Source organism: Neofelis nebulosa, chromosome 5, assembly GCF_028018385.1.
Source record: "Neofelis nebulosa isolate mNeoNeb1 chromosome 5, mNeoNeb1.pri, whole genome shotgun sequence".
NCBI classification, from domain to species: Eukaryota; Metazoa; Chordata; class Mammalia; order Carnivora; family Felidae; genus Neofelis; species Neofelis nebulosa.
The window spans coordinates 148,864,687-148,935,282 of NC_080786.1; the positions used below are offsets into that span (position 1 = coordinate 148,864,687).

The window sequence follows — 70,596 nt, forward strand, 5'->3', positions numbered from 1 at the left end:
TCTGTGAGTAGAATGGAAATGGTTTCTTTAAAGGGCAATTTCATGACTATGTTATAAAGGGATGATTAACTTAATCTTGTGATATGGCGCTCACTTTTTCCTGAACCATAGTTACAAGTAAAATGATAAAAACAAAAGATTGCCAAGTCTCACAATGGCCAGCTTGTGCTTCTCATAGCCACTTAGAGCTCACCCAGCTCCCGGCAGATGAGAGGTATTTTTCTGGGTATGTTGGGACACGGCGCACTCCAGTGTCATCCTTTCTCTTTAGCACCATCTGTTTTCATTCTGACAGATAACTTTTTTCCCCCAGCATTTCCAATAAGGAATAGACGTTTAGGATGTTGGATTTTCTAAACCTTTGTGTCAACAGATGCCAGGGAATCAGCCATGGAAGCTGACTTTTTGACAAGTATCAAGGGATTAATATTTTATATAAATGTCCTATGTTATAGAAGAGTGAGATCCATTCCAATATCTGGACAGTGAAAACTAATAGGACCGACCATTGGATCACCACCCAAAAGCAAACCATTATCACTTGGTGATTGTGCAGAAACATCCACGTTTACAAAATACTTTACAGATTATCTCTTCAGGGGAGCCCAGGGCAGTAGGTTTATCACCAAGAAGTGGCTTGTGCACTATAACATGGCCAGTAAGCAGCCGAATGAGGAGTTGAGCCTAGGTTTGTAGATGCAAATCTCGCAATCTGTCTATCATTTCAAAAAGTTTCTCATCAGGATTCACTAGTAATCTGCAGGACATGTTTTAAGGAATTACCACCGCTCCCCCCTAACACAACACAACAACCCTTCATCTACTATTCCAAGCTCCTAGTAGATTCAATATATGGGATAAAGGCATTTTCTATGGAACACCCTGTAATTGGGGGGGGGGGGTGCTGGAGGGAGACTGGTCTTCCTTTCAGGCAACAATTCACATTATGGCTGGTTAATTCTTGGTGGTGGGGGCTGTGGATGGGTCCTGTGTATGGGAGGAGGTTCGGCAACATCCCTGGCCTCTACTCACTAGATGCCAGCAGCAGCCCCTAATCATGACACCAAAAAATGTGTCCAGACATTGCCAGATGTCCCACGAGGGGCAAAATTGTCGTACGTATGTGAAGCCCAGTGCTCATGCACACCTCCATCCATCTCTGTAGATTTTTGGGTTCTTTTTTTTTTTTTTTAATTTTTTTTTTAATGTTTATTTATTTTTGAGACAGAGAGAGACACAGCATGAGCAGGGAAGGGGCAGAGAGAGAGGGAGACACAGAATGTGAAGCAGGTTCCAGGCTCTGAGCTGTCAGCACAGAGCCCAACGCGGGGCTCAAACTCACAAACTGTGAGATCGTGACCTGAGCCAAAGTCGGACGCCCAACCGACTGAGCCACCCAGGCGCCCCGATTTTTGGGTTCTGAAGGACTGGAGGGAGGAGAGAAAAAACTTGGAAGTTTAGTTTTTTTAAGTTTATTTATTTATTTTGAGAAAGAGAGAGACAGAGAGAGAGAGGCAGAGAAAGGGAGAGAGAGAATGCCAAGCAGGCCCCGCACTGTCAGCGCAGAGCTTGACGTGCGGCTGAAACCCATGAACTGTGAGATCATGACCTGAGCCAAAATCAAGAATTGGACGCTTAACTAACCGAGCCACCCAGGTGCCCCGAAACTTGAAGTTTAAAGAAAGTCGAGTTTCTACAACATCAACATGTTTAGAAAACAACTTTACAGATAGAAAGGGAAAGTTTAAAATTGGCTTTCAGTCTTGAGTTTTGGTATTGGTTTTGTCTTCAGCCGGATTGTGACTGATGCTCCTGGGGTCAGAGTTGAAGAATGGGAGAATAAGACCCTGGACCTACTGTCTTCAGGAGCCCAGGGGCCAGTGTGGCATGGGACGGGGGTCCACGCCCTTCCACCCCTTCCCTTGTCCCCGGCCTGACCACGGCACACCTGAAGCCTGCAACATGACTTCGTCTTTCCCTTCCAGATTGTAGGCTACCTTTCCAGAAGGGCTTTTGGCAAGTGGTTTGTAATCAAACCCTCCTCCTTCCACTCCCCTTCCTCCTCTTCTTCCTCAAAAATCTCTTCCCTCATCCAACAGGTATTTGTTTCAAATCTAGCTTGTTTTGAGAACAGCGCAAGATCATGTGGAAAGAAAACAGAAAAAGCTCTCACTAGCTAGGTGAGTTCCTGATAGGGTGACCATATGAGTCATCGTCCCAACTGAGGCACTTTTGAGAGTGACAGGGGGTGGCTTGTGATTATGTTCCTGAGACAACAGGATGACTCAGGACTGTCACGGGCTAAGTGGGATGAAGTGTCACGGCTTTTCCAACACTTCAATGCACTGTTCTGTCAAGATGTGTCCTTTGGGACAGTACTTACCATGAGGTCACAATGCCGACGATAACAAGTGCCGTGCTGGGTAGGATACGTGCATTCTCTGACTTACAACGGCCATGGTCCTACTAGAACTTCTGTTCTAGATGAAAAACTTAGTGAAGATCGCAGAGTTAATATGAGATAAAGTGGGGTTTGAATCAGGCAACAGTGTGCCCCGGGAACCCACTCATTTCACCATGGCATTATTCGTGTTGGTTTGTGTGATGTGCTTATTGACTTGCGAGAAGGAATATCAGTGTTTCAACCCCTGCCTTCCGATTTAGGTCTATTCTTCAGCAATAGCCTTCTTTTAAACTGAAATACACCTTTACAGTTAACTGGGCAAAGCCAGGAAAATTAGAGCAGGTTGGGGGCCATTCTTGGGCAAGAAAGGCCAGCTCTTGGACGAGAAATCAGTGTAGGAAGGACTTTGGTTCAGGCATAGCATATCCCATGAGCTGAATGTTATACATACATCGAAATCCCAGGGGCCCTTCTGAAAGGACCAGACACTCACTAAAGAGATCTCCATGGAAATGAGTCTATCTGTTCTGGAAAAACCGCAAAACAACAAATCCTTTAATTGTTTGTTTATGGGACACCTGGGGGGCTCAGTCAGTTGAACTTCTGACTCTTGATTTCAGCTCAGGTCATGATCTCACAGTTTGTGAGCTCGAGCCCCACGTCAGCCTCTGTGCTGACAGCACAGTGCCTGCTTGGGATTCTTTGTCTCTTTCTCTCTGCCCCTCCCCTGCACTCTCTCTCTCTCTCTCTCTCTCTCAAAAAGAAACAAATAAAACAATAAAAAAATAAATTGTTTATTTATAAGCCCTTGAGTTTTTCCTTGGGAATCCCTGAGCTGTGCTGTTTCATGAGTTCTCGTAATACATGGTAAGAAAGCTTTGTAGTTACTAGTAATTTCTAAAAGCCACTTGATTACCAGTCCTTTGCCTCTTGTCTCCCAGCCTTGACTCTGTCACTTCTGTTTAACCCTCCTTGGTATTTAAATAGCTAATCTGGTGCTGGTTGCCGAGTTAACAATGTGCAAACCTCTAAAGCAACTTCACCTCGACCTTCACGATTCTGTTTATTTGGTGTTTCCTTTTGTGTTTCTGTTCATGAGCTGACTTGGCCTTTGCTAACGATTAAAAGTATTCGCTGAAGTATTCGCCAAAGACAGTAGATAAGAATTTCTGCAAACAGTGTGTCTTGTGACATTAGCTTGTCCCCTGAAGTACAAAACCAACTGAGAAAAGTAGTTTTGAAAACAGGTTCGGGATGATACGTATGTATTTGCAAGCTTGCATGTATTCGCCCGCTCGGGATTTATTGAGTTTCTACTATGCGCCCGGTTTTGTTCTAGGCAGTGACAAACAAAACCTTTGGCTTCATGGGACCACCATCCTAGCAGGGGGTGGGGGAGGAGGGGGGGAGACAGACAATAAGGAAATAAGACGCATTGTATGTCATAGGGAGACAACTGTTATGGGGGAAAAATAAGGCAGAAAAGGCTGACAGTGAGTAGGGATTGTGATTTAGTTATTCTTTTTTTTTTTTTAATTTATTTTGAGACAGAGAGAGAGGAGGAGGAGGAGGGGCAGAGAGAGGGGAAGAAAGAATGCTAAGCAGGCCCCAGACTGTCAGCACGCAGCCTGACATGGGGCTCGAACCCACAACCCATGAGATCATGACTTGAGCCGAAACCAAGAATCAGACGCTTAACTGGCTGAGCCACCCAGGCGCCCAGGAATTGTGTTCTAAAATAGGGTGTTTATCCATGTTTACTGCAGCATTACTCACAACAGTCCAGATATAGAAACAACTTCAATATCCTTTGATGGATGAATGGATAAAAAAAAAAATGTGGTATATGCACACAATGGAATATTATTTGGTTTTTAAACAGAAGGGAAACCTGCCATTTGTGACAGGGACAAATCTAGATGGCATTCTGGTAAGCGAAATAAGCCACATGCAGAAAAGACAAATACTGCACGATCTCACTTATATGTGGAATCTAAATAGTCAAGTTCATCTAAACCGAGAGTAGAATAGCGGTTAGCGAAGGCTGGGGGAGGGGAAAAGAGGTAGGTGTGGGTCAAGGGTACAAAGTTTCGGTGATGCAGGATGAATACTGGAGGTCTAATGTACCACATGCGACTATAGTTAACAATATGGTTTTGTATATTGCTAAGAGGGCAGATCTTAAGTGTTACCACCACCACCACACACACACACACACACACACACACACACACACACACAGGATGCTTAGAGAAAAGAGCTTATGAAAAACCTAAACAAGGTAAGGGATGAGCTACAAGGATATAGGGAACATCCAAGGATGTAGGGAGCATCCGGAATGCCTAGCAGATTCTGGCAACAGCAGGAAGCCAGTGAGGACAGAAAGAGACTGGGACGCCTGATTTTATGGGAGCCATACTTGATGTGTAGGGACCTGACTTTCTCTTGGTGTGAGACAGGAAGGCTTTGAAAGATTTCAAGCATACGAGGCGACTGGTGGACTCATGATTTCGATGGGAGTCATCTGACTGTGCGGTGGAGAACAGACTGATGAAAAGCAAGGGTAAACCTGGGGACCAGCTGGGAGGTAATGGTGGGTTGGCCCAGTGGGGTAGCAGTTGGGGGTAGAGAGAAGAGTTTGGATTCTGGATATGTGTCATTTATTTATTTTTTAAAATGTTTACTTATTATTTTGAGAGAGAGAGAGAGAGAGAGAGAGAGAGAGCAGGGGAGAGGCAAAGAGAGGGAGAGAGAGGGTCTCAAGCAGGCTCTGCACTGTCAGCTCAGAGCCAGATGCGGGGCTCGAACTCACGAACCACAAGATCACGATCTGAGCTGAAATCAAGAGTTGGATGCTCAACCGACTGAGCCACCCAGGCGCACCCTGGATATGTTTTAAAAAGTGGACAATAGAATTTATTGGCAGGTTGGATGGGGGGTGTGAGAGAAAGGACTTAAGGTTTTCAGTATGTGCACACATGAGTGTAAAGTCTATATAAAGCTGAATATTATCCGAAAGTGTCTGGCTTAACTGCTTACTTATTTTTGCTCTAGCCCAAAGCCCCACGATGGAAGGCATACAGTTTGCTCGTTGCTGTGTGCCTAGAGTCTAGAACAGCCTCTCTTTCTCAGCACAGAGCCCTACGTGGGGCTCGAACTCACGGACTGAGAGATCATGACCTGAGCCGAAGTCAGATGTTTAACGGACTGAGCCAACCAGGCGCCCCGAAGAAAGTGTTTATTGTGAATAATGGGATTTCAGAAAAATTGTAAAGAATTCTGTTATTTTCTGTCTTCTCTATTTTCAGCTTTGAGCCTGTATTCATGTAAAAATAATGCATTTGCTGAATTATAGAAAATAAAAGAACTTTGCAGAATTATGTGATATAAACATTTAAAAATTGTTAAGACTATTATTGAAAAGTGAAAGCTTCCACATTCTACAGAAGGCAAGGTGTTATTTTGTTTTTTTTTAATTAAAAAATTTTTTTAATATTTATTTATGTTTGAGACAGAGAGAGACAGAGCATGAATGGGGGAGGGTCAGAGAGAGAGGGAGACACAGAATCAGAAGCAGGCTCCAGGCTCTGAGCTGTCAGCACAGAGCCAGACGCGGGGCTCGAACTCACAGACTGTGAGATCATGACCTGAGCCAAAGTCGGAAGCTCAACCGACTGGGCCACCCAGGCACCCCGGCAAGGTGTTATTTTGAAAGCCAATGTCAGTGTAAGTCAACGAATCCAAACACTATAAAAAATTAAATCCTAATCCTATAGAATAAAATGACCTTGTTTGAGATGTAGGGTCCGTTGCGAGGACAGAATAGACTTTATGAATGCTGTTTCTCTACAAGGACACTCCTGGGGACCAGCTCTCAGCCAGCCAGTCAACTGTACTGAGTTCCCATTAATCATCTCTAGGCTTGATTCAAAAGGAGGTTTTTAAGAGATGCCAACCTTCCTATAATCAGGACTTCTGTTTTCTGGAACACACCAGGGCTCACGGGGTTTGCATCAAGGGACCGCAGTCCTGTGTTCACGGGGTTTGCATAAAGGGACGGCAGTCCTGTGCTGTGTTTGCTGTTCGGGGCTGACTGTGCTGGCTTTTCTCCTTCCTTAAGCAATGAGGCTAATGGCTATCTCCCGGCCTTGTGAGTGCAGCAGGATTCCTTTCTCTAGGTGATGGGAGCTTTTGCAGAGCATGGCCTGTGTCTGACATGTCTGTCTAGCTCTCATGTGTGAGTGTGGGGCTTTGAGTAGATGTGCCGTGCTTTGTGGTGATGAAACTTCCGGTCCCTTCCTTTCTGGATAGGGCACAACCTTGGAGAAAGGTGGCATGAATCTGGGTGACACTGGGCTCCTGTCTTGTCACCTGTCAGTGGGTATTAGACAGAGACATCCCGGTGATTAGCCAAATGTGTGACTCCAAGCCCTACCAAAGATCCCCTCTGGTCTTTTAGTGATAACAGAGCCCTCTATAGATGTGATCGACTAACGTGTCTCAGGACAGTGTCAAAGCCATTAAGAGCCTTATGACTCAAATCAGTCTTGAGTTGGGCTCCCTGCTCCACTGCACTTAGACTGGGCCATCCTGGGCCATCCCGGGCCATCCTGGGCCATCCTGGGCACCAGCCTCCTCTCTGTAACCCACATGATTTAGCCTAGCTCATAGTGAACTTACCATGTAATTTTCCTCCTAACTTCCTTTTCTTCGGGAGAAGGTGTCCAGTTTGTGATTCCAGGAAGTTCCTGACCCAGGGAATGCCACAGCTCCCATCTTTCGAATCTTGTATTCGAAACTCCAACACCCACAGCTCCCCAAGCCCTAACACACAACTCAGGCTAAAGCACTGGCCGGGGGCTTGGAAAATCTAGGAGCATCTGCAAGATAGACTCTTAGAGAGTCTTTCAGGGACCAGAGAGGTAAAGAATCTAGCCTTTCCACAGTGCAAGGATGCTGTACTTGTCATACCTGAGGGGGGGGGGGGCTCCCTCATGCACAACAGAGCCCATCTCTGATCAAAGTGCCTCGACAGACTCTTCCTTCTCTATAGGGGCCTCTGGAACTTCTCAGGAGGGTCCTGCAAAATTGGAAAGGTGTCTCCCTGTCTTCTTGCTTTCTGGGTTTACCACCTTTGTTCGGGGACACTGAGGCAGAACATGGGCATCTGCATTGGATATCAGCTGAGGAACTTAACCCTGGGCTCCCTGGGGGAGAGTGGAGATTGGGTACTCAGGTGCCCAGCGTGTGGTGTTGGGGGTGTGTGTGATTTAAATGGCTCTGGAACTTGATGCTGTTACAGAAAACACCCAAGCTGCCAGGAGAACCGGGATCTTTTCACTGAAATTCACAAGGGCCACAGGAAAGGCTGTCATTGGCCAGGCTCCCAGGCCACCTGAACGCGGGGAGAGGATGGGGTGCAAACCCCGCCCAAGCCCCAGGGGGACGGAGTTGGCACCGATGACTACTGGTCAGTCCCTGGACGGCGGGCCAGGCATTTCAAAGGGTGTGGGAGCTAAGAGGCCCTCCCCAGCCGCGCTCTCTATCTCGGTGGCCCGCGCCTCCAGCGAAGCCGGGTACGAATTGGAGTCTGGGTGGGAAGCAGACTTGAATCTGGGAGAAACAGTTGCGGTGGAGGAAGATAACAGAAAGCTTAAATCCGGGACGAGGGGCGCAGTGTCTTGAGGTCGAGCCCTTTTTGCGCCACCCGAGCCCAGAGCGAGGCGTCCCTTTGGAAGGGGTGCAGCGGCCCCTCCGGCACCGACCTCCTCGCCCAGGGCCCCTTGCCCCATCAGCAGGGTCAAGGAAGGGTCCCCAGCGGAGGACAGGGATCTGCGGCCATGGCCGAGGCAGCGGAGCTGGAGGGAGGGCCCCCAGGCCCCCAGGGGCCGCCCGAGGCCCCAGCGCCTGTGGCGGAGAGACCCGGTGTGCCGGCGGCCGCGGGCCGGGAGGCGGAGCGGGAGGAGGCCAGCGAGGGCGCCGCGGAGGCGCCGAGGGGCGAGGGGGCGGGCGCAGCCGCGACGGCCTCGGTGAACCGGGCAGAAAGCCCTGACCGGGACGGAGGGCGAGCGGGCGAGCGGGAGCCCGGCGCGGACGGTGGCCCGGCGGCCGAGACGCGGGGCGCGAGGGCGGCGCAGGGGGAGGCGGAGGCCGAGGAGGGCGCCCCGGGGTGCGCCGACGGCCCCCAGGGAGAGGAGGGGGCGAGCGGCGGGGAGCAGGCGGAGGACGCGAGCCCCGGGCGCGGCGCGCAGGGGGAGGCCGCGACGGAGGTTCAGGGGGAGCCCGGGGAGCCCGAGGCCCCCGGGGCGGAGGAGAAAGCGGAGCGAGGGCGGGGGGAACCGGGAGGCAGCGCGCCGGGGGCGCAGGGGCCCAGCATAGACGCAGCGGGGCAGGCGGGAGGGGCGCACGGGACCCAGGGTGAACCCCGGGACGGAGGGGACCGCAGCCCCCAGCCCCAGGCCGAGGCCACGGAGGCCGCGGCGGCGGAGATTGGCGGGTGTGGCCCCGAGGAGCTGGCGGGGGAGCCTCGGGATGCAGCGGCGGGGCCTGCCGACGAGGCGGGGGCCCCGGGGACAGAGGAGTCGGAGGAAGCGGCCCCCGGGGACGCGAGGGCGGAAGCCGTCGAGGAAGGGGACCAGGGTGGACCCCAGAAGGAGATGGAGGAGGCAGAGGAGGAGAGGCGAGAGCGCAGCCCGGAGGGGCCGGGCGAGGAGGAGCCCCCCGACAGCAGCAGCGCGCATCCAGAGGCGGCCGCGCCGACCGGGGCCCCGGAGCCGGAGGCCGAGCTCAGCAACCACCTGGCGGAGGAGAGCAGCGTCGAGGGCGCGGACGAGACCGCGCGGGTGAACGGCCGCGGGGAGGACGGCGAGGCGTCCGAAGAGGGGGCCCCGAGACAGGAGCACGACATCACCCTCTTCGTGAAGGTAAGTTGAGCTTTCCCCAGCTCTTAGCACGCCCCCTCCCATTTTTGGTCTTGGTCTTCCAGGGGTCCCCAGTGTCAAGAGGGTCACTTCCATTCCTAGGAGGGAGGCAGGACATCCTGGGTGTTTTGGGAGAGTTTTAAGGAGCGTTTCAGCGAGACACGATGGTTTGGAAACGAAGAGGTTGGGTGGAGGCAGTCGGGGGAAGTGGGGGGATGCAGGGCCAGCACCCCACTGTCCTTTGCTCTGAAAATCCAAACTGGCCCTTCTCCGGAGGTTATTGAAGAATTAACTTAAAGAAGAAAAAAAGCAACACACCCTACTGATGTTCAGAGCAGTTGACGCCAAAGAAAGCTTAATACTTGAAGAGGGGGGAAAATGCAAACAGGTTGTAATGGGAGAAGTATCCCCAGGACTCCAATTTCAGAGGCCCAGGGCTGGCCAGGGTTTTCAGCCCCCCAAAAGTATCCGTCTTTGGTGGGTAGAATCGATGAGGTCTATTTGGAAGGAAAGTGGAAATTTATGACGTATTAGGGTGTTTATTGAGCATTTTAATGTTTATTCTGGACGTTTACAAGATGCTGGTGGCTTGAACACTATCTGCCTTTATGTCGTATTTCAAACTTACTTCAAATGGGAGGAGAACAGTGAATTTGTTAGGGACTCTGTAGGGCACGACTGAGTACGTTTTGAGGTTTGAGTTTAAACAGGCATTTCTACAAGGCATCAAAAATGAGAGGCGAGGTCCAGTGGTAGCCACCCCCACCCCCTGCCCCCTGCCCCCCACATGGGGATCTTGGTTAAAAAAGCCCTGTTCTGAAGACCTGTGGCCAGACCAGGAAAGCAGCAGATAATAAGGCCAAGAATGTGCATTGCATGTTGAATCATAATCCTTCCAGAATACTTTCAGGCTTATGGAAGCCAGTTAGGACCTAAAGCTCCTTGCGGGGAATGTAAGCAAATTCTAATAAGCAAAAGGAGAAATGTTTCCAAAGTGATTAACATCAGAATTTCAAGAATTGTTTGGGTGGCAAGGGGGTTAGGGAGGAGAGGGCATGTATTTCTTCACTAGTGGGAAAGGGCTGTTACAGAGCTTTTTTGAAAACCCTGGGGCCTTTTAAGATTATGCGTTGGGATAGAACCTAAAGGCACAGCCCCTCCAAAGGGCCTCTGGGAGCTAGAAGTTTGTAGGGAATGGGAAGGAGAAGGAGGGGGAAGGGGGAGGGGGAGGGGAAGAGCCAAATGCCCTGCCTGTGGTGTGTGCCCCAAATCTGCCCTTGATCTGAAAAATTCCCATTGCTCTGGTCTCATGGCCACCTGATTCCAGCACATCTTTCCAGCCTCTTGTTACAGTTCGGAAATACAGTAACACCTTCCTACCTTGTCCTGCTTCCATTCTCCACTGTCTCCAACCCAGGCCCTTGGTGACAGCCAGTGAGCTACACGTTTCAACGTGTAAAATTCTTCAGTTGTTTATTGCAGAATTTCAGATAAGTCCACACCCCTTAGCCCGGCCACAAGGTCAGTCCCTCATGATGTTATTCTTGCCTCTTTGGTGTTGTCTGGATGTCTCCCCCCCACCCCCCTTTGTTACCGATGGTACCACTATGGCAGCCATATTGAACGAGTTACCTTTCCTTGAGCAAAACACATTCTTTCCTGCCCGGAGATTTTGCAGGTGCTGTACCTTCTGCCTGAATCAAGTTTTTTCCATCTCTACTCTCTCCCTGCCCCCTGCGGGGTGTCTGGATTCATCATGGGGAATCATCTCCTCTGGGGAGCCTTTTCCAACCCCAGTCTGGGTTGGGTGTCCCTCTGTTGAAAGTCCACTCACGTCCTGTGTGTTTCACCTCTTCCCTTGACTGTGTGAAATTCAGCTTCTCCCCTCCATGTGGAACACAGGTCTGGAACACGATGAAGATTTGAATGCGTGCCTGTGTGCACGACAGCCACGGTTACCATGGTAATCAATAGCATGGACCCACAGCCGGGGGATCAAATCCTGGCTCTGCTGCTCTCTTGCAGTGTGACCTTGGGCAAGCTACTTAACTTGTCTAAGCCTTTACTGCTTATGGATAAAGTGGGGATAATAATAGTACCTACCGGTGAGGTTGTTCAAGAATTAGATTATGTAAAGCACTTAGAATAGTACCATGGCTTGAGATAAGCATGGTGCAAACCTGTGTTCTTATGGTTATATCTGCTTAGCTTCCACAAACTTCTATTGCTTTTGCACAGAAATGGTCCCCTGCCCATTTCATCCCTGCCCTCCTTTTTTTCTTTAAAGGAAAAATCTCTCTAGATACCTAATTACCTCCATTCTCTGGGGATAGGAATGTTATGGAAAGTAAAAATACATTTTTCTTCTCAGATCCTGCTCAGGAGGCAAGGGGCTTTTTTTTTTTTTTTTTTTTTTTTTTTTAATATATATTTGTTTATTTATTTTTTTGAGAGAGAGTGAGCGCGTGAGCAGGGGAGGGGCAGAACCCCATATGGGCTATCCAGACTGTTTTATTCTGACATGATCATCTTGGTGATCATTTGTGCCCCCCCCCCCCTTTTTTTTCTTAAAGAAACAGATCTCCAGGGGAGCCTGAGGGGCTTAGTTGGCTTAGTTGGCTAAGCATGCGACTCTTGATCTCAGCTTAGGTCTTGATCTCAGGGTCGTGAGTTCAAGCCCCACACTGGGCTCTGTGCTGGGTGTGAAGCCTACTTAAAAAAAAACAAAAACAAAAAAGGGTAAGAAAACAGATCTCCAACTAGGGAGATGGGTTTTTAAGCAACTACTTTTTTTTTTTTTTTAATTTTTTTTTTTTTTTTTTAATGTTTGTTTTTGAGAGAGAGACAGAGACAGAGTATGAGCAGGAGGGGGGCAGAGAGGGAGGGAGACACAGAATCTGAAACAGGCTCCAGGCTCCGAGCCGTCAGCCCAGAGCCCGACGCGGGGCTCGAACCCACGGACCGCGAGATCGTGACCTGGCTGAAGTCAGCCGCTTAACCGACTGCGCCACCCAGGCGCCCCAGCAACTACTTTTTGATAGAAATTCTGAGGGTCACTTCAGATGTGCCTCATAGGATTGTTAAGGCATCCCCTTTAATTTTTCCACCTTCAAATCATTCTACTTAAAAACAAAAAAAGACCCCAAAGTAGAAATCAAGCAAAAACCTTTCATTTATTTATTTTAAAAAAAGTTTTAAAATTTATTTAGAGAGAGAGAGTGTGTGTGTGCACGTGAGCAGAGGAGGGGCAGAGAGAGAGAGAGAAAGAGTGAGAGGGAACTCCAAGCAGGCTCCGTGCTGTTGGTGCAGACCCTGACCCAGGGCTTGATCCCATGAACCGGATCATGACCTGAGCTGAAACCAAGAGTCCAACACTTAACCAACGGAGCCACCCAGGGGCCCCGAGCAAAAACCTCTTAGACGCTTGTATCTTTTGAGTTTGCTAATTCTTACTTTTGATTTAAAATCCTTAAATTAGTTCAAAATAGAATTTCTTTGCCAGCTTTAGCTTTCTTTGGGCTTCTTCTCTGGGCTCTACTCCATAATCGACATCTGACCTTCTGGGTTTTGTAAACATGTCAAGTTTTTCTGTGCCATTACTGGAGTGCAGAATTCACAGATTTGTTTTTTCAGGGAGAGTCCTGCAAGCATTTCAAACATCTCCTGACGGCCTGGCCAACACCGTCGTCATTAACTGGCCCATATTTTATTTGTGATTTCTAACTTTTGCTTTTCCCCCTGTTTTTTAAAATACATACATTGGTTGCAAACATACCACAAAGTAATGACATATGACCCAGTGACATGTGCTAATAAAAATCTGCTTCTACTTTTAACCACCCGGTGGTTTATCATCTCCATCTTTGTGAAAATTCTCATCCTACTAATTTGCCGTTTTGTTTTATTCCGTAAGTACGCAAGTACGTATTCTTGTAAAAGAGCCAAAATCGTATAGAACAGGCCCAGGAAAGCTTCCTTGAATTATTGTATGGGAAATTAATTTCTGATCATGCTAATTCTTTTATTTTATTTACAAAGAAGTGTTAATTATTTGTCATCAAATTATAAGGTAACCCTGCAGTGTATTTAGTAAGAAAGAGTCATTTCTTCTTCACTCATAACAAAGGGTAACAACATAATAACATACCAACAGAACAATAACAAACGACAAACAAAATACTGACAACAAAGGATAAAGTAGGGACTTCACCAGCTGTGGGGACTTAGTCGCTAAGGAAGTCTTGCTTACAGATTTGGGGCTTCTAATCCAGCGTGTGTACTTTGAGGCAGGGTCTAGGCGTAGGACAATCTGAGTTACAGATTTCCTGGCAAATGTCACATGACTTAAAAAACCTCAGTGTGACCAGTGAGTAATCCTGGGCCAGAGTCTAGGAATTTCTGAAATTAGGTTTTTGGACACCATATATTTAACTATTACCATGCAGCTACTGCAGAGCTCAAAAGCTGGCATTTGCCATCACATTTGGGTCTCTAGAGAGGTGGAATCGGTAGAACCAAGTACAACTCAAGAAAGACGTGACCTTTGGGGCGCCTGGGTGGCTCAGTCGGTTCAGCATCCGGCTTCGGCTCAGGTCACGATCTCGCAGTCTGGTGGGTGAGTTCGAGCCCCGCGTCGGGCTCTGTGCTGACAGCTGGGAGCCCGGAGCCTGCTTCGGATTCTGTGTCTCCCTCTCTCTAGGCTCCTCCCCCATTCGTGCTCTGTCTCTGTCTCTCAAAAATGAATAAACGTTACAAAAATTAAAAAAAAAAAGAAAGAAAGAAAGACGTGACCTTTGAAGAGGCATTGACGTGGAGAACTGCCCCCCAACATAAGTAAATAAATGAATGGAGGCAGCCAAGCAGGGCCACACCACGTGGCCACCACGGCAGGAGAGGAGGGGTAGGTATGTGTCCAGAGCAGCAGCTGACTGGCTCCTGGTAGACCAGTTGGTTGCAGCAATCTAGGCACCTTCCGCCAGGAGAGAACATGTCAAGACCTGTCCCGCGGGGCTTGGTCACCGAGGAGCTCGAGAGGGAGGTCGTATTTTCATCATCGTGTGTGGGCTGTGACCCCGCGCCCTGAAGGGAAATGGGCAAAGGTGCACTCCTAGGGCTTTACGTCTCCCTGCAGAATGACGTTTTTGTCCCTTGTGTTCTGAGCGTCTGATACAACTTGCCTGCAAATACATTTATGAAGTCAGTACAGGTAGTTGGGGTGGAAACCGAGGTGGAACGCAGTGTTGAGCTAACGTCTGATACACCTGCACACACATTGCACACGGGGTCGGGGGCGGGGTGGTGGTCCCTCTCCCCACGCTGGCAGGGCCGTGGGCTCATTGGAAGCTCTCGGTCGGTGCCTTTTGGTAATGGTAGGTAAATGCCCAGGTGGATGCCGGTGGCATCAGTCCAAGGTGACCCAACGAGGCCACTCAGATATCCTGTGGATATCTGTCTGTACCTGTAGATACCTTCAGAAACAGATACCTGAAGATGGGCAAGATACCTTCAGAAACACCACACCGGGTCCTTTCGGCATGTGAATTTACTCTTTAGTTTCCCATACGCAGAAAAGTCAAAACCCAGCCTTTGAAGGAACGTAGAAAGTACAAAGCTCTTGAGCCATGGTTTCGGTTCAAGTAGGTCACAGTGCTGTTGATGCATCCCTTAACCTAGTGCATGTGAATTTGTCACCTACTGTGTGTCAGACAGTGTGCTACAGTTTGGGGACCCAACGTCAGGCAAGACCGACAGGGTCCCTGCCCTCACGGAGTTTACCGTCTAGCCCAGAGGACAGACCCCGAGCACTGAATGCTGGCGATAGCAGGGACTACACTGATGTGCTCACTTTTGTCCTCCAGCCCCCCGCCCCAGCACAGGGTCTGGCACACAGTAGGCGCCCAGTTAATGCTGGCAGGAAGGGGAAGAGGCAGCGAAGATGAGTAGGAGGCTGTAGGAATATATAGCCGGAAGACCCGCAGATACAGTGGTAGTCACTAAGGTGTTTGTCGATTTGATGTATTTGGGGAGACACAGGGAGTGGGTCCCTCCGATGATCCCTAGTGCAAGTTCTTGAAGATTTTTGAAAACAGGCTGCCTTTGCTCTCGCCACTCTGTGAGCTCCTGCGACGTTCAGCAAAGGAGGGTTTTCTCCGAGAGTTGGGGAGGTGGATATTGAAATCTCCTAGACTCCTTTTCCATCAATTTTTTCTACTTTTTTTTTTTTCTGACAGAGTGCTGATTCATGAACTGGGCTTTGTATTTGGGCATAGTTGGGGGTAGAGGGAGGTACTCTGTCCGCAGTATAGACATCACTGTGTTTTCTGGCACACCATTCTCCTTCCCGTAGGGAGATGGTATCCAATTCCATGTTCCGCTGGATGCTGCAAAGCCTAAAATATTTACTCTCCGGCCCTTTAAGAGAAGGTTTGCTGACCCATAGTTAAACCCCCTTTGATTTGTGACCTGGGACTAGATACATGGCCTTTGGCACAAAATTGGAGTCTTATTTAGCAAGGAAGAAGAGGAATGGCTGTTGAGTAAAGAATCAGCAGTGTCTATCACAGTGAAAAATATTTAAGACGCTGAATATCTTATACTTATTTTTGGAAATGTTATTTTTCTACGAGGCCCCTAATCTTGGTTTAGGTGAGGTTGAAATAAAACAGAGATTATAAATATAAAAAGATACTATGAGGGGCACCTGTGTGTCTCGGTCAGATTAGCATCTGACTTTGGCTCAGGTCGTGATCTCCTGGTTTGTAAGTTCAAGCCCCACATCGGGCTCACTGCTGTCAGTGCAACGCCTACTTTGAATCCTCTGTCTCCCTCTCTCTGCCCCTCCCCTGCTTTTGCTCTGTCAAAAATAAATAAACATTAAAAAAAGATACAATGAAATACAATACAATAAAAAGTCAGTCTTTTTCCACCCCTGAGGTCCAGCTTCTCAGTTTTTCTTCTTGGAGACAGTCGCTGAATCTCTTTCCAGGGGTATTCTGTGCATATTGAAGCTGGCATGTAAATATCCTCACTGCATTAGTTACCTGTCACCATGTAATAAATTAATTACTCTGAGACTTAGCACCTAAAACAGCAAACATTTGTTATTCATGGCTTCTCTGTGTTAGGAATCTGGGGTCTTCTTGGTCGGGTAGTTCTAGCTTATGAGATTGCTAGATGTGACGTTTGCAAGGCTGTGGTCTCATCTGAGGGATTGGTTGGGGCAGGGGAGGATCTACTTTCAATGTGGCTGACTCACATGACTGTTGGCAAGCGGTTCGAATCCTCACCACTCGGGGCTTTCTTCATGGGCTGCTCTCATGTTGGCACAACATGGCATCTGGCTTTTCTTAGAGCAGGGATCCAAGAGAGAAGAAGCCACAATGCCTTTTATGACCAAGTCTCAGAAGTCGCACACTGTGATTTCTGTCTTATTTATTTTATTTTATTTTTTTAGATGTTTAATGTTTATTTATTTTTGCGAGAGAGAGAGGGAGAACATGCATGTGCACAGAGGGGCAGAGAGAGTGGGAGTGCAGGAGGGGCAGAGAGAGGGGGAGACAGAGGATCTGAAGCAGGCTCTGTGCTGACAGCAGAGAGCCCGTCATGGGGGTCGAACTCACGAACTGTGAGATCATGTCCTGAGCCAAAGTTGGATGCCTAACTGACTGAGCCACCCAGACATCCCTCACAGACATATTTTTTTAAAAGTACCACACCCAATTTTGTTTTCATAAAAAGTAGTACACTGGAAATACATTGGGTTACATCTTGCTTTCTTTACTTAATGGTGTATCTTAGATATCATTCCCCATTGTACCTGTAGCTTGATTAAATTCTGATCGAGCTAAAAATTTAACTCTGATCGAGTTAAAAATTTCATAGTTTTCTAGTGATAGATGTACTCTGTGGTCAGTCTCCCATAGGTGGATATTTAGGTAGTTTCCTTTTTTTTTTTTGAACAGAGAGAAAGCATGAGCTCGGGAGGGGCAGAGGGAGACAGGAACTGAAGGGGGCTCCATGCTGACAGCAGAGAGCCCAATGTGGGGCTTGAACTCACGAGCAGTGAGATCATGACCTGAGCAGATGTCCCAACGGTTAGCCTACTGAGCCACCCAGGCGCCCCATTAGTTTCTTCTTTTGGATGTTAAACCACCCTGTAATGAATATCCCTCTGTGCATATGTAATCACATATGGAAGCTCACTTCTTTAAAAAATTTTTTTAATGTTTATTTATTTTTGACAGAGAGAGAGAGAGGGACAGAACATGAGCGAGGGAGGGGCAGAGAGAGAGGGAGGCACAGAATCAGAAGCAGGCTCTAGGCTCTGAGCTGTCAGCACAGAGCCCGACACGGGGCTCGAACTCACAGATCGCGAGATGATGACCTGAGCCGAAGTCGGCCGTTCAACTGACTGAGCCACCCAGGTGCCCCAGAAGCTCACTTCTTAGATCATATCTCTTTTGGTGTATGTGTGGTTGAGTATACTTTTATATTTAACAACTATTGACATCTTTTTTTCTGTGAGCAGCTCGCTTTTGTCCTTTGCCCATTTTTCAAATGAATGTTTGACCTTATTTTTCCTAATTTTTGTATTAAGGAAGTTAGACCATTGTCTTTCATGTGGGCTGCAAATATTTTTATTGGACTGTTTTGACTATTTGTACTGGAGTAATTTATCCTTTCAGTCTTGGTAACTTGTTGGAATTGATACGCAGGAAAACAAAGCATAGGCTGTGACAGCACTCTTAAACTCTCCAACTTCAGGGGCGCCTGGGTGGCTCAGTTGATGAAGTGTCTGACTCTTGATTTCGGCTGAGGTCATGATCTCACAGTTTGTGGGACGGAGCCCCGTGTCGGGCTCTGCACTGACAGCGTGGAGCCTGCTTGGGATTCTCTGTCTCTCTGCTTCTCTGCCCCTCCCCCGCTCTCTCTTTCTCACTTTCAAAAATAAATAAACATTAAAAATAAAATGACATCCCCAACTTAATTTACTGTAATCTTTTTTTTTTTAATGTTTGTTTATTTGTGAGAGAGACAGAGTGCGAGTGGGGGAGGGGAAGAGAGCGAGGGAGACACAGAATCCGAAGCAGGCTCCAGGCTCCGAGCTGTCAGCACAGAACCCGACGCAGGGCTCGAACTCATGAACCACGAGATCATAACCTGAGCTGAAGTTGGCCGCTTAACCGACTGAGTCACCCAGGCGCCCCTTAATTTACTGGAATCCTCAAATCCTCTGTTTTACTTTATATTCTATAACTTCTTAAATCCTGAGGGATTAGGTATTTCAATTCTTGCCTCTCTCCCTTTCTTTTTAATTAGCACGTTACACTTTATCAAGCACATGCCCTTTGAGAATTAAGTTCTTTCTTACATGGTAAGAATTCGCGTTCAAAACAAAATTTCAAATATCTAAGATAGCGGGATCGTTTCATGCCACATGGCTACATCACTCTGATCTTGGCATGCCACCTACTGGAATGTATTTGAGTCCCACAAATAAAAACCATCGTGAAAAGTAATCGTCTGTGATGCAGTGATATCAAAATATCATTTCTGAGGTTGTCTCCTCGCCAGATGTTCTATTTCTGCCTCCATCTGTCCAAAGAATTGACCAAAATTTACAGAGAATGATGCCATAGCCTATTTGTAGGGATCCAGTGAATTGTGAAAGACTGCTCAGAGCTTATGTTTAATTAGTGGGAGGGGGAACTGAAACACTCAGATATCAAAGATCATTCGGGGAGATACTTTTGAAGCTTTGGGGGAGGGGGTAGCTCTATGGAGAACAGTTGATATATACTTATTCACACAGCAAGGGAAGTCAAATCTTATATGTTTGTGTAAGAAATCATCAGATTAAAAATATTCTCTAATTCTAGATTTTTATTGGCTTTGTGAGCTCTACCCCAACTCCCTGGTTCTTCTCCCTTGGGTGCTTGGTTGGCCACATGAAAGTTGAGTCTTTTGCTGTGGGGAGAGGTAAGAGGTGCCTTTCAGTCTTCTAAACTCCAGAGTGGTGTTTTGGACTCACGCGGCTATTTAAAGCAAATATTGATTGAGTGCCCGCCAAGTAGCAGACCCTGTGTTTGGGGCCGGGGTACAACAGTGGCAAACAGTGATGAACACAGCCCCTGCTTTTCTAGAGCTTTCAGCCTAGAGAGTGATCCCAGAAGCAATGGCTAGAGTGAGGAAGGGGAGTGTGTGTGTGTGTGTGTGGGGGGGGGGCGGTTTGCTGGAACAGGTGGGAGAAATAGGGTAGCAGGCTGGGCAGTGATCCCTAAAGGGGAGGATTTGGCCTCTAGACCTCAGACAGCCTGGGCTCTGCCCTTCTGCTGCAGTCTCTTGCGTTGGGAAGACTGTGCTGTGTGTAATAGACGGGTAAGTGGATGATGGTAATGTACACGCGTGGCTACCGCATCAGGTACAAAGAATTGGGTGGTCAGTTTGCAGAGTGTAAATTGGGTCATCCCGTACATTCTCAGTTAGCCGTGAATGCCTCACGCGTCACTTGGCACTCGCAGACATCGGCTTGTGTCTGAGCACAGTAATCGAACAGCTGTTCAAGCTGTGTGCATGTTGCAAATCATCTTTGGCTTTCTATTTGTATGGCAGGAGACTATAGGAAGCGGTACAGTGAAAGAACAAAACGGGGGAGATAGACGGAGGTCACTCGGTGGTGTTCAGCTGGTGGGGGGCCGCCGATCTGAGGGGTCCAAGGCAGCTTCGCACACGTGTCCACTGTCCGGGCAGCGTGGCCGGAAGGCGGGGCTCCGCCGGGATTGTCAAATGGAGCACCGGCAGGTGGTCCCTCCAGCTGGTGGCCTCCAGACACACAGTGAACGAGGCAGCAGGTGCACAGCCTTTTATAGCAAAAGCCACATAGCATCGCTCCCACCATATCCTACTGGTGACCAGGTGGTCCCCAGGGGGCTGGCCAGATTCACACCCCGCTTCTCGGTGGGAGGAGGGTGAAAGAATTTGCCGCCATCTTTATGGGAATCGCGCAATCACGTGATTTCACGTGATGTCAGAGGGTGCCGAAATGCTCAGATCGTTTATTTATAGACACAGTTCTTTACTCACTTGAACTATGAAAGTGTCAGCGGTGCCTAAAAGCAACGGAGTTATTTGTTTGTTTGTTTGTTTGTTTGTTTGTTTGTTTATATTCAGTGATGGACAGAGCAACCTGTCTGCAGGATTTACTACAGCAAATGTCAATGCCATATAATTACCGTAATTACAACACACGGACGAGGCGGGCCTCGAGCTGAGATCTGGGGCACTCCACGTGTCCTTTCTACAGTCATTTCTTTGTCATCTCTACGAAGCAGCCATTCATGCTTATGAAGGAGAAGGGTACCATGCCAATTAAATAGAGACTTGCCCCCACACCCCCTTTTGCTTCTGAGTGTGTGAGTCCCAAGCGGTTCTGGAGTAGCAAGAGGCTTGGGTCCCCTTTCAGAAGCTGTGCTATCCTGCCTTTGGGCCAGCAAGACTCTCCCCCTAGAGGGCGTGGCCAGCTGCAGGGAGAGGAGAAAATCTGGACCCATTCTGCCCAAGGCGTTATCTTTTTTTTTTAATGTTTATTTTATTTTCAAGAGAGAGAGAGAGAGAGAGAGAGAGAGAGCTAGTGAGGGAGGGGAGGAGGGAGCAGAGGACCTCAAGCAGGCTCTGCACTGACAGCAGACAGCCTGATGTGGGGCTCCAACTCATGAACCATGGGATGATGGCCTGAGCCTAAGTCCGGTGCTCAAGTGACTGAGCCGCCCAAGTGCCCCGAAGGCTTTATCTTTGTGTTTTTCTAACCTTCCTGGGGCCTGAAGATGCTGTGGTCCAGTAGGAAGAGCCTCATTATGCACCCCCAGCATCACCCCTTGGGTGCCCCAGGCTCAGCTCTAACCATGGTGGGTGGAGGGAAAGACGAATTGGGGCAGGAAGTCGCTGTTCTCTTCCCTGAGTGGGGGCACACGAGGGGACTGATGGGGCCCTTAGGACAACAGCCAGAGGCATGTCTAAGACACTGCACATCACAGACATCACATGCTTTGAAGCCCACATAGAATAAAAGCGCTATTGGTCTGGAGATACAGGGACATGGGCTTTCTTCCTAAATGAGGGAAATTAATACCTTTTTGGTGCCTTTGGTGTCAGGGAGGCGGTGAGTTCGAAGAATCTTGGACTGACTTAATCCCCACCCCCAACTTTGTTCCCTTTGTTTGAGCCCCAGGCTGGCTGCCTTCGACGCTATTCCCATAAAAGTTCAGACTGGATGAAGTTTTGGGTTGCAGCTCAATGGTTTCTTTGTGTCGTTTAACTTTACAGAGAATTTAATGCTTAAGAAAACTCAGAGGTATTAACACATCAGATATGAGAAGGACATTTTTTTGTTAATTGCCACTTTAACCAATATATTATGACCCTGAGTCATAAGCAGCGGCAATAACGTAAGATTGTCACTCTCCACATACTGACATTTGCTGTCGTAAGTTCTGCACAGATGCTGCTCTGCCCATCACTGAACATAAAAAAATAACTCCGCTGCTTTTAGGCACTGCTGACATTTTCTTAAGCCAGTTCAAGCACGTAAAGAACTGGGTCTATAAATAAATGATTTGAGCATTTCCGCACATCGTGCAGTCACATCTTCAGGTGGTGGGTTAAGGATGGCTGCGAATTCTTTGACCCTCCTTCCACTGAGAAGTGGGGTCTGATTCTCCTCCCTCTGAAGCTGGCCAGACCCTGGTGACTGCCTGGTCACCACTAGAATATGGTGGGAGTGATGCTGTGTGGCTTTTGCTATAAAAGGCTGTGTACCTGCTGCCTCGTTCACTGTGTGTCTGGAGGCCACCAGCTGGAGGGACCCCCTGCCGGTGCTCCATTTGACAATCCCGGCGGAGCCCAGCCTTCCGGCCACGCTGCCCAGACAGTAGACACGTTTGAGAAGCTGCCTTGGACCCCTCAGATCGGCCCTTCCACCAGCTGAACACCACTGAGTGACCTTTGTCAATGCCACATGGAAAGGAAGGATCACCTAATCCAGAGCCTTGTCCAGATTCTTGATTTATGAGAGCACGAGAGATTAAAAAAAAAGCAGCCCCCTCTGTTAAGTTTGGGGTCATTTGTTCATTGGTGATAAGTAACTGGGATGTGTGGCTTATGTGTCTTCTAAGCTGGTGAAATCTGGTTGGGTCAAAAGATAGGACCATGGTGAGAGGTGTGGAGTAGTTTAAGGCAGGTCCAGGAGACACAGGAGGTTCCGTGTGGCCAGATCTTCTGTCTGCCGCGTGCATTTTTTCCCTGTGCAGTCACTGCAAGGATTGGAATATTCTCATCCATTCAAGAACGCAAACCACCAGGGTATATAAAAACAGGCTGCATTATTAAGCAGGCTTTCCAGAACAAGATGTTCCTTTGTTGTAATAATTCCTTGTGAGAATTTTACAAGGAAATAAGCTTTTCATGTCCGTGTAAAAGCTTCAGTTGGTATCCGGCCATATTATTAAATAAGGATTAAAAATAGCCCTGGAGTTTTTAAAGCATAATTCGTACACGAGGATAAATAGTAAGTTCCATTCTGTTCGTCCGTGTACTTCTTATGACTTGATTCCACCTACTGTGACAATGAATACGAACACGACTAAGCCTTTGGCCAGAATTTAAAGCTAAGAGCAATTTGACTCAGTGATTAAGTTATGTGGGTCAAGGGTGGCCAGCCACCTGATCCATGCAATAATACATCGATTGTTATGGCTGTTGAAAAGAATAAATACTATACATACCTGGGAACGTAGTTAGGATTAATAGGCTTTTTGAAAGGTTCAGATCTATGTTTCAAAAAGTTTTAAGACCGAAAACATATTTCTGAGGATCCAGGTATCAACGATGCATTAAATTGTTCTTAAGTTCTAAGGGTAGGAAGAGTGAGAAGCACATTTCAAAATAGAGCATATCTTTTTTGTGTGCGGACCGGAGTAAGAAACTTAATAAACATAATAGATGAATAAGGTGCAGCCAATGGGCCCATCTCTCTGCTCCACTGGGGACAGACAGCCTAAATCATTGGCTGGATGTGCCAACAAAATCAGTCTTGAGAAGCGTTATCAAGAGGGTAGGCTTGTATTTATGTAAGAAAAACAAAATACTCAATTTTCCTTTTCTAAAATAGGCTTTGCTGCACTGATGATACGTTTTTCCTTTATAGGCTTACAAGAAGTGGGATGCGTGCGATTTGTGTCACATGATGTGCTAGTATAACGATAAACTCTACCGACAAAGATACGAAAGCGAGGGGCTTAACGGCCTCTCTCTTCATTCCTCCTAAGTGTGGTGAAACAGAGGGTCTATCCGTTTGGTTCCCATTCTGCGAGGACCCTTCCTTCTGCCGTAGAGTTGGTTTGTTGCTGTCCCCACTGGATATCTTGTCGCACCACTAGATGGCGGAAGAGGGAAGGCGAGAGACAGGACAGTGGGGCCGAAGGGGTGGTTTCCCGTCCAAGGAGCGTTCCCTCTCTGCCTTGCAGAAAATGTAAAAACCAGAAGCCTTCCGGATGGTCTGTACCCCACAGTAGTCATGGTGACGATACAGCTGGAATTATTGGAATCGTTGGCTTTTTGCCTGCAAGCAGCCGATAGGGCCCTTCCTACTGACCTTGGCAGTTGCCTTGGCACTGTAATCGGTGGTGATAACAGGAGCCCAGCAGGGCACGGTCTGGCTTTTCTGCTCAGCTGCCCACGGGCCCTCTTCCCTCCCAGCTGCAGGTGGCCAGCTCCCCGGCCCCACACTGCCAGGCTCCGTCCTGCACTTAACCAAGAGGTGGGGGTAGGACCCGTAAGAATCTACTTCGCTGGCACACACTGTGGAGGAAGACGGGAGAGGGCGATGCTGAGCTGAGAAAAGCTTGTGCAGTGGGTGCAGGCAGAAAAAAGACCAGACGTCAGCAAATGGCTTGCCTCGTACCTGAGCTTCAAGAAGACTGGTTTCCCTCGGTTGAAAGGGAGACTGGAAAATAGGGACTCCACCGTTAGAGCAGGGGATATCGGATGCTGTGGCTGCCCTGGCAGAATCTCCCCAAATACAGAAATTGGGAAATGAGCCAAGAATTTAGCGCCTTGGGGACTGGCACTCTCTGTCCCATTTCTATTGGTTTTTCTCATGTTGTCTCTGTCACCCGCTTAGGGGGTTTATATATCCTTTAGAAAACTTTATCTTTCATAGGCTCCTCCTTCCCCAATTTTGTGGTTGTTTGGGCATTTCTATAAAAGCTGTTCTGTTAGTTCTGGGCCAAGAAAATAATCTCCTGTTGTATCATTGTGTCCGTGGGAAAATCAGTCAATATATCAATTCAACTCACATCATCTTTCCCAGGAATGAAGTTTCCTTATTAAGCATGTCCTTCCCCTAAAAGGTATCAGTGAGTCACATTTCAGTAATGGATTTTTTTTAAACCGGTAGTCCAGATTTTCAGAACCACAAGCCTATGGCACACCTTATTCTGATGACTTAGGTGAATTAGCTATTCAAGGTTTGTAGAGTATTATTAAGTTCTTACTTCCTGCACCAATGGCATCTGAATCCAAATGGAAAGAGTTAAAAATCCCCTGAAATTATTCAACATATTCACCGAGAATACTGTGCGAAGTGGGTTTACGGCTCTGTATTTCTCCAACACCGTCCACTGTAGGCGGGATTTCAGAATGTTCTCGACACAGTGCGTATCAACACTAGGTCAGGAGTAGAGTACAGCAAGCAAAACTCCAGAAGCTGACCCTACTCTGGTTGAGCCTCTCTTCTCGCCCCAATGGCACTGTCCCCTAGAGCTTGAGGATGTGTTGACAAGTCAAAAACACTGGAAGCCTGGATGCTTCTATTCACAGTGTGGTAGCGTGCTAACTATCAGTGTGTTTTGGGGATCCCTGATCCGTGGATTGACTTCTGAGTTCATTCGTTGGCTCAGCAAGCATCCCAAATTTCCTAAAAGAAAATCTTCTTTTATTATTTCATCTTTACATTTCATATTTACAATTTCATCTTTCGGAATGGGACTTCGGGTTTTCTGGTTAAGGGCACCCAGTGTTTTGTGCCATTTCTACCCTTGTGCCTTATTTTGTTGAGTAGATCTTTATTGAACAGACTCATGGACAAGACAGTGTTAAACCAAACCCTTTTCAGCTGCCTCTTCTCTTGGCTTTAGTCGGAGCGTCCCTATGATCACGGTTCTGGGCAGTTAGTGTGGTTTGGGACAGAAATGGAATCCAGGGAACCAGAGCAGGGCTGGTTTAGATGATGCCGAAGGGTGGGCTGGACGAGCTGAGGCACCTAACCCACTTAGGGTCCCGTACCTAAGACATAGCCAGTGCCCACCCCTCCCGCCCGCCCTTATTCCCCTGCATGCCCTTCTTTTTGTGTCTGTGTAGATGCCTTTATTTCAGCAACAAGTGAGAGCCCTCACAGAGGCCTGAATGTAGGGCACCGGCTCTTAATCCCATAGGACCTTTCTTTCCCATAACTCGGGGCATTTTTATAAAATTGCCTTCAGTGTGGGGTGGGGTGGGACAGCTGCCTGATGGTTCAAAGGGAGAGCAAAGGGCTCACTCTGCTGTCCCTCCCTTGCCTGAGGGAGAATTTTTCCCACACTCCCATCTCTAAAGCCCTGTCTGTCCTCCTTGCCCCTTCCAAGTGGGAGCAGGGAGAAGGGTCTCAATTTCAAAAACCAAACCTCTACTTTGGTTTCTCACCCCTCTGGTGGTCGTGGTCAGACCGATGGGGCTGTCCTCAGAGAAGGCCAGGTTAATTGGTGTTAGCAGAGATTTTGTTCAAGAGGGATGCTTTGCCTGTGGGGATTGGGAGGTGGGCGCAAAGAAAACCAGGGAGGGCTTCCAAGGTCTTTATGCTTCAAAGCACGTGCCTTGCACATCACTGTCTGAGTCTTATATGGTCCGATCCTTTTCTGGTTCTCGTTTCTGGTTCATTTGCTTCTACGGAAAGTGCTGGAGGAAGGTTCTCATTTGGTGCGTTAAGGGGTGTGAGGTTCTTCCTTTTTTTTGACAACTGTCTCGAGGGGCATTGATGTCGGTGTCCCTCAGAGTTGCTCTGCACCACTCCACGAGACCCCCGGCACAGACCGGAGCACGAATGTGTCCACAACTGTCGTGCTACGTGGCCTTCTCTGTAGCTCCTGGAGATTTTTCTTTTGGCTTCCCTCCCCTAGGTTTGGTAAAAGCTTTCAGACGGTTCCATTTGTTGACTCTGACATTTCCCTGGTGCTTTTTGCTTTCTGCTTCACCTTTGACACAGCATAAAATTATGCTCCTTGCTTTCCCTCAACCCTCCGAACAGATGCCCACATCCCGTTTGACCAGCCATCCTGCTCCCGGCTCTGCAGTCATGGGGCAAGACAAGTTTCTGCTTCCTTCTTCCTTCAGACGACCGTTCCCTTGTTTCCTGTTTCCTATAAGCAGATCATGGAGCTGCTCCTATAAACAGCAGGGGCATCCAGACTGTGGTAGGCTCCCGAGGAACAGACCTGGGGGCTGGAGCAGAGAGAGAGGCCTCTCTGATGCTGCTCAAGCTCATGGTGGGTGAGGGCAGAACACGCCTGGATATCCAGGTGCCCAGGATGAACCGCTGGTGATTGGTGGCATCCCCCAAATCACAGCCAGATTATCTTCACCTTCCCTTGTCTTCCTGAAACGGAGGGTGCTGGTCTTTTCCTGTGTCATTATTTACCTACGGGCACCCTCGTGTGAACTCTTTCCAAGTTATTCTATACCAAAAGTCGTATTTTGTTGCCTCCTCTCTGAATTCCAGTTTCCCAAGCCCTACTTTGCCCCTCCACGTAAACCTGACATACGGCAATTCTATATTGGATTTAGGGTCATATATGACCATCTTTAGAAAACCCCAGCCTCTCCTCTTGTGTCAGCATGTCTGTCTCCACGGGGCAGATGAAGTGACTCATCACCCTGACATTGGATGGCTGTGGCCACAGGATGATTTGCAACAAATTAGGGACACCAGTTTCCCGGCCACTTACCATAACTGCCCCTTTCGAAAACAGGAGCCTCGGAATGGTTTGTTCCTGGGCTGGTTTGTGGACCACTCTGTGAAGCTGATCTCTGGCTCACTGTCCTTTTTTGAGCGAAAGGGTCAGGGTTAGGGAATCCTGAAATAGTATATGCCCCTCCTTCTCTTTTCCCAGGGGTGAGGGTGGTGAGGGTGGGGATGTTTGCCAAAAAAAGCATGTGGCACAGAAATGACTTCCTTATAATAAAGCCAGGGCGTTAGTCTCAGCCTTGGCCAGCCTGTTTGCTGTTTCTCCTTGTCTGGAGAGAAGCTCGTGCCCTTGGCCTTAAGCCACAGGCCTTCCCTGTTGTGTGGGTCAGGCCAGGGCACGGAATACAAGTCTGAGGGACTAGCGATGAGGAAGTGGGGAAAGGCAACGCTTCCAGATAATTCTGTAATGTCTGAAGCCCCCAAATCTCCCCATTTAAATTGCGAACATCTACAAGTCAGTACTGCGTGTCCCTGCTCACTGACAAAGAACTTTAAAATTCGGCACATTTGCTCTCTGTGACCTAGGAACTTGTAAGGAACACACCGGGACTGCAAGGAAATACAAAATAAAATCTAATCGTTACAATTGGGGTAGTTACCTTCCTGAGCATAGTTCCGGTAACATTTCGTCATTTTAATAAACCCTGTATCTCTGTATGTATATGTATATGTGTGTGTGTGTGTGTGTGTGTGTGTGTGTGTGTGTATTTATATATGTGTGTGTGTGTGTGTATATAATGTGTGTATTTTGGACTCTGCTTTTGGTTTTCTTGCTTTTGAAGCTTAAAGCCAACCTTTGCTAATTTATACCTGATGGGATTTGGGGTCCCCCTGTTGATTCTTTTGTCTCCTCTCACCAATGCCAAATGATAGTCTGGTTTGAGCCCAAAGCTTGCGAAGCCTTTGGTTTCTTTCTATTTAGTCATGCGGGCTTACCTTCAGATCTCAGTGGGACAACAGGGTGGGTCAGGAAAAACGAGCAAGTTGGTGTGGCTCGGGTTTCTTATTAACCACAAAGATATGGGACAGAGTTTACTAAATTTGCACTGAAATAAAAATACCATCCCATTACACCCTTGATCTGGCCTGGGGTCCCATAGCGCCTTAGGCGATGACCTCTCTCCTCTACAAGAAGTTGTGTTTTGTGCTGGGAGCTGTTCATTTGTTTCCGATTCTTGCTGAAGTTCCAGAGCCATGCGGGGATAATCCGTCATCCCATTAGGCACAACAACTGCAGGAGAAACTGATTACCTAATGCCTAGAAATGGCTCCTACGTAGTACCCTCGGTTGCCATTTTTCAGTATACCAGATGTTTTTAAAAAAGTATTTAAATATAGTTGACATATACGTTAGTTTCAGGTGTACAACATAGCGATTCACCAAGTCTGTACGTTACGCGGTGCTCGCCACGGTAAGCGTGGTCACCATCTGTCCCCGTACCTTATTCCCTACACTGTACTTTTCATCTCTGGGACTTACTTACTTTATAGCTGGAAGTTCGTATCTCTTAATCGCCTTCATCTGTTTCGCCCACGAGTTCTCTGTATTGAAAAGTCTGGCTTTGCTTGTTTGTTTGTTCATTTGTTTCGTTTTTTAGATTCCGCGCATCGGTGAGATCAGGTGACGTTCGTCTTTCTCTGTCTGACTTATTTCACTCAGCGTGATACCCTCTAGGTCCATCCATGTTGTTGCAAGTGGCAAGATCTCATTCTTTTATGGCTGAGTAATATTCCATCATCGTACCCCTAGTGACTTAATTCGAAATTGTGAGTATCCTTCATAACTCTAGCTGTGTAGTAGGGCTATGGCTGTAATAATGAATATGGCTTCTCACAAGTGCCTCGAACCTTTTGGAAGGAGATCTAAGAAGCATAACTTTATAAAGTGACATTTAACAAGACAAGAGTGTTGATCTGGTTTCGCCTCTTGAGCAAACGCTGGTAGGAAGGTGCAGAAAGGGTCACCAAAGTGGACATTTTCCTGTTGTGTATGAGGAAATGGATAGCATCCATTTGTGGGAAGGTTAGTGGTTGCTGGGGCTGGTGCCCTCCTGGGGAAAAGTAACCACCACCACTTATCTTAACAGTCTGTGGCTTTTTTCTAGACGATTCTCTGAGATTTAGGCTTTTGTGGAAGGCTGGTGTGGGCATTTTGGGCCAGGTGAACTCTTCCGGATGTCACAAATCATGCTGCACAGGTGAACCTTCGCCTTCTACCTGAAAGAGTAACCACAAAGCTTCTGATCTCTGCCATAATTTGCAATTTTTTTCTAATGTTTATTTTATTTTGAGAGAGAGAGAGAGGCAGAGAGAGAGCACAATGAGCGGGGGAAGGACAGAGAGAGAGAGAGAGAGAGACAGAGAGAGAGGGTGAGAGAGCATTCCAAGCAGGCTCCACACCGTCAGCGCAGGGCCTGATGCGGGGCTCGATCTCATGAACCGTGAGGTCACGACCTGAGACAAAACCAAGAGTCGGATGCTTAACAGACGGAGCCACCCAGGCATCTTTGAAATATTAAAAGGAAAGCATCCTAAAATCCGCATTCATCCTAAACTCTGTCTCACAAGAATTCTCTCCATGACCCTTAAGATACTTCTGATTAATTGGCTAGTTCAGAATTCTACAGAATGACTAGTCCCCTTCCCTGTCCTGATCAATAGAGCTTTCATATGTTGGTCATTGAAACCAACTGGTGTCTCTGAGGCCCTAGACTTTGTTCTCTGTAAATAGTTCTAGGCCTTTGTCTTCCTTAAAACTTATAGACATGACAAAGAAAAATAAAGACAAAGCAAATACCTTTTTTGTTTTTCAGGAAGCTACCTGTTTCTAAAGGCTTTTGCAAAAGAGCTACAGAAATCTGAGCAAACTGAGAAAAGCTGGATCAGGAGACTGCTAGAGATAATTAGAATTTTTTTGTTTTTCATTCTGCTCTCCTACCCACTGTACTTCCTCCCTCCTCTCTGCATTGTTCTTCAGTGAGAATTGAGAAATACGTTACAAATCATAAATGGTTGTTTTCCTAACATGAGCGAAGCACACACAATTTTGCTGCTGATCTCAAGTCTGGATGCCTTTTTAAAAGCCATACCGTTCAGCTCCCAACTGTGTTTGGGACCTGGCTGTCGCAGTGCCTAGGACAGAAAGACAGTGCCCTCTTTGGTGGTGGTTTTAATGTGGGGTCTAAGAGGGAACTCAAGGGTAGGGAGACCAGTGCATCCTAGTTTATCCAGGACTTTGCTGTTTTTTTCTTTTAATAATTTTTAAAATGTTTTATTTATTATTTTTTTTTGAGGGAGAGAGAGAGAGAGAGAGAGAGAGAGCATAAGCAGGGGAAGGGCAGAGAGGGAGAGGGGGAACAGAGTACCTGAAGTGGGCTCCAAGCTCTGCACTGACAGGCTGACAGCGGTGAGCCCGATGTGGGACTTGAACTCACGAACCACGAGATCACAACCTGAGCTGAAGTTGGATACTCAATCGACGGAGCCGCCCGGATGCCCCAGGACTTTACCGGTTTTAAAATAAAAAAATCCAGGTAGCCGGAAAACCCTGAGCGTCTGGCAGATCGGGAAGGTTAAGTCCCCTACAGGAGCTAAAAACTAACCTGTGACATTGTCCATCAGCACCTAGTTAGGGATGGATGGCGGGCACGTCTGAATGTGGAGGTGGACAGTCCTAATGTGCCTCTTAAGACCACGAGGGGGCGCCATCAGCCTCTAAAGTTGTTCCACAGCGTGATGTTACAGGGGGCTTTTGAAAAGGCAGGTCCTAAAATCCGATGCGGGGCTCAAACTCATGACCTGAGCTGAAATCAGCTGCTCAACTGACTGAGCCACCCAGGTGCTCCCAGGGCATGCATTTCTGATAGCCTTAACCCAGCTCCATTTTCTGTCCCGACCACAGTTTGTCCCTTGCATTTCTACTGTGCATTTTCTTCTTATTATGGATTCCCTCGAACCACCCCCCCAATGCTTACTGAAAGGAGATGGGGTAAAACTAACAGGCAGACCTTTACTCTGAGGAAAGACTTTGTTGGAGCTCCGCTTAAACAGAGGCCAGTGTCCAGAGTGGGTAGCCGAGGAAGAACTCTGGCCAACTCGCGGCGGGGGGTGGGGGGGAGGTGGGGGTGGGGGTGGGGTGGAGAGCTCAGATCCTGCTGTGTGGCCTTGGGCAAGTTACTCTACCTCTCTGAGTCTTAGTTTTCTCACCTGTCAATGGAGATAGTAATAGGACCTACGTCTAATAGGCTCGCAGTCAGGCTCTACATCTAATGGGCTCGCAGTCAGGCTCTACATCTAATGGGCTCGCAGTCAGGCTCTACATCTAATGGGCTCGCAGTCAGGCTCTACGTCTAATGGGCTCGCAGTCAGGCTCTACGTCTAATGGGCTCGCAGTCAGGCTCTATGCCTAATGGGGCTCGCACTGAGTTAATCCGAGTCAAGTGTTTCGAACAGTGACTGGTAGAGCGTAACTTGACGTTAGTTGTTACCAACAGCATCTTTGCTTTGCAACACAGCCACTCTGTTCGTGATGCCACTGGGAAAAGATTTGCAATCTGTGATCGTCTTCAGGACTCAGGCGAGTTGTTTTGAGAAAACGCATTCAATTGTGTGTCTTCTTTTGCGATGGAGAGGTGGGACAGAAATTCTCAGGTAACACTTCCTGGCAGTACTGATCTGGCCAGTCTAAATCCCAGGAGACAGACGCTCCAGTGCGCCGGACTTTGTCCCCAGGGGCTTCTGACTTCGGGGAGACTGGGGCGATTTCCCTGCTTGATGGAGGTTCTTCCTTTTCCTTCTAATCCCAGGGGTTCTATGGAGGATGAGAGAGAAATGGTGGCCTTTCTCGAGAGCGATACAGGGATTTGCAGATGAGGAGATCCTGGTTTCTGGCCTGTTTATGTGGTACCGCTCGGTCTAGAATGTCCCTCACGCCCAGAGGTGGGCCGTTTGGGGGGTGGATTTGCCCCGCGAACCCCACCGCTGATTTTAAACTGCTTCTCTTTCCCAAAGGCGCCCTAACAGCTGGGAGGGGAAAGCCTGCTCCTAGAGTAGCGGGCTCTGCAGAACTTGGTGAGTTGGCCAGGCTCGTGGTAGTTCCCGCCTCCTCTCCCCACCCCTGCAGGCCTCAGCCCCTGTTTATCTGTTCACTCTTCCAAGGACCTTATAGTTGCAAGATTTCAAGGTATCAGCTACCTAATCTGAGCGGTTGATTACATCAACCTCTGCTGATGTTCTGCCTAGGGAGGAGCAAAACCCTGCCTCTAGACAATCTGTGAGGACATTTATAATGTTGTTCCTCCCCCTAAAAAAAAAAAAAAAAGTTCTCATCTGGGCACAGAGTATGGTGACCAGCTGTTCCAGCCCGCCTAGGGCTTGGAGGCGGGGGTGGGGGGGGGGTGTGTGTGATGGTGCTGAATTTCCAGTTTGAAAATCAGGGCAGTCCTGGGGACACCAGGAGGAGTTTGTGACCCAGAGATCGTCATTTTGGGTGGGTGGGGAAGGGAGCCCCGTGACAGGCAGTCTGGGGGGGAGATGCTTGAGGACAGAGGAGGCTGGCCGCGCTGCTGGCCCCGTGGGTGGGTGTTCTCGGGGAGAAGGAGTGGTTTCGCTGTCTTTAAAGGAACTGCAGGGGATGAGGAGTTTGCTAGAACTTCGGAGGACAGTGGCCGTTTGCTCCAGCATGCGAGTTTTTGTGTTTTTTTTTTTTTTTTTTAGTGTTTATTTCTGAGAGAGAGAGAGATTGGTGGGTGGGGAGACAGGAGAGAGGGGGACAGAGGATCCAAAGCGGGCTCCGTGCTGAAGCAGAGGTGAGTTTTTATGAAGTGCCTTCCACAGGCCTGGCTCTGTGCTGTGGACGCTGGCCGGGGAGTAGGCAGAACAGGAACAGTGTCACAGACACTGCAAGGGGCCAGTCAACCACCTGTTGTGCTCAGGAGGCTGACAGGGTCCGCCCGAAGGAATGCAAACCCACAGGAAGCAATCCGTAAATAATCTGGTGCTCAGCCGGGCAGAACTGACTCCCCTGGGAGCAGAATTCAGCAGAGGGCAAAAGAAATGCCCAGCAGAGAGTCAGAGAAAGGGAGTCCCTACCTGTGGGGAGGCAGGAGTTGGATGATAGCCAGGTGGACAAAAGGTATTGTGGGAGGGTGACATGGGATAATTAAGAACACGGCAGTTGGCCAGAGAGAGAACAGCATTTGAGGAGAGTGATTAGCTTGACTGGTATGTTAGACAGTGGAAAGTGCCAGCCTTGAACTCAAAACAGCCAGTTATTTCACCAGTAAAATGGGTGTATTCGGGAATGGCAGAGGGATTGCGATTTGGGACATGCAAGCTATGGCAAAACCTCGGGTGAGTCTGGAGAACAAAGGAAAGGAACACTAGGTTAGAGAGAAAAAGGAGGGACTTGCGAGGGACTGCTTTGAGCGAAATTCTATTGGAGAAAAGTGAGAGTTCTGGGCGGTGACGGTTTCTCATTGGCTGAGTTGTGGCAGTTTCTCATTGGCTGGGCTGTTGCTGGGTCGAGAGAAAATCTTCTCCTGCTGAGTTAGTAAAGCTGGCTTCTTTTGAGAGGGACAGAGAGAGAGAGGGAGAGAGAGAATCCCAAGCAGGCTCCACAGGATCAGTGCAGAGCCTGATGTGGGGCTCGAACTCATGAACCTTGAGGTCATGACCCGAGCCTAAATCAAGAGTTGATACTTACCGGACTGAGCCACCCAGGCTCCCTGGCATGAGAACTTTAAGGTTTCTTTTATTCAGGTTCGCAAAAGGAGAAGAAAGAAGGAAGGAGGGAAGGGGCAACCGATGATGGAAAGTTTCCGTTTGTCAGGCATTGTTCTCTGTAACATGTAATTAATTCTCACCCAACCTGAAGAGGTAGGTACTGTTATCCTTACGTTGTAAATGAAGACCGAGCTGCAAGAGGTTGGGTACTTTGCCTTGGTCACACTGCTGGGAGAGCACTGTAATGTGAATTTGCATTTGAACAACATTCCAGCAGCGTGATCTAAGATCTAAGGAAAATGGCATCTTGTCTGGGTGGTTCTGGAGATAGAAAAGATCAGAGGGGCTAGGATCCTTAGGCTGACAGACCAGCAGGAGACTGCTGCAGGAATTTGGGTGGGAGGCTCTGAGACCAAGGCAGGAGTGATTGCAAAGGAGGAGCCATCGCTGTGCTGGGGGACAGACTGGTGTTCAGATAAAGGGTAGGAAAGACTGGGTTTCCATCTTGAGGACCGGGAAAGACGTTTGGGACCATTGCCTGGATCCAGTTTGGGAGAATAAGAGAAATCTTTGTTCACCTGATCTTGTCTATGTCTTAGGGCAAGTGACTTAGCCTCTCTGAGCCTCAGTTTCCTCCATCTGAAAAATGGGAGTAGTAAGTAGGCATCTTACAGGAGTTTGAGAGGATTCAATCCCATAATGGCTGTAAATGGTTTAGAACCATATTTAAAATCAGAGCAGGTGTTCAATGAGTATTTGCTCTTACCAGTTTTGAAAAAACGTCTGATTTTGGAAGACATTTCCTTCAAAAACATTCTCGTTTGACAAGGAAGTGATAGGCTCATTTGTTTCTCTCCTACTTGGTTGTAATAATTTTTCTTCATTTGATCTGCAGCTCTAGCGTGTGGGACTTCAAATCCTGGTGGGGATTCTTCCACAGTGTGGAATTCACTCTCTCCCGGTGACAGTGGACGAAAGACAGCTGGCAGTGCTCTCGTTTCCTTAGTGCCAACTGCAAAAGTCAGAAAGGAGATCGGCTTTAGCTTTTACAAGCAGAGACCTTTGGTGTCGTTTCTAGAAAAGACTGTTCCCTTGGGCTTGTCGGCCCTGCCCTCGGTCAGGGCGAGCACAGCTCTTCAGATGTTCTTTCCTCTGGACCTTTCCCCAAGAGGTAACTCCCCAAGACATGAATGCCAGCCCTTTTGCATCCTGGCTGAAGATGTGTTTGCTTTTGCAATTAAGAAAACGACCTCAGTTGTTAATTTTCACTTGGAATACATAGAGGAGGCGTTACTTTTGGAGGGAAAAATATCTGTGGCTTTTTAAGGACTATACAGTTTGGCATGAAAATCACACTAATTGAGCCTTGTTAAAAAGTTCCCTAAATTCCATAATTGTCTGTTCTGATGCGCCCCAGTTTGGAGGAGTAATAATGCTGATGCTGCAAATGATAATGACAATAATAGCCGCCTTTATTGGTGCCCGGGAGACCCAAGTGTATCACGCCAAGATCCTGCAAGGCATAGGCCTCCTTATCCCCGTTTTTAAAATGGAGAGACTGAGGCTCAGGGAGAACACATGAATTGCCCAAGGTCACACGGCCAGGGAGTGGGTCACAGCGGCTCTCCCTGGCTCCAAGGTCTGCTCCACTCATTCCCCTTGACCATACTGCCTCAAAATAGAAACTTCCACTATCAGGCAAATGGAAAGAACTACACAGTTTTTTGTCTTTTGTTTGTTTGTTTGTTTTGTAATTGACAGGAGTATTCAAATCAGAAAGTCTCAGATCTATTTAAATATTACATTTTAGGTCAAACCATTAGATCAAGAGCCTTGGGGAAGACTTTACAGCGTAGCTCAGGCCCTGCCTCCCTCTCTCCTACCCCCTCACTCCCTCTCCCCCAACCTCCCTGCCTCCAGCCCCCTTCTGTTCTCTTCCCTCCCCTTAGCTGTCCCTCTTCATGGGTAATGTCATAGTAGGAAGAATTGGGAGCTTCTGGAAGGGAAAAGTTCAGAAAAGTTGGCTCAGAAAAAAGTGAGCGGGGAGGGGCTGGGAGGCACTTTCTGAAGCCGACCAGGCTGCAGGTGTATGGGAGCGACTGGACTCAGCACCCCCCTGCCCCCCGCCCCAGTCGTTTTCTAGTGTTTACTGCATGTCAGGAACTCTGTCGGGGAGTGAGGATGGGTCTCTGACTCCACACACCCCCCTTTTCAAGGATTAGAGCGATCCTAGTCCCCCCCCCCCACCCCGACTTCCAAATGGGAGCAGGAAAAGACCCAGTGGGACACCTGATTTTGTACCATTTCCCACAAGGCTTTCTCCCTGGGAGGAGACAGTTTGTCCAGCCCAGCCCTCCAAATGGCAGGCCTCGGTGCAGACAGGGTGGGCATAGGCTGGGTAGCACGGGGAGCAGTCACCCACTCCCATGGTTGGTGCTTCTGGCTCTTTCTCTTTGGCGATGCCATGTCCGGCCTTCCACTGGGGTCAGCTGCCACCAGAGGAGAGTCCCCGCCCATCCCTTCGACCACACTGTTCTTCTCAGAGGATCAGGTGGCTGCCCACGGCCTCCCACTCACACTCTGCCTTCTGACCCCTGCCTCCCCTGGTCAACTACTGTTTGTGTTCCGCCGAAGTTCCTCCGGAACGCTGGAAACAGAACAGCCCGTCATTACTCACTGCTTTTCTCCAAATCCCTGTGACGGAGCCCCATGAGCTGTTCGCCCCCAAATCCCTCCTGGTCTCCTGCAGGGACTGGCATACCTCCCGGCACACAGGATGCTCATCCTGCCCTCTTTGGTCGAAAGCCGGCCGTCAGAACAGGGACAATTAGAATATTACTGATTTAATCCCTCTTCCTCTACCTTCTCCCTGTTCGCCCCAAGTGTCTTTCATTACATTTGGGTAGAGTAGGGAAAGTGCTTACGCTACAGAAGGTGTTTAACGTTTAGGTCCACATAGAATTTTCTAGAAAGAAGGTAGAGCCAGGGGTGGCCGGCTGGCTCAGTCAGTGGAGCATGCGACTCTTGATCTCAGGGTGGTGAGTTTGAGCCCCGTGCTGGGTGTAGAGATTGCTTAAAACTCAAACGAAATCTCAAAAAAAAAAAAAAAAAGAAGCTAGAGCCAAATAGAGAATCAAGGTGGTGGGTGTGTGGCCTGCTCTGGAGGAAAGGAGAGGGCGGGTGCTGAGGAGCTGCTAACAATACCTTGAAGGGGTGTCGCCCCCGTGTCAGGTCTGGACCAGGATGCCAGGAGTCCATTTGGTCCCTTAAAGGCGGTGGCCGGGCAGGAGTCACTTTAGTGGAAGGTGGGGGTGGGGAGGGTGTCCCTTACATGCAACCCCAATGCAACACCAGAGAGGTCATTTGCTGGAAGCAAACAGCAGTGGAAGGAAATCTGAAACAAACAGACAAAAATGTCTTTATTCCCCACAGATTCTGAACGTGCACAGGGTACGTGGGAGAGGTTCTAATTTGAAGAGGCCTGAGGTGAGGAGGGATTTTGAGTGTCATCTGGACCCTTCCGCCTCAAGCCCGGAGGGGCTGGGTGCCAGGGAGGCAGGCGCAGGCCAGGACCCGCAGAATTACAGAAATTCTCAAGGCCGCAGGAACTTCTCGGCACGTGTCAGCGGCATTAATGTCTTCCTTTCGAGAATTCCCGTCACAGGTGCTCGGGAAAGTCGCGTTTGAAAGACAGATGTGCCATCCTGGGTTGTCCGGGTGCCTGGGTCTTCCCTGGAAACAAGACACTCCAATCTCTCAAGCTGCTTCACCTGATTTTTATCAGAAACGAATACGTGCAAGAATCTCCCCCTGCGGGCCGAGTAACCCTGCTGAGACATTTTTTTTTCGCCCAGAGTGTAATTAGCCCGAGAGAATGATCAGCAACGGAAAATAGAACTTTAGACCGTAACACGTCCCAATTACGGGGACCGTCAGTTATTCACTCCTACCGTACGAGGATTTATCCCATCATCGCGTCTGGTTAATGAACATGACCAAGACGACCCAGGGCTCCTCTCAGTGTTGCTCAATCCCGGGCTGTGAAGATGGCCTGTCTCTGCCTTGATTTTGGCTGGCTCGTCCCAGCACTGAAGCACATTAAAGTAATCAAGTCAGGCAGTAAGGCATCTTGGGAACTCCCACCACGTTCCCATGACCCCCTTCATTTATGACAGACCGAGACAGGGAAGTGTTTTCAGAGCTATTTAAGATGAGACGCCCCTGCCTATGTAAATCCTGTGTTGGCAGCTGGCTGATTCTCTAGAACAATTGGCAGCTTCCAGTTCACTAGCCGTGCTGGCTTGTGACAGTCCTGTTTGGAGGTCACACGGGGGTGGGGGGGGCAGAGTGCACTCGTGGCTTTCCTCACTGCCTTCCAAGCTCTGGGCCCCGTGGCCTGCAGGCCGCTGCCCCCCCGCCACCCCCCAGCCACACGTCTCTCTCAGGTTTGTGCAGTTCCAGAAAGGAACCTGTTACCAGCTTTCTGTGTGTGCAGAGCTAGGTGATAGGTGACAAAGGTAGGTTTTACTTTTTTTTTTTTTTTTGGATGTTTTAATTTTATTTGAGAGAGAGAGAGAGAGAATATGAGTGGAGGAGGGGCAGAGAGAGAGGGAGACACAGAATCCAAAACAGGCTCCAGGCTCTGAGCCATCAGCACAGAGCCCGACTCGGGGCTCGAACTCATGGACCGCGAGATCATGACCTGAGCCGAAGTCGGACGCTCAGCCGACTGAGCCACCCAGGCGCCCCAGGTTTTACTTTTAAAGAATGTATTATCGCTTCTGATCCCTTTACTCTTCCTGAAGAAGGAGGTGGCCGGAAGGACAATTTCCGGGGGGGGGGGGGGGAAACGCCGACCTGAGCTGGGGACAATGGAGAGACGGAGCTAGGCAGAGACCCGGGCGATGGAATTCTGCCGCGGCAGAAGGCAGCCTGGTGCAGAGGGGCCTGTTCCCAGACTTGGAGTTCTTTGTCAAGGTGAGCTGCGTCCACGCACCAGTGATGGCAGAGATGCACGGGCTCAGCAGGGATTTTGCCGCATTCAGGATGAGTTATAACAGGATCTCCGAGGTTAGAGAGACAAGGGAGAGAGAGAAAGGAGACGGTTACCCCACTCCACAGAACTTATCTTAGACTTTACTGTGCTTACTGTAACCACTATAAAAATAAGAGGTTTAGAAGCTGCCAGCGAGTCAGGACTGGCCAAAATATGTGGCTCTGTGTCCTTGTGATTTCATGTCCCCGCCCCTCCGTTGGCTTGATTCTGCCCAAACCTGCAGTGGTGAAGAAAGAAAGCGCCATGATTTAAGAGGTCCTTGCAGCGAGCCGCTGGGGGTTTATGTAACTCAGCTCTGCTCGCTCGTGTTGCTCCAGAACAGAGTGAGGAGGGGCTGGGTTGGCCTTCAAAATGGCCTTGGTGGGGGTGGGGTGGCGGGGACCCCGAGGTAGGGAAGGCGGTCCAGCAAGGTGCTGTTTCAGGGCCCACCTGCTGGGGACTTGCAATGACCACTCGATGGGGGTGTCCTGACCGGCCACCTCACCACCCCTCCAGCTCCCGAAGCTTCAGGCTCCAGGTAGGGGAGTCCCCAGCCTCTTTTCCCTCATAGGTGGACAGGCCAGCACATGCCCGGAGGAGGTGGGAGAGTGCAGGGGGTGGACAGGTGTGAAGAGAGTGCTTGGAGCTTAGGGGACTCTGAATTCAGTGCCCTGAGTCTGTTGGTGCCGTTTTACGGGCACGATGTCCGCCTTCATGGATCCCTGGCCACCAGCATGACATCATCTTGGGCGAGCTTGTTAGAAATTCATATTTTCCCAGGCCCCAGGCAAGACTTACTGACTCCAACCCTCTGCAATTTTTTTTAATTAATATTTTTACTTAAAAAAAATAACTATTGAAGTAATGCATGCAGTCAAGTAGCCCAATGTTAAGGCTCCGCCACGTGAAATCAAAGAGAAGGAAATCTTGCCATTTGCAACAACGCGGATGGAACTGGAAGGTATTCTGCCCAGTGAAATTAGCCAGAGAGAGACAGATATCATGTAACTTCACTCATGTGTGGAATTTAAGATACAAAACAGACGAACAGAATGGAAGGGAAGCAAAAATAACATAAAAACAGGGAGGGGGACAAAGCATAAGAGACTCTTAAATACAGAGAACCAACTGAGGGTTGCTGGAGGGGTTGTGGGTGGAGGGATGGGCCAGATGGGTAAGGAGCATTAAGCAGGGCCCTTGTTGGGATGAGCACTGGGTTTTACGTGTAAGGGATGAATCACTGGATTCTGCTCCTGAAATCGTTATCGCACCATTTGCTAACTAACTTGGAGGTAAATTAAAAAAAAAAAGAAAACAAGACTCTGCCACTTCAATACACCCGTGTAGCCACCACCGCCTTCGAGATGCAGGACATTTCCGGCACCGCGAAGTCGCCCTCCTGTCCCTCCCAGATGAGAGTCCCCTCCAGGGACAGCCGCTCTTCTCACTCCCGTCATCTAGAGAAGCTTGCCTGTGTCTGAGCTCCTTTGAGTCGGCATTCTTCCTCTCAACACTATGTATATGGGATTCATTCACATTGTTGCTTATACTAATGGCTGAATTTCCCCCGTTGTGATGTAGCGTCCTATTGTACGAATATACTACAGCTTATCTACAACGAATGGATAAGTTGTAGTATACAGATATTTTTTAGTATTTCTGTCTTTTATTTTTTTCTGTGCTTTTTAAAAAGCATTTCTGTCTTTTATTTACTTATGAATGTTTATTTATTTTTGAGAGAGAGAGAGAGAGAGAGACAGAGTGTGAGCGGGGGAGGGGCAGAGAGAGAGGGAGACGCAGAATCCGAAACAGGCTCCGGGCTCCAAGCTGTCAGCACAGAGCCTGACTCACAGGGCCCGAACTCACGGACTTCGGGATCGTGACCTGAGCCGCAGGCAGACGCTTAACCGACTGAGGCACCCAGGCGCCCTTACTCGTTCTACTCTTGATGGCATCCGGCCTGTTTTCAGGTTTTGGCTGTTCTACCAAAGCTGCTAAGAACATTCCTGTGAGTCTCTCGTGCCCATCAGTACTCGGCTCCGTTGGGAGTAGAATCGCTGGGTCGTCGCGTTTACGCTTACTTAACGTTGGGAGATTAGTGCCAAACACTTCTCCAAGGTAGTTGTGCTGTTTGCACTCTGGGCAGCAGTGAATGGCGGGTCAGTTGCTCTGCACCCTTGTCCACACTTGGTGGCGTCAGACCTTTCCATTTTGGCCGTTCCCATTTTGGCCATTTGTGTGGCCCCGTCCCTCCGTGGCTTTGCTTTGCGTCGCTCTGTTGCCTAAACATGTTAGGAACATTTTCATGTGCTTATTGGCCCGTTTGGGTTTCGTCTTTGGTAACGGGGCCGATCTTTGATTGAAAATTGGGGGGTCTCTTCCCCTCTTGATTTCTCGGGACATGTGGTTATTAGCAACCCCTCCGGGTGACTTAAGCACCCCACCTCTCCGAAGGTCCGGTCTTCTCGCGTCTCCCTTTCCCTTTCTTCAGTCCTCGGGCCAGCAGCTCACTTCCTGCCTCGAATCCTCCTGGGACGCAGGTTGCAGGCACAGTGCGGTCTCCTCCACCTTCTCTTAATGCGCGTGGCAGGGATGGGCCTCTCGGATTGACCGTGGCTGTGTTGCCGAGGTCTGGCTGGGTGCAGTGCTTGCGGTCTGGAGATGTGAGGAGTACGGCAAAGCCACCTCCTTGCCTTTTCCAGCAGGATTTTGTTAGTGCCACGAGCTGGTCAGGGACGTGCGGCCTGGTGGGGAAAGATGGCAGGAGACAGAAGGGTTTTGGACCTTCCTTTGTTGGCCTTGCTTCTAGCCCTCCGTTTCCCAGGGCTTGGGTAGCCGGGCGTCTCCTCTGTCTTCTCCAACCCCCGTGCCTTCCTTCTCGGCCACGAGCCCACGAGGAGGAGGAGGACGTGCATTCCGGACGTGTCTGCCTGTGTGTGGGAGAGGCGTGTGTGGGTGTGACCTGCTCTGGGTCACCGGGGAGCGGCCGCCCCACCCTCAACACCTTCTCAGTACGAATGCTTCCCATGTTTCTGCCACCCCATGAGCCAGAGGAGGGGACATCAAGGTGTGACAGTGTCCAGGAGGGATGGTGTCTCGGGGTGGGGTGGGGTGGGGGAGAGTCTGCTGGCGTGTTTCCAAGCTGGAACATCCTGGAAAGAGCACGTCTTTCCTTTGCACCTTTGGTGACAAGGAGAGTTCCCGCCTGCCTGTCCTTCCCTGTGGGAACCATGCTGTTCAGAGGCCCAGTGTGGCAGGAAGGGGTGAGCGGCGGGAAGGAAGAAGGAAATGCTCCGTGAAGCCTGTTCGACTTCACCCCGAGGGGGTGGCCGACTGGCTCAGAGGCTGAGTGAAATGGCCCCGAAAGGGTAGTGGCAGTGTCGTGACCACCAACGCAAGTTTGTAACGGGTTTGCGCCATGCCTTGCGGAATGTGGCACTTAGAATTGTGAGCCTCGCTCTGATAACGATTTCTTTTCCCGCCTAGGCTGGCTACGATGGCGAGAGTATTGGGAATTGCCCCTTTTCCCAGCGCCTTTTCATGATTCTCTGGCTAAAGGGCGTTATATTCAACGTGACCACAGTGGACCTGAAGAGGTAAGAGGAGGTTTCCACGTTGTTGAGACTGGCCCTGCCACGTCCCCCCCCCCCCCCGCCCCCGCGCATGTCTTCCCACCCACTCACACCCCACGCCCCCATAACCCCCACACACGCCCCGCACTCACACACTCCTAGAGCCCACAGGCGACATCGCGGGGCGTCCATCCACGTCGGGGCCCCGAACTGAAGCCCGGGTGTGGGCTCGTCAGTAATTACAGGACCCGCTCAGACATAACCAGGGAGGAGTTGGGGGCACCGTTAAGGAACCTGCTCCCCAAGCTCCTGGTCAGCTGAGCACCTCTCCAAAGCCCGTGTGAGCAGCTCTCCTGTGACCCACGGGGGAGAGTTGGCTTTCTTACCTCTGCGCCCAGACAAGAGCCACGCTTTCACTGTCGGTAGGACGTCTTGGGAACCCATGGTCTCCCTTGAACTTCTCAAGGGCTGCTCCTCGTAAACCGGGGAGGACGCGGCTAGGCTTTGGGGGAACGAATTCAAACCTTGGCGACCGTTCACAAAAGCTGCCGCTCCCCTTCCCCCCCTCCCCCCCCCCCCCCCCACCAGGAAACCCGCAGACCTCCAGAACCTAGCCCCCGGAACAAACCCTCCCTTTATGACTTTTGATGGTGAAGTCAAGACGGATGTGAATAAGATCGAGGAGTTCTTAGAGGAGAAATTAGCTCCCCCGAGGTAGGCCTCATAAAACCAGCATTCACCATCTGATCGTCCCTTTGGCCCTTCGCAGACAAGCCTGAAACTTGGGGCTTCGTGTATTTGGTTTTCTGCGGCCGTGGTACGTCCGTCCTTAGCCGTGCCGCGGTGTGCCGCAGAACACGCAGCAAGAGCGGAAGCCTCGGGCGACGGTGGCCCGGGTCTCTCTGCTTCGTTTGCCCCTGCGGTGGGGCAATTAGGGTTTGGCAGCAGGAAGCGGGGAGGAGGCGGGCCGATGTCGCACGGGTTGGCCACTTCTTAGGTCTGCGGCTGGGAGGGGAAGGAGTGCACGTTAGCGTGTGCTGTCGCGGGGCGCCGGATCTAGAAGGGGATCTTCTAGCGCAGTTGGAGGTGCCGGGTGGGTGGCCGTGTCCCGGGAGAACAGCAAAGGCCTTCTCCCCAGACTGCGCTGCTGCCACACCTTGCACACGAAGAGATAAGAAAACCATCCGAGGGGGAAGGTTTTTCACTTTTATATCCACTCAGAGAAAGACGTGTTTGCCGCCCCCCTGTTATCTGTGCTATTCCAATTCTGAATTTTTCAAGGTACCCTAAGCTGGGGACCCAACACCCTGAATCTAACTCTGCAGGAAATGACGTGTTTGCCAAATTCTCGGCATTTATAAAAAACCCCAAGAAGGATGCCAACGAGAGTGAGTACCTGCCGTCTACCTGTTCAATGCTCTCCACCTGGGGTGCCCCCCGGCCTCTGGTGTGGCTTCTTCTAAGGTCCTGGGAATTCTGACTGATTTCCCTGGGGGTAGGGACCTGTGTCTAGAAATCAGGAAAAAGCACCTTCGATGTAGAATCTGCAGGTGCGTTTCAAGAGGTCAAATGCTTCCCCTGGAGGTTGGGAGCCCAGAAGACAATCAGTTTAGGGGCAAAGAATCACCGCCAGGAATTCCCCTGCCGGACCCCGGGGATCCGTTTCAATGAAGCTTCTGCCACTGCTTACCTCATTATGGGCCTCCCATAAAAAGTTTTGGATAAACGGATGAGTTCTAGAAGGAGCAGTGTTGTGTAGACAGCAGAAGCATCTTCCACGGAGGAGTGAGTCCTTTATTCAGATCTTAGAAGTCCACATCCTTCCCTCCCAATTCCCCAGTGCGGCCCAGCCACGTGTCGGGAGGGAGAGGAGATCAACTCCTCGTTTCATGTCGAGAGAAAGGTAACCCTAACTCATACGGCTGGCTTATCTTGGTCATTTCTGGCCTTTCTGTTTTAGTTTATGAAAAGAACCTGTTAAAGGCTTTGAAGAAGCTGGATGATTACTTGAATAGCCCTTTGCCTGATGAAATAGATGCCTACAGCACTGAGGATGTTGTTGTTTCTGGAAGGAAGTTCCTGGATGGGGATGAGCTCACGTTAGCCGACTGTAACCTCTTACCCAAGCTCCACATTATAAAGGTTTGACGTTCCTCCTACCGTAGCTGCTGAACACGCGAATGGGGCCTTATTTTATTTCGGCCAGACATTGAAACAATCTAAAAGGCAGACTCCTGAATTAAAGAGTCCGTTGGTTTCTGTTTGAGGCGGTCAGATCCCAGACGTCAGATGCATGGATATTCTCAGATATGCTTTAGGTAGTCTCAAGAAACTTCTGGGAAGTTGGGCCCCACCCCTCCATCCTCACTGCTTCTCATTTCAAGTCTTCCCCCCACATCCTAAAGAAAAGTTATACGAGGGCAACTTGAGGGCAACATTGATTATACCTGGCGTTTAATGCTCGAGGTTTGGAGACAATGCATGGAATCTGGGAGCACTGCAGTGTGAATTCAGTTGTTGGTGATAGAAACAGTTCTGTCGGGGATGGCAGAGACGTGTCTTCTCAGCTCTTATTATCACCCCCCTACAGCTAGGGAGCAGCTCCTTGGCCGGGCCTCTGCCAGATTTGGCATCCAGTCTTGCCAGATAGTTGAACAGGAAATCAGCGTTGTGGGTCATATATGTTAGGGTTTAAAGTCTCCCTAGACCAGTGGTTCTCCACCATTAGTAGGCATAAGGATTATTTGGGGAGCTTTCTAGAATTGCAAATCCCCCAGTCCAGCCTCTGGTCTACTAAATCAGAACTTCTAGGGGTGACCCGGAGATTCCAAAGTAGATGGCCCTACACCCGGCCTCTGGAGTTATGGTGGTCTCTAAGTAGTGCCCCCAGCCTTCACGTCTCATCAGTTGTTATTATCATTATCGCCACTGCAATGTTCTTGACCCTCAGTAGCCTCAGAGGCCCCAGGAAGAAACCCAAGCCTTGTTCTGGGGCATCTTGATGATTAAAATCCCCTCAAGTTCAAACCTGGGTCCTCGGTATAAAGATGGGGGAGATGGGCAAGAGGGGGATACGAGTCAAGGACCCTGTAATTTAATAACTCATGTAATTGCCAGTTAGAAACCCACAAATGAGGATCACATAATCTGTGGTGCTGATGCTCCCGTAGGCTACCAGCTGCCCCTGGTTGTCTTGCCTTTCCTTCCTGTATTTCTTTTTCCTTCCTGATTCCTTTCCCAACTCTTGTCCCATTTCTCTTCCTTCTTCTCTCTTCCTTGTGGGGCTTGAGGGATACCAACTTGAAATCCCAGCCTTGAAGACGTGGCTGAGCCCTCAAGTGAATGTTTTCTTCAATAGCTTTGCCAGGTCCCCAGCATCTAAAATGTAACGAAAGCATCTCAACTCGTCAAAACCTCCTCTGTTTGGGAGCCAGTTTCCAACCAGATATTTACATAGTCGTGTTTTGGTTTAGTCCCTTTAGCGAACGTGTTGTAGTCATTGCCATGACCAGTGTGGTCTCACAGCAGTACGTGGAGGTTGGGGGAAGCAGGAGAGATGCTCCGACCGTCCAGCTCTGATTCCCACTTGTTCATCTCCTATGAGGAAAGAGGATTTTAGATTTTGGTAGAACGAAAAGGGGGTAAACTTGAGAGTCAAATAAAACAGTCCATGGCTCCAATATTTGACCCGAGAGCCAAATCTTCCAAAGCCATTGGACATCCAAAATACCAAAATAGCTTAATAATCTTTCAGGATGGAATACCTTCTGAAAGGAAATGAGACTCCGTCTAAAAGAATGTATGATAAAAGATGAGAGAGTAAAGGAATTTTTCATCTATTCTCCTTCTTAAAACCCAACACAAGCAATAGGAAAAAACAGAGCAAAGCTTCGTCTTTCATAAAACTGGAATAGGACAGGATACCAGTTCAGAGACTAAGAAACGTTGTCCGGTGTGAGGTGTCACAGGGCTGAGGCAGGTTTCTATCTTTCGTGAAGTTCAGATTTCTCTAAAAGTAAATAGTACAGTCTTGAAATGCCCAACCCAGACTTCTTTGAGGACCGGGGCCATGAGAAGAGAAGCAGGAAACAGCCCCACGCAGATCATTTTCCATCTGAGGTCTCCGGGGAGGCAGAGTTGAAGGAGGAACCGTACAGAGGCACCATATTTGCGTCCTGCCGTCCGTCCCCTAATCTGAAGGAACAGGGAGAGGAGATGGAGAGAAGGAATGTGCTTTTGGCTGCTGAGCAGAGGAAAGAAACAGTCCTGGAACCCGTCAAGAGAGGGACTGTAAATTTCCTGAGCTTTCTTTTTAGCCGTGGTGACCTCCTGCCTAATCTGAGGGCCTCGGAGTGGAGGGTGTCCTAACTCTAACCTTGACTCTGACCTTGACCCTAACCCTAATTTGTCTGTGGAGCAGCGCATAGAGCAGTGTTTGGTGAGAGAGTGTTTGAGGGTAAACATCCAAATTGGTCTTCCAGCTACCCTGTCTCACTCTCTTTGCCCTCCACAGTATTTTTAAGAAGTGATAACTCCGGGGGCGCCTGGATGGCTCAGTTGGTTGAGCAGCCGACTTTGGCTCAGGTCACGATCTCGAGGTCCGTGAGTTCGAGCCCCGCGTGGGGCTCTGTGCTGGTGGCTTGGAGCCTGGAGCCTGTTTCGGATTCTGCGTCTCCCTCTCTCTCTGCCCCTCCCCCGCTCGTGCTCTGTCTTTCTCTCTCTCTCTCAAAAATAAATAAACATAAAAAAAAAGAAGTGCTAACTCCAGTAGATCTGCCTCATTAAAAGACGATTAATAACCAGAAAGAATCCAAGTGGGACCTCTATGTGGATAGAGATGATCAAGAGGGAGGGGGAAAAAAGAAAGAGAAGGCACAGAAAAAGGAAAAGGCACATGAGAAACACATTTCTTTTTTTTTTTTTTTTTTTTTTTTTTTTTTTTTTTTTTTTCAACGTTTTTTATTTATTTTTGGGACAGAGAGAGACAGAGCATGAACGGGGGAGGGGCAGAGAGAGAGGGAGACACAGAATCGGAAACAGGCTCCAGGCTCCGAGCCATCAGCCCAGAGCCTGACGCGGGGCTCGAACTCACGGACCGCGAGATCGTGACCTGGCTGAAGTCGGACGCTTAACCGACTGCGCCACCCAGGCGCCCCGAGAAACACATTTCTGATGAAGCACTGCTCCAGTAGATGAGAATACATTCGAGTCAGATACTTCTCTGTGGCCTCTGAGACATGAAAAAGAACATGGATCTTTCGAGAAGAAGCTCAGAGACAGGAACAAGATATCAAAAAATATATATAATATCACAGAGGACATGAAAATCATGAAAAAAACCCCAAACCCTTAAAGACAAATGAAGTAACTTCAGGGGCACTTGGGTGGCTCTGTCAGTTAAGTGTCTGACTTCAGCTCAGGTCATGATCTCGAGGTCCGTGAGTTCGAGCCCCGCGTCAGGCTCTGTGCTGACCGCTCGGAGCCTGGAGTCTGCTTCAGATTCTGTGTCTCCCTCTCTCTCTGCTCCTCCCCTGCTTGCGCTCTGTCTCTCTCTGTCTCTCAAAAATAAATAAATGTTAAAAAAATTTTAAAAAATAGCTTCAGAAATAAGGTACATTACATGTAGCAAGACATAGAACAAGACATTGCAGAAATTCGTCAGGGGTCTGGAAGGTAAGCCCTAGAACAGTTTCCAAAATTGAATGGACAAGCACAGGGATAAAAATGCTCAGCAATTTCCCAGATGTATATAATCAGGAGCCAGAGAACAGGAAAGGGGGGAAAAAAAAAGAAAAGGAAAGGAAAGAAAAGAAAAGAAGAAGGGAAAATTTATTTTGAACTAAAGGATGATCTGAACCTTCAGTTTAAACAACATGCCATGTTTGGAAAAATATAGTCCAGAATAATCAACACACGATGACATACCTGATAAATTACTGAACTTTAGGGGTCAGATAGGACACTCTGGGTGTCCAGACCATAATAATAATAATAATAGCAGTAATATTAGTAATAAATAGTAAAGCCATCTCCAGGGGGAAGAAATTCAGACTTGCCTCTTATGTCTCGATGACCACATTAAAACCAGAAAACAGTGGTTTAATAGTTACAGAGACTTAAAGGAAAGAATGCATGATGTAAGAATTTCCTATCCAGGTACACTGTTTTTAGCTGGGCTTCTGGTCTTAACAAATTACTCCTGGGCTGTTTTTTTTTTTTCTTTTTAAAATAAAGTTTCCTTATGATGAATATAGTAATAAAATGATACTGAAAGAACGAACCCCAGAACAGAGAAGGTGGGTGGTATAAAAGGGTTGGTGATAAACATAGAACCTATTTAAATCCAAAGACAGAACTAAGACCAAACAATGTTATAATAGTTACAGAACAGAATCAGAACATAGTAAACTTGGATGTTTTTACAACCAATGGAAGGGAGATAAGGAAGAAGAAATAGGAAAAACTTTAGTTGTACTAATTTCCTTATTTGTCATAATCAGGAGTAAGTAGATATCATCTAAACTTGACAAGTCAAGAAATAGAGAATCTCTGTTATTTAAAGCTATGTAGGGAGAGAGACAGAGTACAAGTCGGGGAGGGGCAGAGAGAGAGGAAGACAAAGAATCTGAAGCAGGTTCCAGGCTCTGAGCTGTCAGCATAGAGCCTGATGTGGGGCTTGAACTCATTAAAAAAAAAAAAAATCGATAAAGTTATATAGGAAACCACAGGAAGAGTTAAAACAGACCATAAGCTTCGAAGTTACCAGAAAAAGAAACATACACAAACACAGAAATAAACACAAAAAGACAGAAAACAAAGTATTAAATTCAGAAAATGTACCATAAAAAGAAGATCACTTCTATAGGAGGCAGACACTTAAAAAACTTGCTCAGAGGGGTGCCTGGGTGGCTCAGTCGGTTAAACGTCCGACTTCAGCTCAGGTCATGATCTCATAGTTCGTGAGTTCGAGCCCCGCGTCAGGCTCTGTGCTGACAGCTCGGAGCCTGGATCCTGCATCTCCTTCTCTCTCTGCCCCTCCCCCACTTGTGCTCTGTCTCTCTCTATCAAAAATAAATGTAAAACAATTAAAAAAAAAAAAAACTTTCTCAGAAATGTTAAAAATTAGGAGCGCCTGGGTGGTTCAGTCGGTTAAGCTTCTGTCTCCGGGCTTTGGCTCAGGTCGTGATCTCACAGTTCATGAGATGCAGCCCGGCATCAGGCTCTGTGCTGGCAGCGTGGAGCCTGCTTGGGATTCTCTCTCTCCCTCTCTCTCTGCCCCTCCCCCGTGTGTGTGTGTGTGTGCATGCTCCCTCTCTCTCTCTCTCTCAAAATAAGCAAATAAACGTTAAAAAACTGTTAAAATAAAAAAAAATAGGCAAAGATAAACCAGGAGTAATAAATAAAATAATATGTAAAAGGAATTCTTTTTAAATAGATTTTTTTTAATGTTTATTTTTGACAGAGAGAGAGAGAGAGAGAGAGAGCATGAGCGGGGGGAGGGGCAGAGAGAGAGGGAGGCACAGAATCCGAAGCAGGCTCCAGGTTCTGAGCTGTCAGCACAGGGCCCAACACGCCGCTCGAACTCACAGATCGCAAGATCATGAGCTGAGCCGAAGTCGGATGCTCAACCGACTGAGCCACCCAGGCGCCCCAAGGAATTCTTAACATTAATATCCCTAAAGTTGAATTGAAGCAAGATATTAAACGATTGAGGAGGGTTTCTGACAGGCATCTGGTCTTGTTTTGCTGCATCAGTGGCTTCTAGCCTGCAAAATCTGCATAATCAGGTCCCAAGGTCTTCTAATTTGTGTGAAGTCCCATGTTCAGTTCATCCACACATCCCAGAAACCAATGCAACAGGAGGCAAGGCAGCAGAACAGGCCTTTGTGGCTCTGGGTTCCTGTTCGGGGATGAATTGCACCGCCTCCCCCACCCCCATTCATATGTTGAAGTCCGAATCCCCAGCACCTCAGGACATAACCTTATTTGGAAATGGTCTCTTCAGAGATGTAATTCGTTCAGATGAGGTCATAGTGGAGTAGAGTGGGACCCCTATCCAATAGGACTGGGGTCCTTATAAAAAAAAAGGGGGTAATTTGGACACAGAGACTCACAGAGGGAAAAACTACCAGAAGCTGGGGAGAGAAGAGACCTTTCCCTAGAACTTCCAGAGGGAATGTGTCCTGTTGACTCCTTGATTTTGGAGTTCTGGCCTCCAGGAGTGTGAGAGAAGAAGCTTCTGTTGTTCTAAGCCACCCAGGTTGTAGTACTTTGTCACAGTGGCCCCGGTTAACTGATAGCGTCTCCCACAGTATCACCCTCCTTTGTGGCGAATTCCCCAATGGGGCCCCTGGAGCCAGAGGAAGCATCCCCCACTGTTGTGGTTCCCATGATGCTCACTCTCAATTGCCCTGTCCTCACATCTACCATTTCCGGGAGGACAAGGATTTGTGTCCATTTGTTGACAATGAGGTGATCTGTTCGGTGACAGAATGATGGAAATCTGCAGAAATAATATGCACAGATATCTGGGATTTCAGGAGGTGAGGCTCAGCAAGTAGGAAAAAGAGAGCATTTCACGGTGATCCCGGCACAACCTAAAGGGAAGATCTTCACGAATCTTTAGGCACCAAATAACACAGCAAGCAGAACACACAAAGTCAAAACCACCAGCAACACGAGGAGAAGTCCACCAGAGGAGAGACCGAATTCATACCAGTGGATCCCAATTCATCTGGGATAAATTGGTGGGCAGGGCTGTGTGGAGTCGCTCTTTTGAGCCCAGCGCTTTCATGAGCTTTCCCATCCCCCGTATGCCCTATGCAAGGTTGACGTGTAACCTGGGGTAACCTGACTGGCTTTAGGAAGAATGCGTCGGGACTCGAGAAAGCGAATACATCACACACCTCAAAAGAATGGATTGTCCGATCTGAGGGCCTACACTAGTGGGTTTTTCCTTTGCTGATTATTTCCTCTTGATTTTCAGATCGTGGCCAAGAGATACAGAGATTTTGAATTTCCTTCTGAAATGACTGGCATCTGGAGATACTTGAACAATGCTTATGCTAGGGACGAGTTCATGAATACGTGTCCAGCCGACCAGGAGATTGAACGTGCATATTCAGATGTTGCAAAAAGAATGAAGTGAAGCTAGAGTGTTTTCTGTCTTATTTCTCAGTGGTACGAGCTAGGCTGTGATGAGAATGTATTCTTTGTGGGGCGCCTGGGTGGCTCAGTCGGTTGAGCGTCCGACTTCGGCTCAGGTCACGATCTCACGGTTCGCGGGTCGGGCTCCGTGCTGACAGCTCGGAGCTTGGAGCCTGCTTCGGATTCTGTGTCTCCCCCTCTCTCTCTGCTCCTCCCCCACTCACTCTCTGTCGGTCTCTCTCTCAAAAATAAACATTTACAAAAATGAAAAAAAAAAGAATGTATTCTTTGTGAGTGGTCTTTTGTTTTCCTTCCAATAGCCGTCGTGCCCATATTTTAATAACACCATATCGTAGTGAGATCCACTCAACCCAGATGATACATGGCCTGGTGACTTGTCAACTCACTTGTGTATCTGAATAATACCAGTATGTATTGTGACACATACCAGTTGTCCAGTTGACATTAACTTACTTCTTTGGCATTCATGGACACTGTAACCCACGATGTTGGGGCATGTGATTTTGAGTTTCCAGTTTCTTTTAAGTTTTTTTTTTTTTAACGTTTATTTATTTTTGAGACAGAGAGAGACAAAGCATGAACAGGGGAGGGGCAGAGAGAGAGGGAGACACAGAATCTGAAACAGGTTTCAGGCTCTGAGCTGTCAGCACAGAGCCCGACGCGGGGCTCAAACTCACGGACCGTGAGATCATGACCTGAGCTGAAGTCGGCCGCTTAACCGACCGAGCCACCCAGGCGCCCCTTGAGTTTCCAGTTTCAAAGCAAATTAGATTTGGGTTCAATTCCTCCTTCAACAGTTAAAAAATTGGTCTGTCCCTGATAGTTTTCATAGTCATATACAGCTTGTTTCTCTCCCCCAAAATAGGAGTTTAAGTTTCTTCAGAATGAAAAGATTGTTTTTGTAGTCACACGATGATACATGCCTATTTTAATATTTTAAAATGATGTCAGAGAGTCTAAGGAAGAAAAACCATCGCCTAAAATTTCACTCCACCTAAATAACTGCTAATAACTTGTTGGTGAACCTCTTCCCGTTTGTTAGTCTCTCACAGACACTCGCACGGCATACGACTCCACTCATATGAACTTGGTGACGGGACATGTTAGTAATGCCTTGATGATCATCCATAGGGGATCTGAGACACACAAAAAGGTTCGGCACTGAAGAGCTGCTGGAGGATGCTTGCGAACAGGTTCCACAGGTGGAGAATTGGAGTCCAGAGACCTGCAAGGACCCACAGGGACCAGTGGGGACCGGAAGCCGTGGGGCGTCCCTTCTCTGCCTTGTTTCCGCCTTGGTGATGCCAGCTGCCTCTGGGTTCAGAGCAGACAGGAGAGGAGAGGGCCAATCATGTGTCTTTTGTTCCAGTTTCCTTTCTGATGCCTTCTCTCGCTCCCCCCACCCCACTCAGGAGACCCCCCGACTCATGAGGTGCAGCTCACAGCTGCACCTTGGAGAATCCTCCCGCCCTGGGATGAAGTGTGGGCCAAACACGCTTCGATTCCTTCCAAGGGTCGCCCTGTCTCAGACCCAACCCCGGGCTTCTTCGGCAGTGATGCGGTGTGGGGCTGGCCTGGTCGTCGTTGCTTCTCTGCCCTTTACGGTGGCATTTTGACGTCGGGCAGGGAAACTCCAGAAAGGCTGGATTCGTGGTGACTACTCTTGGGCAGTTCTGGTAACTGGTCAAGTTGGGGAGGAAGTGGAAACTATCAGCTCAAAGAGTGCTCTGGTGTATCTGTGGCTTCCCCGCCACTGTCCCCTGCAGCCAGCCTTCCACCTGCTGTGCGTGTGGGGTGGGCTGCCTGGCTCCACCTGAAGGCGAGGAGACAACACAGCAGATTCTGTACAGATACTCCTCAAGAACCCTTTGGGTCTGAGCATTCGCGACCGGACTGTGTTCCTTTGACGTTTATATACACTTTACAGAAATCCCCTTGTCCAGTTGGCTGTAGCATTTGGTTGATGCTGAGTGCTCAATTTTCTTTTTAAGTAAACATTTGTTCTCTGGGCACTTGTACATGAAACCAAGATCTTTGATCTTTTTCCGCTTTGCCTGCCTCACTTAGATGTCAAGAAACAAAATGGACAGGGACGGCTTCCTTTAAAACGACGAGAGCAACGTCAAAACAGAGATTTGGTTGGTAATGAAATTAGAAATAATCTGTATTTGTACTGTGAGCCACAAAGGCATTTTAATGGAGACTTACAGAGGTCAGAAAAGACACGTGTGACCCGACCTTGTCCAGGTGGCCACAGCCGAGGTCCTCAGACTGTTTTAGGTTTCACGGTGGTTGTAGGAAAGTGGGTAGTCCCTGGCCAGCACCCACTCCTCTTTCCTACCTCCATGGCCCGTTCACAGGCCCCTAAGAGGCTATTCCTTTGTGGGAAAGGTGAGAAATATTCCAGGGCTGTTCGCTGGCTTAAAGTCTTTATCACAATGTTGGTTCTGAAACAAAATAAGTTTGTTTTTCAAAACATACCATACAGAATGCAACTAAGGGCACTCAGTAAATGAATCCCCGCTTTGAGGCTTCCTGAGAAGTTTCTTGATGACATCTGCTCTCCGTCTCTTCCTCCCCCTACCCTCCGTAATGGGTTCCTCGATGTATTCCCGGGCGAGTGGACAAGGACAGTGGCCATCAGAGACTGGCCGGGGATTACCCACTACTCAGCTAACCTGCTGGGCTCTGTCCCCGGCAAAGCCGTCCTTCCAGTTGGCTAACGCTTGTGAACCTGAGTCAGGCTCCTTTCTGAAGCCCCAACCTTCTACGACTAAATACTTTATGTCCACCTGCTAGAGACCTGGGAAGCCGTTAAATCTTCCGGATTCCCTCAGGGCCCTGGATCATCATACCAGGAGGAGAGTAATGGTCATTGCTCAGGACATTCCTTGGTTTTGTAAAAGGGTGTTCAAATAGCATTGAGGTTTGTGTTTGCTTGCTTGCTTTTCCCTTATCTGGCATTAAGTGCTAACAAGTTCAACATGGCACTAACCTCTTCCCTGTGAGGAGCTTTGAAGCAGGGGTGATGTTTAAAAAACCCAAAAACCAAACAGCAGCAGACACAGGGTCCTAAATCTGCCCTCGATACCTCTGACACGTCTGAATAATCATTTAATCTCTCTGGAGTCTTGCTCTTCTTATCTGGAAAATGGGAACGATAGCTCACGGTCAAGGAGAAATCAGTGTACTTAGAAGTTCTCCGTGAAAGCTGTAATGCAGCTGGCTTCGTACGCCTAATTTTTTCCTGTATTTGCTCTTATATGGGTCCTGTCAAAATGGACAGGTTTATAGGACCTTGGACTTTTCTCCAGGAGGGGCAGGCAGTTATGCCCTGACCTCCTGCTTCCGGGTAATGAAGCCCCCTCCCCACCCCCCAACTCCCCGTGGGATGGTGGCCACTAACTGCTCAGCTGTCCCCTTTGGTAAGTCACTGTGGGCTGGTCTAGATACCTTGGGAACCGGATGGACTCCACAGTGGGATGATGGCTCCATCGGGACCCTTCCCATCTGGCCCTGAGACACAGTTTTCAGTTGTGTGACATGTGCTTGAGGCCCTGAGTCGTGGAAAAGCAGGTAAATCAATGTGAGCGGTGCTCAAGCCACAGCCGGAGGTCCACCCAGGCCCCGTTGTCCTCATTCTCACCATTAGGTGGCGTTTCCTTTCATGCCCGGAAGTGGGCAGGGGGCGGGGGTCTCATCCCACCTCCGGCTTCAGGCAGGTACCAGCTGGGTTGACCCACATCCTCCCCGCCCCCCCTGGCCCCCCCCCCCCCCGCCCCCCGGTCTGATGCAGATTCAGCTTCAGGACATCATACCCAGTCCAGCCTTCCTGGGGTCATTCAAGGGCAGCCCACCCATCAAAGGGGCTTTCCAGGGCCAGAGAAGCAAAGCGTAAAATCCTCCTGACGGTCTCTGCCCAGCTTCCAGAAGGTCCACACCCAAGTTGGGCTGTATTTTCTGATGCGCTGCAGGATGTCTGTGGTGGGGCTTCTGCTCTCTCCTGCGGCTTTCTGTCCAACCACGGAAAGTGCTCTCGAGGACAAGAGGCTCCTGGTCAAGACTACCTCAAACACAACTCAGCCACTTCCTGTTTGTGAAACCAGATGGGGGTGGGGTGGGCACTGCCTCGTGGGCTTCAGGAGCCAAGGCCCCTTGGGCCCCTCCTTGGCCTCTTCCTCTCCAAGCCCACGAGCCCGGTGCTCCCTCCTGGAGTCCAACGCCCTGACGGCTCAGAGATGCATGAGGGTTTCATAAAAGGGACAAGTCCCTAGGATCATGAGAAACCTTGCGGCGTCTGAGATTTCCGCTTCCTCTCCTCTCCAGCCCTGGCTCTCGGGCCGGCACACCTCCCTGAACTGCCTTGTGGTCTGCTCACAGCCCTGGGCTTGGAAGGAGGGGGCCGTGGTCGGTGGGGGCAGGCACTGTCTCACCTCCATGCCCGGGCTGTGTCCCCACAAACCTCCTTTCGGTTACTGGCCCGCACCCAAGGATGGAGGGCCTGTGCCTTGGGCTGGGGCCAAGGGCTGGGGCAAAGTCTGACAACCTACTTAATTGTTCCCCAATCAGTTGTCAAGCACTCAATAAATCCATCCATTGATTTCACCGTAAAACTATATCAAAAAGCAACCAGGGAGCCTGGACGTGGCTCCCACTGACTGGCCCCCAGTCCTCAGACCTGCCAAGCGACCCGGGGCTCAGCTGCCGTGCTGCCTGAGAACGGGAAAACCCCGATGACCATTTTGCGACGCGGTGCTCAGCCTCGACCCTCACCGAGGTGCTTTGCACTGTTTTGCATCCTGGGGTGCTGACTTCTTGGAAGTGCTCCTTAGTAAAGGAAGGCCGTCGGACAGCCTGTGGTCAGACCGGAAGGCACCTTCCTTGCAACCGCACGAAGTGGACCAGGAAGGATTTTATCCACAGCCTTCTGCTCAGAAAAAATGAAAGAGCCGAAAGGGAGGCACACCTTGGATTTTTCCGGAAGAGGACTCACAGGAAGAAGATTAGGTGGAGGAAGGGGAAGAAGGGAAAGGAGGAAGAGGGAAGGCAGGGAGGGGTGAGGGACTCCCCGCAGGGGTGGAGGTGACTGTGGCTCACACCACAGGTATGTCAGTACTTTCTGGTGCCTGAGGGGTCTTTCAGGAAGCCCAAGAAGTAGACACGGCTACAAATTGCCTGGTGTTGAGGTTTGTGAACGGCAGGCGTGGGCTCCCGAGGCGCTGGACGGCTTGTGAGCTCTGGGCAGTGCCAGCTGCCAGGCCCTCTCTGGTCACGTGATGTGCCAGAGTTTTTGAAATGTATGCACGCGGTGGTCTTCTTAAACACGTGCACCCACTTTCCCAATGGTGTGGACTGGGGTAAAAGAAGCAAAAAAACCCAGAAGTTATCTTAACAAGGGTTTTTGCCTCTTGACGTTTCAGTCTGTCCGAGGCTGAGGTGTTGAGGCCTGGTCCTGTCACGGGGTTCCCTCTCCTCGTCATCTTGGGTTCGACCAAGTTCGGAGCCAAGAGGAAGGAGAAAATGGGTTAGGGAGGCATCTAAGGTTGGAAAGGAGACGGGACGGCGGGCCTGGTCTTGCCTCCATCGGAATCTTTCCATTTCTATTTCGTCTTATTTTCTGTATGTATGTATGCATGTGTGTGTGTGTGTGTGTGTGTGTGTGTGTTTCGTGTAGTTCACAAATGAGTCACTAGTCCCGAAAGAATATTCTTTGAAAGAAAACATGAGGGTCATCTGGCAGTGCTTTGGATGTTGGATGGGCCTCCAGTGTATACTTTGGGATTTTTTGCTAGCTCAGGCAGGGGGAAAGAAGAATTTGTTGTATCGAGTATGATCCTGGAATGATTAGGAAAAAAGATGACAAAGAAGTGAAAAGAAGTGTTTCTTGCTTTTATTTCAGTTTTTTAAATGTATTTTAAAGTTTTTTATTTACTGAGAGAGAGAGAGACAGAGAAAGAGAGAGAGAGAGGGAGAGAGAGGGGGAGGGGCAGAAAGAGAGGGAGAGAGAGAATCCCAAGCAGGCTCTGTGCCGTCAGCACAGAGCTCAATGCAGGGCTTAAACTCATAAACCATTGACATCGTGACCTGAACCCAAACCAAGAGTTGGATGCATAAGCGACTGAGCCACCCAGGCACCCCACTTCTTGCTTTTAAAAAATGTGTGGTTACAATGAGAAAAGAGAATGGTGGCCAGAAAGATGCCTAAGAATATGTACAATGGAGACCAATCGGGCAAGTGGGCACTTAGACGTTTACAAGGTTGCTGAGGGGATGTTGCCACAAATGAAATAAGAGAAGTGATAGAGCACATTCATGTAGCATTCACGGTTTGCAAAGCCTGCGGTCCCCTGGGCCCTGGGTGTACATTGCGACGCAGTGAGGGGATGGCCATCTTGCCTCATGGGTCTGGAGGAGCCTTACTTGCTTCTTTCTTATGAATGGAGGGTGCAGACCACCGCAGAGACCCTGTTCTGTCGACTTCAGGGCCTCGTACCGTCTAGAGGGAGCGGGACATTCCGGTCAGAGAACTGGCAGCTTCCAGTTCGGAGAGAACAGTGAATGGAGGGGAGGGAATGGCTAACCCTTTGCCTGCTCCAAGTGTTCGTCCGAAAAGTAAGCCGTTGGGCTAGATTGGTGGGTTTTCAATCTTGACTTCATGTTAGCATCCTCTGGGTAGCTTTAAAAATGATCGCCGTGCAAGCCACACCTCCGACCAGTCGAATTGGAATCTTTGGGGCTGGGTTTGGACACTGGTGTTTCCAAAATCTTCCCAGGTAATTCTCTTGTGCCTCCGGTGTCTGGATGTTCTTTGAGCTATTTGCAAGCCCAAAGTCTCTAATTTCTGGGTCTGGGTTACGAGTCCTGGTAGGGGTGGGTCGGGAGGGGAGTGATGGAGGGGTTGCACCTACAGTCTATCTCTACTCTCAGGGCAGCTGGTTGAACTAGCCTTGAGCATACATATAACACGACTATACCAACTTGAATAGTGTCCCTCCCGATGCGTGCCCACTCAGAGTCTCAGAGCGTGGCCTTATTTGGAAAGAGGGTCTTGGCAGATGTAACTAGTAAAATTAAGATGAGGCCTTATTGGATTTGGGTGTCTTATTGGATCTGGGTGGACCCCAAACCTAATATGACTGGTGCCTTTACAAGAACAGAAGACGCCGAGACGTACAGACACGGAGGGAAGGGGCCACGTAAAGGTGGAGGCAGAGACACAAGTGGTGTAGCCACCAGCCACGGGCTGCCCAGGCTTGTCTGCAGCCAGCAGAAGCCGGAAGAGGCAAGGAAGGGTCCTCCCCTAGAACTTTCAGAGGGAGCACGTTTCTGCCAACACCTCAATTGCAGACTTCTGGCCTCCAGAACAGCCGGGGAATTCGTTTCTGTTGTCTAAGGCCCCTGACTCCGGGGTACTCTGTTACTGCGGCCCCGGGAAGCTTTACCCAGTGAGGTCTGGATCTTGGAGTGACCGGGCCATTTCATCCTTACTTAGTTCCTGGGGATTCCGGAGCTGACAGCACAGGCAGGGGGAGGCAAGTCGGCCCAGGGGAGCCGGCTTTGTGCTTCCGGAGCAAGGACGGTGAGGTACAGACTGAGCCAGGGTCTGTCTGCTTGAGGGCTGATTTAACCAATGGGCAGCTCTTGGGTCATTTTGTGCTAGAGGAAAGGTGACCGGACGGGAAATGGTTGAGAGCCCTGCGGGTTGGTCCTGCCCCCGCTGCTTCTGACTGGGGTGGGGGCTTGGGAGAGGCAGCCAACCTTCCGGGGCCTCAGTTTCCTCCTCTGGCCAACGAAGGGTTCCGATGGTGGGTAATCCCATGAAGTTGCCCACCGATGAGTTGTAAACCATGAGCCAGCGAGGCCGTTAAGCGCCAGTAGCCACAATGCTTGGGGACGGGGCCTCCCCGCACAGACGAGCAGCCCTTGCCCCAGGCCTGGTTCTAAGCTCAGGCCTGTTTAGCTGCCTGCGTTAGTGATTACGGATAGATGTTTTGCTTTCTGGTTAGAGTCACTTGCCCCATTTAGGAATATCTCTGCAGCCTGTGACTACACTAGAGATATCTAGTCACCTGGTCATTTAATATGAACGATGGTAACCCCCCACAAAGGGGTCTAATGAGCTACTTTTTCTCAGAACGCCTTCTACGGCGTCAACCGGACTTTCTCTAACCCAAAGGTGCCAGGCGTAGCGACGTTGGGAGGCCTTCTCAGTACCCGCTCCCCCACCCGTGCAGCAGCCTGCTTTGAACATTCACCTCGACGGGGAAAAGCGGGCCCAGAAAATATGGATACGGAGAAGCGGCGGGGAAAACGTCGGGCGCATTTTCTCTCTGCAATTCTAGGGCGATGTACGGGTTTTCTCTGCCACCAGCAGATGACCTCAAACTTAGCAGCTTAACACGGCACATGGTTGCTGCCATGCCCAGCATGGCAGAGCTGGGCTCTTTGCTCAGGGTCTCACAGGCTGCAGTCAAGGTGTCAGGCAGGCCTGTGATTCTTATCTGAGGCCCGGGGGCCCATTTCTAAAGTCACTGGTCGTTAGCGGAATTCAGATCCTTGCGGTTGTGAGACTGAGGCCTTCCGCTTTGAGAGACCATCCATCACTGCCCCCTACGTAGTTCTCTCCTTAATGTGGCCCTTTGCTTCTGCCAGGTCAGCAGAAGAATGTCTCTGCTGCCTGAGAACTCTCTGACTTCTTTTAACTCTGACCTTTAGTCCCTCACTCATCTGATGAAGTCAGGTCCATGCAGGATAATGTCCTTCAGGAAAGTTGACAGAGCAAGGCCTCTAATAACACATGCAAACTCCCTTCATCTTTGCCATATGATGTAGCCTACTCAGATGAATGACACTCCACCTGTGTTCACGGGTCCTGTCCGTCCCCCCCACCCCCCGCCCAAGGGTGGGGGAATTATGCGAGGCGTGCACACTGGGGTCTAGGGATCCTGGGGGCTGTCTTAGGATTCTCCCGTCACTGATGACTTGGAGAATCTGTAATGGCCTTTCCAGAAGAAGTCTGCCGCCCAGTACCCAACCCACGGGTTGAGGTCAGCTGAGAAGGTATTGTACACGTCTCAGATGGCCCCAGGCCTCACCAGAGCACCAAACGTTTGCTGCATATGTTCTTGGCAGGCTTCCCTGATATCCTTCTACTCCTAATCCTCAGGCTCAAGCACCCATGGATCGAGAACGTATGGCGTTCCCATGAAGTCCGCTGACTCGATTTCCAGGTTCCTCTGACAAAGCAGGAATCTGTTGACCTTTAAGTCCTGGCACCAAATGTACCTATTTACCCAGGCTTTTGCCAAAGGGTGGGGAGAGAGGGTGAAGGAAGGATTCTTTGCAGTTGGTCAATACTGTGCTTTGTTGTTATTTTGCTCCATGGTGCACAGGTGGCCAAGTGTCCCATGTACAAGGCAGAAGGATTTCTCCTCCTTGGCCTTCCCTGCGTTCAGTCCTGAAGCAAGTTGTAAAGATAAAAATAAGAAACAAAGAGAGACAGAAAGGGAGAAAGAGAAAAAGACAGAGAGAGGAAGAAAGAGGGATAGAAAGAGAGAGAGAGAGCAAGAGACAGGGAGAGAGAAAGAGGGAAAGAGAGAGAGAAGGAGATAGAGGGAAAGAGGGAGAGAGAAAGAAAGAGAGAGAAAGAAAGAACAAAAGAAAGAAGGAAAGAAAGAAAGAGGAAAAAAGAAGGAAGGAAAGACAGAAAGACAGACAGACAGACGGACAGAAAGAAAGAAAGAAAGAAAGAGAAAGAAAGACCCACCACAGTTTCTCCTGTGGTAGAAAAAACAGTCTTTAGAAAGAAACCAATAGTCTGAAAGAAGTTAACCTGGACTTTGGGAAAACAAAACAAAGACACCTAACCATCTTCTATTCTCTTTGAGTTTCATTCTGTGCCATTTGTCCATGGCTATTTGATGGTTGCACCTTGTGATGCAGGGCAGGTTTTTTGCCTGTTTTGCTCGGGGAGACTCCCAGCTTATCTGTCCAAACCGGGCAGTCTTTCAAAGGATGAGACCGGATTTGCTTTCTCTTGCTTGTGGTGTAGGGTCCCCAGGAGTCCTAGGCCCCTGGACTTCAATGGAAAGCGAGCTGTCTGCCAGATCAGGAATGCCGAGTGGGGGAGAGGAGGCCAAACCAGACCTCGGAGCTTGTGTGCACAGGAGAGTCAAGAGAGGCCTCCTGGCCCTATGGAAGGTCACCAGAGCAAACGTCAAGTGGCTGGAACGCTGGTCCTCAGGCCCCGGGGTCCTTACTGCCAAGAGAGGAATTTGGTCTATGTAATCTCCATCGTGGTTTTCAGCAGCAAAATGCTCTGATTCTGTTCAGCGTGCAGTCCTTCACGTAGGCCGGTGGCTGTGACACGACTCCCCAGCTTTCACGAGAGACCACTGCCACATATGTCATAGAATCATGGATATCTCACGCCGGGACGAGCGAGAATGCAGCCGACTTTCAAGTTGGGGTTGGTGTGTTTGCTCTCCCTAGGAGACCTCGCGAGAGATGTCTGCTACCTCATTCACTAATGTTAAATAAGCTAAAAGCAGTTTCCTGGTAAGAAATGAACATACAGTTTCAGCCACAATGCGTCTTCACAGATGAAACGATACCTATCTTTCTTCAGAAGCACATTTTCCAAGGGCTCTGGGCCTCCCTGAGGATGTGATCTTTAAGGCAGGACGACACGTTCACCTCGTCCTCAGGACCAGACCCCGGAAATACTCTCCGTGAGCACAGGAGGGATTTGATTTCGTTCCGCAAAACCTTCTGGAGAGGGATGATCCCTAGAAATACCTGTGTCTGCAATGGAGGAGATGGGACATCTCCCCGGGAGACCTTGACCAAGGAAACGCCTCATCTCTGGGAGGCATCTTAGGGCGGCCCTGTCCGGAAGTGGAAAATGGGCTAGGTCATCTAACAAAATGCCCCAGATTTCAAGGATCTTACTTTTTTTTTCTTTTTTTTTTTAAAAAGAAAAATTTTTTTTTTTTTTTTAATTTGAAAGTAGTCGTTTATTAACTGACCAGATTACAAAAATAATCATGGTGGATACCTTAGTTCATTCTTCTAATAAGCCTATTGATCTGGTCTTCCCTGTTGCCAGCATCTCCACCTTCTACAAAATGGGTGGTCTTCTTCTTCATTCCCCCTCGTGGAGAAGATAACTTGAAGGGCCATAAAAAGTTGTTTGCTTCTTTGAAACGTTTTCCAACAGTGTAGATCTCATGAATCAGATCCTCCATGCAAATGATGCCATATTTACCAAGAGATCGAGCGATCAATGTGTTATCTGTCAGGGCAATTCGCTTCTTGTTGATTTTGCCATAACCACGCTTGTAGATCAATTCATTCACTGACTTCAGGTTTGGGTACCCCCATGCGATATATGGTTCCACAATCCTTAGCATGTTAACTGAAGCCTTGTTGAGCTTAACAAAGGTGCCGTTGAAGATCTGGCGAAGGCGAAGAAGCTGCAACACCTTTCGAACCTTTGGGCTCACACCATTGATACCTCGGATCCTGATGACAAATGCCAATTTGGGTTCTGCAGGTACGTAGAAGTTGCCAGCTTTTCTTGCCATTCTAGCCATGCGGATCTCAGTTCTGTACATCTGCCTGTATTCCTTGTGGTAATGCTTAGCTTTTTCATAAATAAGCTTCCTCCTTGCCTTTCGAAGCATTTTTTGGGCAAATTTCTTTCTCAGACGCTTGATCTTCAACTCTGCGAAATTCCTTCGCTTTTTCTTGAGAGTTTCTGGCACAGCAGGAACCTTCTTTTTCTTCTCTTCTGCACCCTCCATGGTTCCAGCCGGAAAAAGAGGCAAAAGAAAAATTTTTTTAACGTTTATTTATTTTTGAGACATAGAGAGACAGAGCATGAACGGGGGAGGGTCAGAGAGAGGGAGACACAGGATCCGAAACAGGCTCCAGGCTCCGAGCTGTCAACGTAGAGCCCGACGCGGGGCTTGAACTCACGGACTGCGAGATCGTGACCTGAGCCAAAGTCGGCCGCTCAACCGACTGAGCCACCCAGGCGCCCCAGGGATGTTACTTTTTGATGAGAGAGCTTCTACTTGATATTTCTGAGAAGTCTGAAGATCCATTGCCATTGTTAAGGAGGAAAATTTGTTTTGTTTATATATTTATTTTTGAAGAGAGAGAGAGAGAGAGAGAGAGAGAGAGAGGCAGAGAGAGAATCCAAAGCAGGCTCCACGCTGTCAGCAGAGAGCCTGACACGGGGCTCAATCTCACCAACTGTGAGATCATGACCTGAGCTGAAATCAAGAGCTGGACGATTAACCGACCGAGCCACGCGGGCCCCCCAAGGAGGAGAAATTTTGGAAATGCAGTGACGCTCACAGGTAAAATTTGAAGCAACGCCTTGTGGGGCCCCCCACCTTGGCAATGGCCATGTGGGGGGCCTGGAAGACAGCCACAGAAGCCCTGTGGTGTTTGCCGGGAGGCTGGGGGCTGGGTTGGCCAGTACCGATTTGCCAGCCCAGGAAACTCTGTCCTTACCCGCTGGAGTCAAAAGAGGTCTTCCCAGTTTGCTCCGTGGAGGCCGGCCAGTCCTGGCTCTACGGCACACTGTGTAACAACTAACAAAGGAAGTTTGCATCTAGAACCCAGAGCCTGATTCACGATTCATGCCCGAGGCTCATTTCTGTGTGGAATATTCCGAGTACTAGCAGGAGAAAGGCAATCCTCAGCTCCCCAGCTCCTCCCTCCGTGCTCCCCATCCCGAGACCCTCCCGGGCTACCGTTCGTACGGATTTGTGCGTGTGTATGGCCAGATCACGCAAATGCAGATGTCAGGTCCACGTCTTCAGAGGAGGCGAGGACAAGGAAGCAGAAGTGGATGGAATCAACAGACGGGGGGAGGGTTTCGGATGGGTGGGAGCAGCAAGATTACTCAACACTTGGGTTTTTGATCAAGGGATCTGAGTAAAGAACAGTGTAGCCTTTGTGGGGCAGAAAATAAAAATGCAAAACAGAAGCCAGTAGAGATTTAATAAACAGAGCAATCAATAGGACGCTTTCAGGAGGGCTTTGTCGCAACGACTGTTTTAACCCTGCCGAGAAGCGCCGTGGTGCCTGGTCTGTGTTGGTCTCTGTTGGCACGGTCTCAGGCTGGCCCACGAGTCACTGCCGGAAAAGTTGGGTTAATTTGGGCGATTAACTCTTACAAGCAGTAGTCCCCGGTATTAACGTTTTTGATGAACTTTCAAGAAGCCGAAAAATGTTTTTCAGGGTCAAATTGCTCCCCCTTTTTAAAATGCTTTCAGAAATGACTCGATGGGGGCGTGTCTGGGTGGCTCTGTCGGTTAAGCGGCCGACTTCGGCCGAGGTCACGATCTCGCGGCTCATGAGTTGGAGCCCCGTGTGGGTCTCTGTGCCGACAGCTCGGAGCCCGGGGCCTGCTTCGGATTCCGCGTCTCCCTCTCTCTCTCTGCCCCTCCCCCACTCGCACTCTATCTCTCTCTCTCTCAAAAATAAATAAACATCAGAAAAAATTTAAAGAAAGAAATGACTCGATGTACTCGAGTGAGCAGCAGAAATGGGACCAGGGTGGGTGCTGAGATGACCCCACAGTTGTAGCTGTTTCGGTGTAGACGATTTCACGCCATTGCTGGTCAGCCTATCTCCCGATGGCGGTTTGTTCCTATGCCAGCCCCCCACCTTGTTTAACCAGGACTTCAGATTACTGAGCAAACTGCTGTAGGGCCTTGGGCGAGTCCTTTAACTTTGCTGAATCTCAGGTTGCTCATCTGTGAGAGGCTGCTGCTTCTTTTTTTTTTTTTTTTTTTGTAATCCAACTCTTGGAACGTTTGTGAGAGAATACAGGCAATTGCCTGAAAATATGGAAATCTAGGTAAAAGCAAACATTATTATTCTTTCTGCCTGGTTATGGGGCTGGGCCTCAGAAGGTAGAGCAGCCTAGTGGCCAGGGAGCTGGGCCAGGAGTCAAGTCACTTCGTGGGTTGGGAGGCCTTGAACATGTGACTTTTTCTCCCCAAGGCCAATAAAGGTCACACCTGCCTTATTGAGACTACAAGAGGAAATGGAGGTGAAATCATACCGACTTCGTTTAAAAAAACGGTGTAAGGGGAGCTGGGTCACTCCAAAATATTTCTTATGTTAACCACCTTGCTCTGTGCCAGGTGCCCTCTGTCCCTGAAGTCACCCGAAGAAGTCTCCATGACAGGGCACCTGGTGGTTCAGTCGGTTAAGCACCTGACTTTGGCTCAGGTCATGATCTCACGGGTCATGGGTTCGGGCTCCAACCTGGGCTCCGTGCTGACGTCACGGAGCCTGCTTGGGATCCCCTCTCTCCTTCTCTCTCTGCCCCTTCCCCTGCTCTCTCTCTCTCTCTGTCTCTCTCAAAATAAACTTTAAGATAAATCAATAAAAATTAAATAAAACAAGACTTTTCCTGAAGTCCGTTAAAAAAACAAACAGAAGGTTCCGTGACATGCCATCCTGCAAGGAGGTCCCCTCTGGGTCTGGGGTTGCTTTGAAGCCAGAGCAGCCACATCCAGTCTGATTTACTTCCTCCAGTTGAGAAAACACACGAAGGGTCTTGCGAGGCACAAACCACGTTTCAGGCTTCCTGCTTTTAGTCGTTTCCGTTTTGTCGTCTAGGTTGTGACCTACCATTAAGCATGACCGCGGATCTTTAGAGAAGCCCATCATCACAGAGCAGTCGGGATTACACGAGATGACTCCTAGGAAGGCACTTTGAAAGCTGCAGGCTGCAACACAAACGTTCCTTCTATCAACAATTACCTGGTCAGCCACTACTTTCTAAATTGAGAAACTTTAGGTGGTATCTATTTTGTTTTTTGACATCACCAAGTAGAGGGTCTCCATCGAGAATGGGATCTTTACCCATGAAAGTATGTGAAGAGATATCAGTCCTTGGGGAACCTTCAAAGTTAGAGAATGACCAAGATTGTTTTCATATCCTCAAAGAGAAGGACCAATGCAAAATATTGACCTACAGAGATGTCGACGAAAAGTCATGTTCCCCATGGCTATCTTCAGGAGATGATAATGCAAACATTAGGACATCGGCATGATGGTCATGGATGCTCAACGCAGCTCATGCAATACCCATTCTTCACTTCAGTGTTGAGTCAGAATACCCAGGGTTTCAGCCACTGCCTGTCCTCCGGCCGTGCCAGCCTCTGGGACCAAGCCTCAGCCATGACGGAGAGATGAACGACGTCTAAGAGAAAATGCTGACGACGAAAAGCACAAAAACCCTACTTGAACTTGCTCACTTATGGTTGAGAGCTAAACCACACTCGCCTCTCAGGGGGAGTTAGCGGAAAGATGAGCTCTTCAGCAAGCGTATCAGCAGCTCCAGTCCTGAAGGGTGTGCTGACTTTACCCGGGAAGCAAGAGTGGCAGGCTCTACGATGGCCAGGGGATGGCTGAGGCTTGGTCCCAGAGGCTGGCACGGCCGGAGGACAGGCAGTGGCTGAAACCCTGGGTATTCTGACTCAACACTGAAGTGAAGAATGGGTATTGCATGAGCTGCGTTGAGCATCCATGACCATCATGCCGATGTCCTAATGTTTGCATTATCATCTCCTGAAGATAGCCATGGGGAACATGACTTTTCGTCGACATCTCTGTAGGTCAATATTTTGCATTGGTCCTTCTCTTTGAGGATATGAAAACAATCTTGGTCATTCTCTAACTTTGAAGGTTCCCCAAGGACTGATATCTCTTCACATACTTTCATGGGTAAAGATCCCATTCTCGATGGAGACCCTCTACTTGGTGATGTCAAAAAACAAAATAGATACCACCTATCTGGGAATATTTTGAGGCATCTTAAGGGCAGGGAAGAACCACTTGGCTATGACATCTGGTTATTCTCTCTTGAGACCTTGGCCATTGAGCCAATATTGGGCTCTGTGGAACCTGCCTCTGCTGCTTCCTAAGGAAATCCATCATCCTTTGGGGCCCAAAGCCCATGAGAGCAACCAAACTCAGATCAGGCTCTAATTCCACACAAGAATCTGATCTGGCTTTCTTCCGGGCTGGCTCTTGCCCCATTGGGCTCCAAGGCTCTGTGCTTTTTGGCCTCAGTTTCCTCCCCTTTCAGCCTTTCAGTGGAACCCAGTGTGACTTCAGACTAAACTCTTGTGAGTCCAAGCTTGGAAAGGTGGTTATTGTTTTGACTAGTGCCTTTGTTGCCTAAATTTCATGAAGATCAGAGCATTGTAAGTGACATCGGAAGGGTATTTTAGACCTTTTGTCCTCAGATCATTTTAGAGCTAAAAGTAAGAGCAATTATACAAGGAAAATTTTGTTTCAGGAAGCCTGGAGAGTTTAAATCACTTGCCCCAGGTCCTTTGTCCATCTATGGTAGAGCTGGGACTAGTGTCCAACCCCCTGAGTCATAGCTGAAGACCATGCGTCCAAGGCAGTGTTTCTCAAAGTGTGATCCTCAGATCACTAGCATACACATCACTCGGGAACTTGTTAGAAATGCACACTCTTGGGGTGCCTGGGTGTCTGAGTCGGTCAAGCATCTGACTCTTGATTTCAGCTCAGGTCATGATCTTATGGTTTGTGGGTTCAAGCCCCATGTCAGGCTCTGCATTGACAGCATGGAGCTTGCTTGGGATCCTCTCTCTCCCTCTCTCTCTGTCCCTCCACTGCTCATTCTCTCTCTCACAAAATAAATAAACTTAAAAAAAAAAAGAAATGCACATTCTGGAGGGCCTTTGAATCAGAAGCTCGATGATCTGTGTGTTGACGTGTCCTCTAGAGAGTTCTGATGCTTGTGAAAGTTTGAGAAGCACTTTCCATGGTATGACAAGTCAAATCTTTTTGGGGGGGCAGGTGGTGTCAATCCAATACTTTTCATCATGTGTAGAAGTTGAGTGCTGAACAGCGATTTTTATCACCCTTTATTTTGTTCATCCATACATTCATTTTGAGTGCCCATTCCCACATCAGGCACCACATGGATCAGAAGGACATATTGGGGGGCACCTGGGTGGCTCAGTTGGTTGAGCATCCGATTCTTGGTTTCAGCTGAGGTCATGATCCCAAGGTTGTGGGATTGAGCCCTGCACTGTGCTCCACGCTGAATGTGGATCCCGTTTAAGATTCTCTCTTTCTCGGGGCGCCTGGGTGGCTCAGTCGGTTGAGCGTCCGACTTCAGCTCAGGTCACGATCTCGCGGTCCGTGAGTTCGAGCCCCGCGTCAGGCTCTGGGCTGACGGCTCGGAGCCTGGAGCCTGTTTCTGATTCTGTGTCTCCCTCTGTCTCTGCCCATCCCCCGTTCATGCTCTGTCTCTCTCTGTCTCAAAAATAAATAAAACGTTAAAAAAAAAAAGATTCTCTCTTTCTCTCTCTCTCTGCCCCTTCCCTGCTCTCTCTCTCTCTCTCTCTAAAATAAAAAAAAAAAAAAAGAAAGAAGGACATATTGGGTATAAATATTTCCTTCAAGTAGCTGATGGGGAGTCAGGGCATAGCCAAAGTTTTTATATTGGAATGCAAGACAGAATGTGATTGAATCCTTGAATGATACAGACATCCGGGGCAACAACCTGAGTTTGGAAACTTCCTGAGGTGCAGAGGTGAGGTTGGAAATGCCAACGGGGAGAGAGACCTAGCAATCATATGGTGGAGATGGGCCTAATGAGTTCTGGAAACGGTAACAGTAGCCTGAGACCGGTTAGGTGAGAGGAAAGAGCTTGGGCTGGACGTTACATGATGGAGGACCCCAAAGGGGCTGGCCTTAGCGCCTGAGGGGGATGGGCACTTGGCCTCAGGTGCATTGCTCAGTGATTGACTCTGAAACCTTCCACCTGGTGGGAAGGTATTTTCAGACTCCTCTACAGTACAAGCCTCAAGCAATTTGGCATGACTCAGGTGGTTGGGAAACAACCGTGCTCCCAGGGACGGCCTGACAAGTCACTTGAGCAGCCGCCTGCGGCCCAGCTGTTCTTTTTAGGAGGTACGGGCTGATTCTGAACTTGGAAGGGAGTCCAGCAGATGGCAAATGGACACAGAAGGTCGAGTCACGAGCGCTTGCCTCGTCTAGGCCAGTCTTCCCTTCCAAGCGTGAAGCCGACCGCAAAGTCAGATTGGCTTGCCAACATCTGTGCTTTCAAATTGTAGCAGTAAATTCTCTGCGATCCACTCCGTTCCCCGGCTCAGGGCATATCCCCGCATGATGCACACCTGCCTGGATATCAAAGCGGCGTCCACAGCGAGGTGCCCCTCGGTCCCTGATGGCTTTCTGGATTGGCCAAGAAAAACGCCTAGTTGAGTAGCCAGCTTCAGGGTATTTCATCGCGTTTTAATTTTGGAAACGTAGCAATTCTTTGGTGACGCATATCATAAATCTAGTTATCAGATTGTTTGATCAGAACACTTTATTATCAACCATGCTAAATAATAGAGAATTTATTGCAGTTACAACGGCTCTTATTTCTTTTTTTTTAAGTTTTTTGTTTTCTTTTTTTTTTTTTTTTCAACGTTTTTTATTTATTTTTGGGACAGAGAGAGAGACAGAGCATGAACGGGGGAGGGGCAGAGAGAGAGGGAGACACAGAATCGGAAGCAGGCTCCAGGCTCCGAGCCATCGGCCCAGAGCCCGACGCGGGGCTCGAACTCACGGACCGCGAGATCGTGACCTGGCTGAAGTCGGACGCTTAACCGACGGCGCCACCCAGGCGCCCCACAACGGCT

General features: G+C 49.0%; 2 protein-coding genes across 2 annotated transcripts; one reads left to right on the forward strand and one right to left on the reverse strand.

The window, feature by feature from the left end:
* The first annotated feature begins 7,869 nt into the window (after positions 1-7,869).
* On the forward strand, positions 7,870-52,135 carry CLIC6 (chloride intracellular channel 6). Its single transcript, XM_058731927.1, has 6 exons — positions 7,870-9,327; positions 42,621-42,730; positions 43,295-43,420; positions 43,988-44,094; positions 44,667-44,848; positions 51,693-52,135. Exons 1-6 carry the CDS (start codon positions 8,245-8,247, stop codon positions 51,852-51,854), a joined length of 1,770 nt encoding a protein of 589 aa, XP_058587910.1. The 5' UTR covers positions 7,870-8,244; the 3' UTR covers positions 51,855-52,135.
* A 10,739-nt stretch (positions 52,136-62,874) lies between these two features.
* On the reverse strand, positions 62,875-63,704 carry LOC131512812 (large ribosomal subunit protein uL30). The gene has a single exon (XM_058731928.1). It carries the CDS (start codon positions 63,676-63,678, stop codon positions 62,932-62,934), a length of 747 nt encoding a protein of 248 aa, XP_058587911.1. The 5' UTR covers positions 63,679-63,704; the 3' UTR covers positions 62,875-62,931.
* Positions 63,705-70,596: the final 6,892 nt, after the last annotated feature.

Bases quoted from the DNA above. Each gene is read 5' to 3' on its own strand.
- CLIC6 (XM_058731927.1), top strand. From the start codon at position 8,245: ATGGCCGAGGCAGCGGAGCTGGAGGGAGGGCCCCCAGGCCCCCAGGGG. The intron at 42,731-43,294 runs GTAAGAGGAGGT...CCCCCCCACCAG, and splicing joins ACCACAGTGGACCTGAAGAG to GAAACCCGCAGACCTCCAGA. The intron at 44,095-44,666 runs GTGAGTACCTGC...TTTCTGTTTTAG, and splicing joins CAAGAAGGATGCCAACGAGA to TTTATGAAAAGAACCTGTTA.
- LOC131512812 (XM_058731928.1), bottom strand. From the start codon at position 63,678: ATGGAGGGTGCAGAAGAGAAGAAAAAGAAGGTTCCTGCTGTGCCAGAA.